The sequence below is a fragment of the Onychomys torridus genome, chromosome 18, assembly GCF_903995425.1.
Source record: "Onychomys torridus chromosome 18, mOncTor1.1, whole genome shotgun sequence".
In the NCBI taxonomy this organism is placed as follows: domain Eukaryota; kingdom Metazoa; phylum Chordata; class Mammalia; order Rodentia; family Cricetidae; genus Onychomys; species Onychomys torridus.
Window position 1 is genome coordinate 13,773,666 of NC_050460.1, and position 61,996 is coordinate 13,835,661.

General features: G+C 38.2%; 1 protein-coding gene and 1 pseudogene across 1 annotated transcript in view; one reads left to right on the forward strand and one right to left on the reverse strand.

Moving 5' to 3' along the window:
• LOC118569313 (cysteine-rich secretory protein 1-like) overlaps window positions 1-14,805 on the forward strand; it is a 14,964-nt gene extending 159 nt beyond the window's left edge. The window contains exons 2-7 of the mRNA XM_036167032.1: window positions 2,854-2,970; window positions 4,057-4,144; window positions 6,542-6,687; window positions 8,215-8,309; window positions 11,163-11,255; window positions 14,682-14,805. Of these exons, the coding sequence (XP_036022925.1) occupies window positions 2,854-2,970; window positions 4,057-4,144; window positions 6,542-6,687; window positions 8,215-8,309; window positions 11,163-11,255; window positions 14,682-14,805 (663 nt within the window). The remainder of the gene's footprint in view (window positions 1-2,853; window positions 2,971-4,056; window positions 4,145-6,541; window positions 6,688-8,214; window positions 8,310-11,162; window positions 11,256-14,681) is intronic.
• Window positions 14,806-23,871: 9,066 nt separating this feature from the next.
• LOC118569850 lies at window positions 23,872-46,469 on the reverse strand (annotated as a pseudogene).
• Between the last annotated feature and the right edge of the window lie 15,527 nt (window positions 46,470-61,996).

Genomic DNA, 61,996 nt, shown 5'->3' on the forward strand with positions numbered 1-61,996 from the left:
CTAGATTGTGAAGTACATCACTTTGATCCTCAGCAATACACACACACACACACACACACACACACACACACACACCCAAGTTGGTTAAGTACATCTACCATGTAAACAATAAGTATGTACATGAGGCAAATATTTATTAGTCAAAATATCTTCTTATGCTTAGACAATCACAGATGAGTCTCAGTCATCTAATGATGGAATATATAGTACCAGCAAAATACCCTCTCCTTAGTTAGAAAGCTACTAAGCATTAGAAGCATTGGGGATTGCTGTAGCCTTCGTTCTCATCTTTGGCTTCTCCATTGAAGACTACTAGAATTCCTCAAGAGTAGGGAGTGTCAACAAGTAGTTAAACCTGTTTTGGAATGTAAATTATATGTCTTTTGTTACCATAATCATGTTAGTAATCTGGAGACTATTATCTATGCATTCTTTCAAGTTGTGTGTATCCCCAGTTCCTTTCCTAAAATGATTGTATTATATGGCACTTTTGAACTAGTCTCCTTCCCTTCATCCTTTACCCTCTCTTCTCTCTTTGGTCTATTGATACTTCTTTCTAAATTTTCAAGATTCAAGTAGCAGAGAGATTCAAGCCATGTTTTATGAATGAAGGTTTCTCTGAGAGTTACCATGGAGAACTGATTCATTTCTCGGTGTCATTGTTGTTATTCTTGGTTTTACTTTGCGGTGTTGTAATTATTAGGGCACATTTCTATACAAAATAAACCATTTAACATTTTATTATTACATTTCAGTGTTTCTAATATGTTTTTTTTTAAATCTACAACTTCATGTTAAGAAAATATAAGCACACTCTTGTTTTATGGAATTTTTATTGACCATGGAAGGTAGGATAATAAGCAGAAAATAATAATTGCTTTCTCAGAAGCCATACATTTTTTTCTTTAGAAACAAAAGATCTTAGGTAGAGTTTTCAGGTTAAATTGAAACATCTGAGTGTGAGAGTTTAGAGACATGGCTTGGTGGATAATAGCATTTACTGCTCTTGAAGAAGACCATTTGTTTCCCAGCATCCACCTCAGGAGGCTTACATCCACATGTAACTCACACTCCAGGAAATCTGATACTCTCTTAAGGCTTCCAATGGCACTGCACTCATCAACACAAACCCATATTGAACTCAAACACATACACTTAATTTAAAAAATATTTTAGAAAATGATGCTATTCCCTTAATAAACAAACATCTGTGGATATTGCTACTTTGCATTAAAATAAAATATGAGGATTTTTAAGCAATGACTTTAACATGTACATCCTTTCTGCTTTAGAAATCAATAGCTATGAGAGATATCTTGGCACAAGGCTTTCATCATGCCTTCAAAACATAAAACATTAAGGAGAGATGGACAAGTCGCAGCCACTGGCAATGCAGTGTGATTAGATCCATAGGTGCAATATCTGCAGAGACTTGAGGGAAGTAAGACTGCAGGAAAGAGAAACAACTGAGCCCACCACTGAGATAAAATGTATGTGAGGGTCAGTCCATTAATAGTTATGCTGTAACATGTATATGAATCTTAAAGGTACTTATTAATAAAATCAAACCTGAGGCCAGTTATTGAGGTGAATGCTGGTAGATCAGAGACACAGAACAAGCCACAGTTTCCTCACCTTGCTAGTTTCTTAGGTGATCCTCTTTCCTCAGGCTGGAAGCTTGTGAGTCTTCCTCCACGTGAATCTCAGCTGAACTGTGCTGCTCCAAAGCCTGAATGCTAAACCAGCCAAATGCAGAACCAGGCAAATGTTTAACTAACTCTGGTGCCTAGTTTTCACGTCTTTTATATCTTCTACTTTCTGCATCTGGGATTAAAGGCTGGGTTTCTGGGATTAAAGGCTTGGGTCACCATGTTTAGCTGTTTCTAAAGTGGCCTTGAACACACAGAGATCCACCTGGATCTGCCTCCCAAGTGCTGGGATTAAAGGCGTGCACCACCACCGCCCAACTTCTGCTATGGCTTACTCTTCCCATTTTCTAGCCACCATTTGTGGCTCTGAATCTAGTGGCTGTCTGTTCTCTGACCCCAGATAAGTTTATTACCTGCACAATATTTTTGGGAACACAATACCACAGTAGCATCTTGACTACACTATAAGACAGCCTATTTTCGGGTATGTTTGTATCGCCAAGTGGCTCTTATGTCTCTGCCAACTCACATAACATCACTCCATCCCCCTGTCGCACACATATGCAAAAAGCAAAATTAAACATCAGCATCTGAGTTAACTTAGCAGGCTTATTGCAGTCCAGTGAAATGTAAAGTCAGTAATGCTCAACTATTTTCAAGAACACATTGTCTCCAAATTGACTTGGATGTTCTATTAGATAAACCTGTCTTTGGAGTGATCACAAAACCCTGTTACATATAAAACTCTCTAATGCGTACATGTATTAGCTAAGGGCCTACACATTATCTCACAAGATTTCAAACTCCTGGTCAGATGCCTATTGCCTCTTAAGGTCTATAGTAAATTTAAATCATATGTCCTCATCCTTAGCACTTCCTTTCTACAGCCTAACTGATTGTGAATGACTTAAGGTTCTATACTGCACATGGCTATCATTATAGATTTCACTTAAATCAAAATTGACATTTGTAGCCTCAGAAGAGTTTTTACTTTGACATGCCATAAATTCATTCTATTCTCAAAATTTTTATTTAAAGTGTTTCTAATGAAAGGCATAGATTTTCTTAAATGTATTATCAAGGCTTAATGACTAACATTGTCCTGACACTTTAAAAATGACTTTCATTAACTTTAGACAACTTATTCAACTCTTTATGCAATCTTAACATACACTAACATGACTTTAATTTTATTTCCATTCAGAATATGAATTTTGAGGATTTGACAACCATTAGAGTGTCAGTCCAAGAAGAGATTGTAAACAAGCACAACCAACTGAGAAGAATGGTTTCTCCACCTGGTAGTGACTTACTAAAGATGGTGAGGGCTCAGAACAGGACAGTGCAACTGGAGAGCTGTGTTTGGATCCTGAGGATAGCTTCTGGCTTCTGCTGTGTGCTCTAAGAGGGTCCGCCTCTATTCTAGCTTCTCTTTAAAAAAGTATTCATTGTTTTGTTTATGTGCATGTGCGTGGGTGTGTTCCATTATATCGCATGCACGTAGAGATCAGAGTTGGTTCTTAATTTCTATGTCTTTAGCTTTGCAGTGATCAGAGGAGAATTTATTAAATTTCATTTATAACAGTGACTCATGTGATTATGGAGCTATATCAATTATGGGGACTGAACAAAAATCAAATATTTTGAGTTTGGTCTCCAGTGAAATGCCACTATGTTATTTTGGCTCACTCTTCTCTCTCCTAATCAGGGTTGGAACATTTCTCCTTTAAGGTCCAGTGACCTTTCATTTAAATAATCTACTCCAGAACCAACATCCTGGTGTCTCTTAAGTTCATTTAATGAGAGAAAAAAATGAAACTAGGATTTATGAGGCAACTTCTTACAGCTGTAAAAACAGTCTTAGTACTTCAACATGGTTAGTGATAATCACTCTACAGCAATTACTCTGCCTTTAAGGGTTCCTATTGTGATTTCAGTAATTCATTAGATCATTAAAAGTTTTAGTATTTTTGTGGCCTTGGGAAGACAGACTACTTGTATTGATTTGGTAGAGAAGAGGCCATACACAAGTTGGAGTAACTTTGGACATAGGTTATGACACTAGTGAGAAGATCATGAGGAAGGTAAAGGGACTCTAGAAGGCATGGGAAGTGGAAGGAAAGAGAACATGTGTGACATCAAATGGAGGCTGTGGGTGAGAGGGCATGCATGGGAGGATGGACAGGATCAGGAAGATGGGGGGAGGAAAATATGCAAAAATAAACTTATTTATAAATGCCACCATGAATACTGATAATATACATGCTAACATAAAAATTTAGACATATACTATATTATATATTGATTATTATGAAAATCAGAAAGCACCTATAGAAATTTCACAAAGATCACGTGACACTGAGGTTGAGTTATTCCATGCCTATTTTTTTTTCCCTTTTCCTTTTAGCAATGGAACAATAATGCCCGAGTGAATGCGCAGAGATGGGCAAACCAATGCACTTACATACACAGTCCTCCAGAAGCCAGGACCACCAGTATGTAAACTCAATGTCACTTACCAATGAATGGAGAGTGAGCGACACAGGAAAGCCCATCTTCTCATATTGTGCTAACAAAACATTGTAAATAAACACATATTCTGATGCTTCCTTTTTTAAAAGTTGAATGTCTCTGGGGCAGAGATGGCTCTGAAAGGCTCCACTTTGTGCTTATTGGATGGTTTATATTTTATACATAATGTCTTTCCTGACGCCAGCTTTGTGCCTTACAGTCAGATTTACAAGTGAAGCAAGGTATGGATCGTCTCTTTCTCTGCTTTGGAGATTAGAAACTGATGTCTTGATGAAAATAATTACCAATTAAGGCCTTACAAAGGAAATTTGAAATTAGAATCTTTTTTATTAAATCCTATTATGGTTTTATTTATATGTATGTGTGTCTCTGTGTATTTATGCATGTGTGCATGTATGTAACAATGCTTCCAGAGGGCAGAAGAAGGCACCAGACCCACTGGAAGTTACAGATTACAGGTGGTTGTTACAGTGTTGTTGCCACAGGTGGTGTTAAACTACACTGCATGGACATTAGGAGTTGGATTTAAGTCTGCTGAAATAGCAAGGTATATTCCTACATGCTCAGCCATTTCTCCAGCACTCTGAAATTAGAATTTCTGTCCTTAACCCAGTATCATAATGATGTGGTTTGTTGTGTTTCCAAGCTATATTTTTAATTATAAAAAATATATTTAATTTGATCAACTAGTTCTTCATTTTTCTCAAGAAATACCAAATATCTTGGCATTTACCTTTACAACTTGTTTATTATTTTTGATGGGGAGGAGACAGGTCTCACTGTATAGCCCAGGTATCTTCAAATTTCTGATATTCCAACCTCAGCTTCCTAAGTACTGAGATTTTGTGTGTATGCTACCAATGTGTGTGCACACAGCTCTTCCTTCATTTTAGGGTGCTGATCTTATGAGTGCCTGAAAGGACATATTATGTTAAATTAAAAATAAACTATGAAACAACATTTACATTTTATACATAAGTATAAAAATGATAACAAATTTAATAAATGGGCCATGAGATAAAATATTTCTTGAAATATTAAAAATGATCAACTTTGGCCCAATTTGACCTTAATAAATTAATAACTTTTTTTAAAGGTTTTACTTCTTATACATTTCTAATTGAATAACATAATGAATAAAAGTTAATTTAAAAGGCCACAATATTCAGTTAAAGTTTAAAGTAATTTTTTAATTACAGAGCTTGATAAAAAAAAAAAAACAACTAAATTTTTGGGGAGGGTTAAAAGATGCTTTTGTCCCATTCTCTGAAGAAAATCTGGCCCTTGAAGTTTTAATTTTCTAGTTAAGACATGGCTGTAACGTGAATTGCTAAATGGTCATATTAATAAAAAACCCAGAGCCAGGTATTGGGGTGAAAGCTGAAAGATCAGACAGCAATCCAGCTATGTCTTATCTCTAGGAAATCCTCAGCCAAAGAGAGAACTATTTCCTTTACACTCATGCCTATATACGTTTTTTGCCCTGACATCTTACATCTTCTCTCCACCCAGCTACATCACTTCCTCTTCCCACCATGTTCTGTCACTTCCTGTCTGTCTGTTTAGACCTCCAGACTTCTATGGCCAACCAGTGCCGGGTTTAAAGGCATATGCCACCATGCCGGGTTCTGTTCTCAGTATGGCCTTGAACTCACAGAGATCAGGATGAATCTCTCTTTCCTGAATGCTAGGATTAAAGGCATGGGCTACCTCTTCCTAGACTCTATGTTTAACATAGTGTCTAGCTTTTTCCCCTGATCCACAGATAAGCTTTATTTATTAGAACACAAATAAAATATCACCACACATGACCTATAAACTTTGAAAATATAATCCCTTCTGTTTTGTTTGCTTTGTACTTGTAGTTTTTAAAGAATGACTGTAAGGAAGGCTCACATGGAACAATAATCCTAAATATGGAAAATTGTTATAGAAAATCTCTAGCTCCTCCTGAGAGACATGAATGCAGTTTGTCTTGGTATTCTTTATGACTGAAAATCCATATTTTGTACACATGAGGCACAGGCATGCACACATGTGCACACACACACATACACATGTGCTCCCAGGTGTGGAGAATTTAATGCATGGATGAATTAGTTCAAGGAGAGAAGCTACTGAATAAAAGACTTCTCTATCTACTTAGTGTTCATGGTGTTTAGCTCACACATGTTCTATACCTATGTCTCCTGTTCAGCTAAAGGTCCATCAGGTCTGAATCATGTTTCTTATGCAATATTCAAAAGAAACTGTGAGCAATGTCTTCAAAAAGCAGGGATTTTGTGTGCATGTTCGTGTGTGTTTGTGTTCTGCTTATTTCTTTATTGCTGTCTTTGTGAGTTGTCTGTCTTTTTCCTTAGACGTAATATGTGGTGAAAATATCTTCCTGGCAAGTTACCCAGCATCATGGTCTCGTGCAATCCAAAGCTGGTATGATGAAGCCAAAGATTTCAAGTTTGGTTATGGCCCATATCCACCTAATGCATTAGTTGGACATTATACTCAGGTAAGAAAAAGTACTGTTTCTGTAATGCTAGGCAAGGAAATATTTTTAATTACTTGACTGATTTAAATAAAGAATTTTGGTGCAAAGACTTTTTATTTTCTTTTTGAGACATGGTCACACTATGTAGCTCAGAATGGCTTTGAACTTGCTGTCATCCTATCACATTCTCCAAATTTCAGGGAGTATAGAGAGAATGCACACCAACTGTACACCTTGGGGATGATCTTGAGTTGTTGGTTGTACATTGATATTGACACTCATTGGCTATTTGAGCTTCCATCTTTCCATTGATTATCTAATCTTTGTAAGGCAACCTACTTGATTTTTTTTTCTAACCATAATTTCTTGACTCAAGTCCCCAAACAAGGGTAATGGCCTATATTCTAAGGCACCTTCATAGACTCTAAGCGGGCTGTACATCATTTCCGTATGGCTCCTGAGTGGAAAGGGAAAAGGTATCTCCTGGACTTTTAGTACAAAAAACACTGACAGCTGGCTTCCTGTTGGATCTAAAGGCCCAGTCCTTGGGCCCATTCATTTAAAATACAATGACTCTTTTAGCAAGAATCATAAGATTGTGGCTCCAAACTGTCCACTGTCAAAGAAGGCCTTCCAAACCTAGGATGTAGGTGATGTGGGGATCCTGCTTGGCTGGGTAGAGAAGAGATCCACATGTCATACAGGCATGGGGCAATTCTAAATCACTGGCCTGATCAGACCCTGTGGTCTGAGAGACTTGAGCTGAAACACAGTTTCAGGAGGGAACCAGGCTATCCAAGGCCAGAGCTTCACACAGAAGCACCTACCACATACAACTTCTAGGAAATAAGCTTTCCATCAGGCTGAACCAGCAATGCTTGCAGGCACTCATGATCCCTGCCCACCTAGAAAAAAAAAAAAAAGATACTCATGATCACAGCTGAGTATCAAACTGAACAGTCTCTTCTCTGCTGGGAGAAAGTTCTGGTTCATCTTCCACAGCCAAGGCTCTATGGACATAGGACACTTGTTTTCGCAAAAGCATTTCAGAGCAGTTACCAGAATCATTGTGGTCAGTTTGATGTCTGACCAGGAATTGACCTGATGGTTACCCTCTAGCTGTTTATGGTCACATGCCTGTAACATTGGAAGCAGTGTCTACATCACACCAGGTTTCTCCTGGTGTCCATAGATACTTTGATGCCTTTCATTTTGACATGAAGCTCATTGACCTCAGCCAAGCCTTCTGTATCCTCATCATCTTGGAAACTGTCTAAAATGATGAAGAAAAAACTTCTAAGAGATGGGGCTGAAGCTACTCTCAGCCTCTATAACTCTAATGAGTGCTTCATGAAAGTTTGCCAGACTAGCTGACCAACAGCAGCCTCTTAGGAAATGTTCTAACATCTGTATTTTGAATCAATCACATATCTATGTCTATAAGGCATATAGAAACAAAGTATACTAGCAGTGCTGTTAATTTTTATTTGTTTTTGTGCATTATTTTCCTCTCTGACCTGTGCCTTGTCTTCGTTTCTGGGCTTATAGGTTGTTTGGAATTCATCTAACCAAGTTGCTTGTGGAGTTGCTAAGTGCGCTGGGGAATTATTGCAATTCATATATGTTTGTCACTATTGTCCTCCGTAAGTATCTGCTTCAAAGTTCATTTTCAGCAATGTCAAATGCAATTTGACATTTTAGAATTATCATTGTATAAAAACAAATTAAAGATATAATTAATACATAGAGAGGAAAATAAAAACTTCTAAATATTCCCTAGAGTTGAAACTTATGTAATTAATTCTTTGAAATGTCCATCTCATCCATTCCAAATCACCCTCAGAAGCATTTACCTTATCTCTAAAAATTTCTCTTCCCTCCTCCATTGCTGTTTTCTGGACTAATGGTGACCTCATGAGGACCTAAGTATAAGGATTGTGAATTCATATTGTCAGTTCATGCTATGTTTGTAAGCTACAAAGCAAACTTTTAATAGTAGACCAGGAGTGAACATGAATGAATGACACAGGTTAGTGATTGTGGTGATTCTAATTAATTAATCCTACCCCTGATTATATAGGTTGCTGTATCTATTTTTTAAAATTTGATTGTTGAGATGCAGTAGTGTTTCACACCTTTAATCCTAGGACTTAAGAGGAAGAGTCAGGCAATCTCTGTGACTTTGAAGGCAGCCAGGACAACACAGAGAACCTCTGTCTCAAAAATCCAAAAAAAGTTTGTTGGTTTTTTTTTGTGTGTGTGTGAATATCATATAGGAGTACTGTATTTCCATCATTTCCACACTTCCCTCTACTCAAAACCTTCCTATTGCATACTCCCTTGCAAATTCATGATCTCAGCTTTGTTATTGTACATGCACAAAGCCACACATTGACAAAACATAGATGCAGATGTAATTAAAATATTTTTAAATACAAATAAAGTTAACATATTATGAATATATATTCATTTTTTCATGGAAATTTTTAATAGCTCAAACACAGCATAGAAGGGAAGTGAATTTCTGGCTTTAAAATCAAGATCTAGAAGATGAGTTTTTCAGAATTTTTAGTAAATTCTAAGGAGAAAGATTTATGATTTTAGCTTTCTTAACTATTTGAAATGTATTAAGGACCTTTCAAAGAGCCTTTAAAGTTCAAGACTTAGTAAATTCTTACAGGTATAACTTAGCAACAACACAGGGCTATAAGATGACTCAGTGGTGTAGAATTTTTGCTGTTCTTGCAAAGGATCCAAGTTTGATTCCCAATAACCACATCAAGTAGGTATAACTATTTTTAACTTTAGGACTAAGGACCATTCCTGGCCTTTGTGGGTGCATGGGTGTTCACATGCATAAATACAGCAACAAAAATTAAGTTTGGAAAAATAATAACCAAGCTAGTCATTTTTATGATTTTTCAGAAAGATAAAACTAATGGTTGTTTTTTCCCTTGGCAGCTTATATAGCATCTTCTAATACTATGAGAGCTAATCTGCAGGAAGGAGGCTTCCAGGTCAATTCCATCTCAATTTCTCCAACTACTGTATCTGAAGTTGGTGATGTTTTTAACAATAGGCTCTTATCTTTGAGTTCAGGGAGGCAACCAAGGGTGATAACAAAAGACTATAACGCCCTGGATAAGGAGCTATGGGTAATCTATGGTTGTTGAGAAAGGATCAGTTTTCTTTTGGGAGGAGACTCCTGATAGATTATCTAGTCCCAGATGGTCAACCCTAAACATTTGTGGAGACCAAAGTCATCAAATTTCTTGCAACTGGAGTTACAGACAGTTTCAAGCCACCCGAAGTGGATGCTGGGAACCAAACCCAAGTCTTCTAAAAGAGGAATATTTACTCTTAAGTGCTGAGACATCTCTCCAGCTCTATTATCCTTTTAATACAAGAAACTTATACAACAAGAGGCTGAGGGTCTTTAATTCAAGTCTTTTAAATGATTCATGTCTAATATTTGTGGGTTGAATAGTAGAATCCTCAAATAATTTTCAAGCATGTTTCTGTTGACATTCAATAATACAAAGAAGGAAGCCACTGGACTCCATCCAGCTGCCTGGTCCAGTAGGAATCTGGAGCCTGGCACCTGGAAGTATCAGATGAGCATGAAGAGGAGCAAGTGACAGATCTTGTACAACACTTTATGACTTTTTCATTCTTAACATTGCTCATACACCTAGAGCTGTGTTCTGCGTAGAGAGGAGAGGTTCTGCTGCAACACCTTGGGCATTGCACACACACCCCTGCCACCCTTAGTGCAATGGAGAATCTGACTTTTCTAATTTCCAGTGATGATCAGTGAAGTGACGCTCCTACTGAGGTACAGGCTTGGCAATTTCAGAGTACTGCACCCTTCAGATAGTTTGTATAAAGAGTTTTTCTCATTAATATTCTCATTTTGATAAGCATAGAAGTCTCAAACCCACATGCTACCTTCAAAAATCTCCAAACATTCCTAAACATTAGGTCTTTCACAATTATACACTTAAATACCTAATACTCAGTACATCATCAATGGGACATACTCCATATTACTGAAATCACAGCATTTATCTGTATGTAACTTACTCTATAGGAAATATCTGTTATACCTAAGCAGCATTCCTTTCTTTGTTATTTTTCAGGCTTATCCACAAATGCAGAGAGTGTTTAAACATTAAAACTTTTCTAAATTTTAGACTTTTATTTACTCTGTTTAAGTTGCTCAGGTTCTGAGATGATAGTTGAGGGAAAGAGTGAATGGATTAATTATACCATTATTTCACATCTATATCTGAATACTCTTAGGAAATATTAGGATTTGTATGGCATAGCTAAAGCTTTTAATATGTATGTATATTCATATATATATATATATATATATATATATATATATGGAAACATATATGAGAAAAATATATATGAAAATATATATTGGTGAAATGAACATTAGAGTGTACAGAGAAAAATGAAAAGTATTTGATTTTCCATTTCAATTTCAGTGGTAATATTGTAAGAAGGCAATACATCCCCTACACAATAGGACAACCATGTGCCCTTTGTGCTGATCACTGTGACGATGGACTATGCAGTAAGTTTTATTAACATACAGATATAATAATATAAAATGTCAATATGTTTTAAGATTTAATAGCAGTCTTATTTTCAAAAGACAAAAATGTACTTAACATCATTTTTGGAATTACAGATTTCTCTTTGTTTAGGATGTATGTACTTTTGACATTGAAAAACCTGATATTCCATGTTGTCTATGGTAACATCTAAAATCAGTGCATACTTGTAACTATATTAGTATTATTGCTATTGGAGTCTACAGAAATATTCCTGTGGATATAATTCACTAAAATTTAAAGTGAATTTTCTTATCCTTAAAGATAGTAGGATCTTAAGATTGTCATCTTAAGAAGAGAAAGCAATACAAATATAAGTGGTTGAGATAATAGTACACAGATCAGCCCAGAGAACTAAGAACTATACTACAATTCTTTGCCCACCAAGAAGCTTAGCACAGTAAATTCTCAAGCTCCTCCAAGGCATCATTTGAATTTTTTATTATATTTCTTTTTATTTCTGAATGGGTATTTGTGTCTCTCTGTATATGTACAGGCACATGCATGTTTGAAATGGCTTCTGTGTGTGATTATGTGTTGAGGTTAGAGGAAAACTGGTGTGAATTGGTTCTCTCCTTCCATAATAAAGTTGTGACATATTGACCTCAAGTGGCTGAGTGGCAAGTATCCATCTCACTGGCCCTAGATTGCTATTTGAATGTCCTGCCATTTTGTCATCAGTTACACAATTGTCTGTTTTTGTTTTTGTTTTTTTAACAATTTTCTGTGCATTTTTAGAGTCTAAATCAAATCTATACACATTGTGAGTTCTTTAAAAATGTTAGTATTTCATCACAGGAAGGGACTAAAATGAATGTCATAGTATCATGTTTTTAAACAAAGAATTAACAAAGTTTAAATACAAAGAATAAATATAATCTCAACATTCTGAGGGCAGAGGAAGGAGCATCAGGAGTTCAAATCCAGTTTGAAATGTTGATCAAACTCCAGGTTAGCCCAGACTACATAGAGGAACTGTAACAGCAATCAAGTATTTATAAAAATGGAAAATACTATCAAAATTAATATGGAAAATTCTGGTGGCAATTCACTGGGATTTTTGTGCGCTCTCAAATTCTTTATTGTGTGTTTGTATAGACAAAGTTCAAAGTACTAATGATATTAAGATTATAAACTAAAAACATCAGAGCCAAATATCCACAGCTCTGCTGAATGTGCTTTTAAAGGAGTCTGTCCTAGCAGCAAGAAACAACAAATTGTAAGACTTTAAACAGAAATAGATAAAAAAAAATCTTTATTTTTATTTTTGTAGTTTTTAAATTTACTTATTTGTGGTTTAGGCTGTTTTCATTTTTGAAACAGGGTCTCACTACTTAACCAAAGCTAACCCAGATTCACTATATAGTCTAGTCTGATCCCAATTGTCTGGATATTCCTGTAATCATCTCTCAGGAGTTACAGAAATTGTATCCTCCAAAGAGCTCTTAGAAAAAGGATAGTGAAAGAGCCAGCTAGGAGATATAGATACAGAACTAGTTATTTTGAGTTACTACTGTGAAAATTATGAAAATGGCTTGCAGAGAGAAGAGGTAGAATAATAATTATTTTTGGTTAACTGCTTATTCAGTGATGATGAATAAATGCATGGACATGGAGAGGTGTAAAGGGCAAAAAGTCCTTGTGCACACCGATAAGCTCCAGGGAAGTCAGGAAAGTTAAACACATAGCTTATCTCTTCAGTGGAATGAGATGCATATCTGCTCTTTCTGGAATGTCAGGAATTACATGGCTTTACATTCTGGTGATCCTTTGCTGTCTGATAAGACAGGATCCACTGTATCTCCCAGAATTTGTTTCACTTATCCTAGACTCTTTATCTGTAAATCTTCAGCATTGATTTCAGGTCATAAACCCATTTTTATGAGTGATGTCACTTGTGCTTTACAACAGCCTAAGTGACTTCTGTCACTGAGGGCCTGGCCAACCCTGACAGACACCTGCAGGGGTTACGTTTACTTCAATCATCTTCCTAGACCTAAATCCTGGGCACTATCTCTGAGTCAACAGTACCCATTCTTACGAAGGAAACCAGATGTACTTTGTAAAGAATCTCCATGTAAACATGTCTTCAATTACTGTGTGCTTGGGACTGAGTTAATTGTTATCAGAAAACTTTTTTTTTTCCAAAAGTGTCCTGGACTTAAACATGGCTAATGTAAATGGTCTGGGCCAGACCCTAGAAGTCCTGGCTCAGCACTGTTACCATAAAATCAGGCTAAATTTCACTCTTACGTCTTGATGGATCATGTATTTTTTCCTCCTGCTGGCTAAAGCCTAGAGAACTACCACACAAAGTGAAAGAGGACTAGCCATATGACTGTAGTGGTGCTTCTCTGGAGGTGGAATTAGCAGAGGTATGTGATTGTATGGCCTAGACTCTACCCTAGGCAACACAATTAACTCTGTCTCAATAAACAATAACTAAAGTACAGAGGAATAAACAAGTTATTTTGAATGATTTTGTAAATACGAGTTTCCAATTCTCTGAGACTGGGTGAGCAGAATGGAGGTCCATGAGCTGTCGATATACATCAAAGACATGACAAAGCCTGTAGGGTCATGAATTTCAAATGAGTTTTCTTGAGCTCGTGGTCACTGCTTTACACTTGAATATAAATATTCAATAATCAGAAGAGAATTCTCCACTACCTACTTTTCCAAATCTCTATTTTCACAATATTAGCTCCCTTGGTATGAAGAACATAATCAAAATCTAAGGCAATCATGGAGAACAGAATATTCTGGAATAATTAAATGGTCAGTATTTTCACATAAAGAGGCTGACTGTTAGGCACAGTAGCTATAGAACATACTAATAAAATTTGATTTGCTGAGAATATAATTTAAATATTAGCCATATACAAGTTTAGAAAGTATTTGCATAATGACTGATATTTTAAATAGTGAGGTTTTTAAAAAATATTTATCTTTATTTTATGTTTATAAATGTTGATAAGCATGTATTATTTATGCACATACATTTGAACCCAGTATCCATGGAGGACAGGAGAGAGCATTGGGTCCTATGGAACTGAAGTTACTGGTGGTCTTTAGCCATGATGTGGATTCTGAAAATCAAAACCAAGTTCTCTGCAAGAAGAGCAAAGACTCTTAAGCACTGAGCCATCTTTCTAGCCTCTAGATAGTTTAGTTCCTCAAAGAACAAGCCTTTTATGAGTGAAGAAATTCATTAAGTCATCTCAAAAAAATCTTATAAAGCTCTAATTTAAAGGACATCCATTCATTTGCTCAATCCCCTTCTCCCAATTCAAATGTTTTATTATGTCACAATTACCAGAGGAAAATAATAACAAAGTAATGAATATCTTTGTTTCTTTTTTTAGCAAATATGAATACTTGAATATTCAGTAAATGTGAATACAAAGATAAGTTTTCTAACTGTGCAGAATTGAAGGCTTCACTAACCTGTGACTATCCAATGGTTAAACAAGAGTGTAAAGCTTCATGCAACTTTGAAGGCAAAATTCATTAAATTTCTAGTACAAATGAACAGGGCCATGTGAAGAAAGAGCACGTCCTCTACTTAGGCTTGTCATATTATACCACACATTTATGGAGTAGAGTCAAGACCAAGATTATACACTGTCTTTATGTCTAAGGTCACTGAAACTCCATCCTGAAAATAAGAATTGTGTTCCCAGAGCACAATGCAGTAAAGGAACAGCATATACTTCCACTGTAACTGTCAGTCATCTTTCCTAGCTCTACCTAGCCAACTGTAAAAACAAACCCCCATTAGCTTTCTTTGATTTCTTCCCTCCATTTGCTCTTCTTCACATGTGCCAGAATTAGTGGTTCAAATTCTAAACTTCAATTTACATTTTAATTGTTGGGTTTTTCAAGCGCCTTATAAAAATGTAACTTAATGAACAGAATTTGCATGTCCAAGTGATTAATTGACTTTGATTGTTTTAAATAAATTTTTAAATAAATCTTACTATTTGCATATTAATCCTCCCCTTGTATTTGTTTGAATTTCTGATTTGGAGTTTGTTTATTCCAGTATGGTATTACAATATTTATGATATAGTTTGCTTAATTTTTATTTACATTAGGGTTCTTAGCCTTCACAGGACTTTATACTAATCAGTACACACTTAGATTAATAAGTAATAGTGGAGCCCAGTTTGATGCATACCATATCCAACCTTCAGATCTACCCCAGATCTTATATCTGCTATGCCCACACAGACTGGTAAGTCTAGAGGACCCTAGATCACCTGTATAATACCAACTTTAAGACATCATGTTTGTAGGAATAACTCTGAGTCACCCTAGAATCTTACAGCAGACATACAATCAATGAAAGAAATCCACATTCCCTGCTCTCATTGCTAAAACACAATATGTACAGCCCAACAGTGTGATCGTATCCCACCAAAATACACGACATTTATAGAAACATTTCACATTGAGAATGATCCTCAGGGCACAAAATCTTTAAAACATCACAAAATTTTGTCAAGGAATTTCAAGAGTTTAAAGAAGACATGAACATACATGTCAAAAACACATAAATAAAACAGTGCTTGAATGATATCATATATATAATCTCCATATGATGAAGACAATTCAGAATTTGAAAACTATATTCGGGAAGAGAAAGAAATATTTAAGGGAACTCAGCTGAAATGAAGATGGGATTGAAAGATAACCAAAGATCAGGGGAAGGACAAATGAATGGATGAAGTAGATGATAGAATATAAGGACTTAAAGAAAAGTCAAAAGAACTGGGCCATGCAAGCAAAGACTGTAAAACATAAGTAAGCACATACAGGAAAGCAGTGTGCAAAACTGTGGTGTTCCATGGAAGCACTAAATCTTGGGCTTTTAGACATAGAAGGAGGAGAATATTTTATTCTCCTTCAGCTATTCTGATGGTTTCACTGGGAACAATAGTCTAGGTTGGCATTCATGGTCTTTTAGAATGTGAAATACATTGCTCTAGGTTCTTCTGCTTTTTTAGTTTCCATTCAGAAATCAGCTGTTAATATGATGGGCTTTTTTTTTTTATATTGACCTGTGGATATATTTTGAAGCTCTTGGGATCTTCACATTGTTCTATTTATTTAGTGTTTTAAATATATTATTTTATGAGTGTCTCTTTTCCAGTCTTGCTTTTTTGTAGTTCTGTGTGCCTCCCAGTCTGTCTGAGTATGTCTGTCCTCAATTTGGGGAAAGGTTTCTATGATCTTGTTAGAAATATGGTCTAGGCCATTGAACTGAATCATTCTTCCTTCCCTCACCCTCCACCTGACCAAGTACCTCCTCTGTGCTGTACACTCGCTTGATCTCAATTAATAAATAAATGAAATCCCTTCAGAACAGGCTCTTTTTTTATAGATTACCTTATACTTGAGACATAGGAAACTTCATACTGAATGTATATTTAGGTTACTCTGATGAAGATATAAATCTCCTGATATTCTGAAACTTGAGTCACCCCCTATTGTGTCTATATTTTAAATAAGTCTTTTAGTAAAACATCAACAGTTGGTTAATAATAATGATAATAAAAAGTTATATAAAAACTTTTTATAATATACTACTGGAAATAAAGACATGGATTAATACAAACCTAATAATTAGAGGTGAAATCATTACCCCACTTTCTCCAATAAAAAGTCATGTAGAAAATAAAAGGAAACAACAGAATTAAATGGCATCAAATATCAAGCATACCTAAAGGATTTCTGTAGACTATTTCACTAAACACAAAATATGCACATTTTATTTAGTTTCTCTACAAGGGACAACACCTTGGGACACAAAACAAATTTTAACACATTTAATCAAACTGAAATAACTTCATGTATTTTATAACACATGCATTACAAGCTTAAATTCAACAGCAAGCAATGCTCTAGTAAATACATAAACTCATGGATATTAAGTAACACAATATTGTGTTTTTCCTAATGATATTCTGCTGCACTCATAGATTGATGCCAATGATTATCAGAGAGGATTCATACAGCAACTGACAGAAACAGATGCAGACTAACAGCCAACATTAGGCTGAGATCAGAGAAATTTGTGGAAGAAGGGATGGAAGGGTTGTAGTACCCAGAGGGGTCAAGGACACCATAAGAAAACTCACAAGCAGCATTAAACTGGGCTCATAGGTGCTCACAGAGACTGAACTGCCAACCCTTATAAGCCCTCTGCACCTATGTTACAGTTGTGTAGTTTGGTCTTCTTGTGGGACTCGTAACATTGAGATCAGTGCCTGCCTCTGACTCTTTTGCCCGCTTTTCTGATCATTTCGCCTCCTATCAGATCTCCTCATCCAGCCTTAACACAAAGGTAGGTGTCTAGACTTACTGCAACTTGATATGCCATGTTTCATTGACATCTGTAAGAAATCTGCCCTTTTCTTGAGAGAAATAGAGGAGTAGTGGATATTGAGGTAGAAGGGAGGGGGGCAAGGACTGGGAGGATACGAAGAAGAAGAAACCATGGCCAGGATGTAAAAATTAATAATAAAAGAACTGGGAACAGAAACTTCACTAACAAACTTCATCTACAAAGCTGATATTACATAAAGCAGAAAATAGGTAAAGAAACAACATCAAGAGGAGGAGGAAGAGAAAGAGAAACAGAAGAGTGAGAGAGAATGCAAAAGAAAAGGAGAATATTAATGATATTGATGATTATGATAATTCTGGCCAATATCTCTAATAAACATACAGGGAAATAACCTCAATAAATACTTGTTAACTGCATATGGTCATATTAAAAAAAAATCACCCACCTGGGTCAAGTTGGCTTGATATAGGAGATTCACAGGCAGTTCAATACATAAACCAATAAACACAATAAATCATATAAATGACAAAAAAAATCATATAATCTGCTCACTAGATGCAGAAAATGCTTTCACAAAAATTGCCATTATTGTGAGATAAACCTTTTGTATATTGTGATGATATGTTGCTCTCATTCTTAATAAAAACTGATTGGCCAAAGGCTCAGCAGGATATACGGGGAAGAAAATATACTGGGGAGAAAAACAGTGGGATCTGAAGAGTCGTGAGGTGTTTTGATGAAATGCACAGTGAGAAGAATGGGAAGAATGTGTATGAGGTAAATGAGCCTCAGGGCAGCACATAGATTAATAAAAATAGGTAAATTTAAGTTATAAGAGCTGCTAATAATAAGCCTAAGCTATCAATTGAGCATTTACAATTAATAAGTCTCTATGTGGTTATTTGGCAACTGGCTGGTGAAACAGAAAAGTTTGCCTACATATGGCACCCAAAGTGGGGCACCTATGTCCACATAAGATCTGAAAAAAACCTTTTAAAAAAAGCCCTAAACACGCAAAAATAGAGCCAAACATGGCTTCCTTGCCTCATGTCTCTCATGCCAACTGCAGTACCGAGACATCCCTCCCAGCTGCTGCCTTCTGGCTTGAGCTGCCAGTGTGAGTGCTGCCAGAGGGAGCTCCACCAGAACACTATGAACTAAAATGCATGGTGAATTCAAGTTTTGCTCATGCAGACAGAAAAGATTACAGATACACAGTAAGGAAATATCCACACAGGGGGAAAAAAAAACTCTAAGTGGTTTACAGTGTGTTTAAAAATGTACATAGGCTTGAGTAAGAAAAGAGAAATGGTATAGACAGTAATAAAAATAGTTTAAAGATAATAAAGTCTTTAAAGAAAGAATAAAGTAAAATGAAGGAAAAAGCCATGCAAAGATAGAAAACAAAAAGGGAGTCTGGATCTTATATGCTTTTGTGTTGTCTTTAAAATTTTTTTGGCTACTGATAAAGAAGCAATAGCTACTAAGAAACATTTGATTATGAAAGGTGCCAGATTAAACCAACCTATATATTTTAAAAATATCTTGACTTCAAAATGGAAGTCAAAAATGTTGCTTTTGGAAAGAGGTTATGCTTTTATTTCCACAAGAAATGAGAGGCTGTGGATTCATTCCAGGTTGCTATGAATCAGGGTGGAAAGGGGCAGACCCCTCTGAAAATCCTCATTACATACATAAAGGAACAAACCTAGAAAAACTACACAATAGGTAACATATATTTTTCCTGCTCAAGTAAAAACAAAAAATCATCTTTGGCTAACTTATGTACAACACACAGTCTATACTGCATTAATATAGACATGTATGTTACCTTTAAAAGTTTATGTATTATCACAACAAGGGGACCAGACACCAATAAAAACAGATGGCACAGGTGATCCAGCATCTCAAAATGCCACTGTTACAGTCTTCTCAGAATTCTGCATTTCAAACAGCTTCAAGGCTACTTGCTGAGATGGTCCAACCCCAAAAATTACTCTAGTCAAGATTTAACAATTGTCCTGATTTTCTCAAGTCTTTCCCAAAGATATCATCACCCACAAATAACAGAAAGTAGTCTAAAAATTGATGTCCACATTCCCAAGAAATGGGATGGGTTATGGGTGGGTTTTGCTTATTCAGTGGATTATGCATGTTTGTCTTTTTTTTTTTTTTTTGAGACAGGGTTTCTCTGTGTAGCTTTGTGCCTTTCCTGGAACTCACTTGGTAGCCCAGGCTGGATTCAAACTCACAGAGATCTGCCTGGCTCTGCCTCCTGAGTGCTGGGATTAAAGGCATGCAGCACCACTGCCTGGCTAACATGATTGTTATTGTTTATGGGGGTTGGTTAAAAGTTGTAATTGGCTGTGGTCAGAGAAAATGCCAAACAAAATATTTAAATTCAAAGATCTCTTTCTAAATGAAAAAAAAAGGTGGTTATGATATAGGAATGATAGGAAAAATGGTAAATTATTGAATATACTTCAATCAAATATTATTCTCAAAATACTTTACATTGGTAAGTATTTTGGTTTATTGATAGAAATATAAAGTTATTTTTGATATACTATAATTTGCCATAATTAAAAATACAGGTGAGTAGTTAGTCATCTATAATAATCAAACATTTATTCCTATTAGAATTTTTTCAAGATTAAACAGATATATTTATATAGATGGTCTTCAAACACTTCAAAGATCTACAGAATATGGCATTCAGCATGTTTAATAACCTAAGGCTACTCCTGACAGTGAGATGTGCCTGCTCCAGACAGCACCAATTTACTTCCAGCGAGAATGATGGGCATCAAAGAACCTATATATGGATTTTACTTTCTTTATGGCAAAAACTACCCATTTGGGAAAAGAAAACTTGCCTCAATTGCTGACAGTATACATTTAAAACTGGAAAAGCAAGAGGTACAAAAGAGTGGCTGCCAAGCTTGGCCAAGACATAGTTAGGACAGTCCTTCAAAATTCCTTACACCCTGAAAATATCTGTCAGATTACTAGGCCTGTAGGACAAAGTTGGATGCCTTGATGTTACACAAGAACCTAGGATGTTTGTCCAGGCAGCCAATTATTTCTGTCATCTTCTAATTTTGGAAGTTGCTTTCTATGCACTTCCTGTTTACTCAGAAATATTATTATTTTCTTCTCAGGTCTTTGATGGGATTAAACACTAGATAGTTACAGTTACAGTTCTCCATAATCATGGTAGAAAGTAAATTAAGTATGGAACTCTGGACTCTTCAGAAGACAGCTGATGGATTATTCTCTCTATTTTGCCAAACACAAAAGGACTAGATATTGTAACTATAATTCTTAATTGATAACTGTTTTGTGGTATATAATTTACTCTTTTAAAGTAAAAACCTTCCTGTTTAATTAGACAAAACAGGAGAAGTGCTGTGGAATAATCCTTATGTAGACTGTGAAAATATGTTGCTCTCATTGTTAATAAAAAGCTGACTGGCCAATAGCTAGACAGCATTTTGGGGGCAGAGAGGATGCTGGGGAGAAGAACAGAGTCTGAGGATTCACAAGGAGATGCCATGAGACAGAGCAGGCAGGATGGGAAGTATGTACATGAAGTAAACAAGCCTCGGAACAGCACATAGATTAATAAAAATAGGTTATTTAAGTTATAAGAGCTAGCTAAAAAATGAGCCTAAGCTATCGATTGAGCATTTAATGGTATCTCTCTGTGGTTATTTGGGAACTGGCTGCCACAACAGAAAAGTCCACCTACACAACATGGCTTCATGATAAAAGTCCTAGACAAACTTGGATTGGAGGGAACATACCTCAACATAATAAAGATTGTATATGACAAATCCACAACCAATATTACCCTAAATGGAGAAAAATGCTGTTATTTGGTTACATTTGGAATAAGACAGGGTTGTCCACTATCCTCATATTTTACAACATAGTGCTTGAAGCTGTAGCTAGAATAATAAGACAAAAGAAAGAAACTGAAAGGATACAGATAGGAAAAGCGCTCAAATTATTACTATTTTTTGATATTATATTATACATAATATACAATAAATTCCAGCACAAAAAAATTAGAAACTACCAACATTTTAGAAAAGTAGGATGCACAGTTACCTTACAAATATTAGTAGCCATTCCATACAGCCTAACAAACATACTAAGAAAGAGATCATGGGAAGAGCGAACACCCTCATTCACAATATTCTCAAATTCTAGGAGAAAACTAAGAAAGTTGAAAGATCTTGACAATGAAAGCTTTACATCTCTAGAAGAGATGGGGTAAGACACTGGCATATGGAAAGATCACACACACACACACACACACACACACACACACACACACGTTCACTGATTTGCAGAATCAATTTTGTGAAACTGATCAACTTACTTAAAGTGATTTACAGATTCAAAGCAATCCTACATGATAGTCATCATAGAAACAGAAAAACAAAACTTCAAAAATACATGTGGAAACTCCAAAACCCCAGACAGAGCCCAAGAAATCCTGAACGAAAAGAGCAACATGGAGAGATATCATACTAGTTTCACCACTCAACCAACCTTATAATATGCTTTTGAAATTTTTTTTTTTTTTTTACTCATTTTCATTTTTGGTAGAAAGTTCCAACTCAAGAAGTATTTGATTTCTAAATTATACAAGGATGACACAAAGAAAGAAGGACAAAAGAAAAGTGACACCTCAGCAGAAATATTCGTTAAGGACAGAAGACACATCTTATGCTGCCTTGAATTGAAGAAAATCACTTTCAAATTTCATCATTTGCATTGCTGAGGATTTTATTAAGTAATATAAAGGGGGATTGGATTTGGGGAAGAGTTATGTAATTTTTTGGTAATCTTATGGTTGGTTGTGCTTTTGAATTTCTTAAGAACAGAGCAGATTTGAAAGATGATGTAGAAACAAGAACCAGAAGGAAAAGTATCTGACCCTCTTGCACTTTTTACTTTGAAAGCCTTAAGTTTCACTGTTTAGCATTCTAGGATGGCAGTTTGAGTCTGTAGCAGGCAAAACTTTCCAAATCAAGATAGACAGGATCAAGACCAATCACAGAGCTGGATTTCCTTTCAAAGCCTGTCACTGGCTGTTGTGCAGGAGACATAGAACTCAAAGAGTTTGGGTCAAGATTCACGAGTTAAAAATCTCCACCAAGCAGCAGTAAAGATCACGATGCTCTTTCTGGTAAGCTGACTGGATAATGTAGAGAGGTGAAGGGGAAGAGTCATCATGACAGTAGAATTTAAGGTTCCCATGAAGAACAACAATGCAGCTGGAGAGCTTCTCTCCAGGTGCCACCAAGCCCCCACGGTCCCACAACCCACGTATAAAATAATCACTCAGACACTTACATTACTTATAAACTGTATGGCCGTGGAAGGCCTCTTGTTATCTCCTTCTTCTATCTTAAATTAACCCACTTCTATTAATCTATACTTTGCCATATGGCTTGTGACTTACCGGTACCTTACATCTTGTTTGTCATGGCGGTGGCTGGCAGGACTCTCTGCCTCCGCCTCCCACTTTCCCCAATTCTCTTCTCTTTGTCCTGCCTATACTTCTGGCCTGGCTACTGACTAATCAGTGTTTTATTTATTACCCAATCAGAGCAGCATACCACACATAACATACAGAACATCCCACAGCACTTCCCCTTTTCTTCCTTCCTAAAAGGAAGGTTTTAACTTCCACATAGTAAAATTACAGATAACAAAACAATTATCAAGCAATAATTACAGTTATAATATCTAGTCTATTTATAATAACTAGTTTATTTGGCAAAATTAAAGAAGATAACCTATCTATTTTATACTTGTGAGTCTAAGGTTTTATATCCAGCTTATTTTTTATCATAACTAAGGAAAATTGTAACTATCTAGCTTTGACTACCTCAAAGACCTCAGAAGGATATAATATTACCTGAGAAATGGGAGAAGGCTACAAGCAACTTTCAGGAGTCTTGCAACAATAGACAGAGACAGCTGGCTGCCAGGACAGTCATCCAATGTTCTTTTATTTTCTAGTTTTCTTTTCCCAGATCTTTTTAATATAAACAAAGATAAACACATCTCAAGTCTGCCATCTGCCAGCATGTCTTGTTTCTACAAGATGCACACTAGACTCAAGACTACATAGCAAAAAGTATTTTCAGAGCATTTGGTCTGGAAAAATAGAAAAGGCAGATCTCAGGGGAGCCTGGGCACGGCCAACCATTAGAGCAGTCTTTGTCTTTTTGGATCCTCATACGTCTTCTTGTTCACATTGCCACTGGAATCTTCATATTGTTCCTCGGTGTCAGACTGCCATGGTTCTGAAGCCTTCTGCAGTTTCAGATTGGCCCACAAGTTTCAGCTTGGCCCACCATCTTCGATCTGGGTCACATTTGCAAAGTGGGCAGTGTTTAGGATGCTCAACCTCATGCCATGAGCATGACGCCATTCAGCAAAGTGCCACTGGAAGGCCTTTGGCCCTCGGTAGGTGTAGATTCCACAAATCTCACAGTTGTAGTTGATGTTCAGGCCATAGAGCTTATACAGCCAGTAGGTGATGGGTTTGCCATCCCAGCCCAGAGGCAGGTTTTGGGGGTTGTAAATGATCTCATTCTCTTCGTCTTAACTTTCTCGCTGATCTGCTCTTCCTCCTCCTCCTCTTGCTCTTCTCCTATCCTGGCTTGCTTGCACTGCACGTTTTCATGAGTGAGCTGTCCTGTTCCCCAAGAATCTCCACCTATTCATAGATCTGAGCTTCCAGGAAAGCAATATCTTTGTTCCTCTCAGTGTCTCTTTTTCTTTCTTTTTTCTTTTTTCTTATTATGTGTTTTAATTTTATACATCAGACATGGGTTCCCCTGTACTCCCCCATCCTTTGCTCACTTCCACCCTCCACCAAGCCCCTCCCCTCCATTCCCATGTCCTCCAGGACCAAGACACCATTAGGGATTCATTTAAACCTGGTGGATTCAGTCCTGTTCCCTCCTTCCAGGCTGAGCATGTGTCCCTGTGTAAGCTCAAGGTTCCAAACAGCCAGCTTATGCACTAAGGACATGTCCTGGTCCCACAGCCTGGTGCCTCCCAAACAGATCAAGCTATTCAATTGTCTCACTTATCCAGAGGGCCTGATGTAGCTGGGAGCTCCACAGCAATTGGTTAATAATTCATGTCCTTCCATTCAATTGGCTATTTGTCCCTGTGCTTTTTGCAATCTTGGATTCAACAATTCACGCTCTTGCAGTTCCTCCTCTTTCTATACAGTTGGACACATGGAGCTCCATCTGGGGCCTGGCTGAGGATCTCTGCATCTACTTCCATCAGTTATTGGATGAGAGTTCCAAGACGACTGTTAGGGTGTTTAGTCATCTTATCACCAGACGAGGTCAGATCAGGCTTTCTCTCAACCATTGCCAGCAGTCTACAGAGGATATATCACTGTGGATTTCTGGGGACCTCTCTAGCACTCTGCCTATTCCTGTTCTCATGTGGTCTTCATTTATCATGGGCTGTTATTCCTCGTACTCCCTTTCTGTTCTTGGTCAAGCTGGTATCTCCTGCACCTCTTGAAAGACCCCAGAGCCCTGGGATACTTTCGTCTGCGAGAGGGCTCCCCCAGAAACCAAGATTCCAAACCAGCAGATGCAACACGCAAGAGGAATGTATTCAGCACTGGCGCAAGTGGGCTCTCTGTCCTGGTCAGTCAGAGAGCCCGGAGCAGCGGTCACAAGCATTTTTAAAGGCAGAAATTACAAAATTAGCATAAGATACCAGGTGCCCCGGGTTTGGCCCAATTTAAAAATCATCATATATTTCAGCAATCATTTTGTTACATGGGAAATTTTGTAACATTAGTCGTAAACTGGTTGGCTCGGGGAGGTCTAGGGGGAGCGGTTACTCTGGAGGGGAGATCGCATAGTTATAGGCTTGTGATTGGCTGACATTTGACCTAGTTTGCTGGACTCACCAGATGGTCCTTATCTTGGGTCCTCTTTGAGGAATTTTTTTAAACAGGGACTTATTATTATTTTAATCTATAATTGCAGACCTTGTCCCAAGGCCGAAAGCTGGGCTCTGAAACTTTTTACTTATTTCCAGGGAGAGGATGGGTCAGTGTCTAACGCAAGCAAGTTTACAGAAGCAAAGTCAGCAATTTGCAATTGTAAAATGTATCTCTAATTTTTTTTTCCTCACTCTAAGCTTTCTTTCCCTCAAATCTTGCCCCTCATTGCTCCCACTATCATCCAAGTGGTTCATATAGATCTCATCCATTTCTCTGTCATTGGGTGATCTCTGGGTCTTTCCTAGGGTCCCATTTTCTAGGTAGCCTCCCTGGAGTTGTGTAGCAGTCTAGTCATCTTTGTTTTACATCTAGTATCCTCCTATGAGTGAGTACATACCGTGTTTGTCCTTCTGAGTCTGGGTTACCTCATTCAGGATAATTTTTTCTAGATCCACCCATTTGCCTGCAAACCTCATGATGTCATTGTTTTTCTCTGCTGAGTAGTTTTCTATTGTGTATATGTACCATATTTTCTTTATCCATCCTTCATTTGAAGGGCATCTAGGTTGTTTTCAGGTTCTGGCTATTACAAACAAAGCTGATATGAACGTAGCTGAGCAAATGCCCTTGTGGTATAATTGAGCATTCCTTGGGTATATGCCCAAGAGTGGGTCTTGGGGGAGATGGATTCCCAATTTTCTAAGGAAGCACCATATTGATTTCTAAAGTGGCTGTACAAGCTTGCATTCCCACCAGCAGTGGAAGAGAGTTCCCCTTGCTCCACATCCTCTCCAGCATAAGCTGTCTTCTTTGTTTTTAATCTTAGCCATTCTGAAAGGTGTAAGGTGGTATCTCAGAGTCGTTTTGATTTGCAATTCTTGGATAATTAGCGATGTTGAGCAATTCCTCAAATGTCTTTCAGCCATTTGAACTTCCTCTGTTGAGAATTCTGTTTAGTTCTATAGCCCATTTCTTAGTTGGACTGTTGGGCATTTTGATGTCTAATTTCTTGAGTTCTTTATATATTCTGGATATCAGCCCTCTGTCATATGTGGGGTTGGTGAAGAACTTCTCCCATTCTGTAGGCTGTCACTTTGTCTTGTTGACCGTGTCCTTTGCTCTACAAATCTTCTCAGTTTCAACAGGCCCCATTGATAGATTGTTTCTCTCAGTGTCAGAGCTACTGGTGTTATATTTAGAAAGTGATCTCTGGTGCCAATGTGTTCAAGAGTACTTCCTACTTTCTCTTCTATCAGGTTCAGAGTAACTGGATTTATGTTGAGGTCTTTGATCCACTTGGACTTAAGTTTTGTGCATGGTGACAGATATGGACCTGTTTGCAGCCTTCTACACATTGACATCCAGTTATGCCAGCACCATTTGTTGAAGATGCTTTCTTTTTTCCATTGTACATTTTTGGCATCTTTGTCAAAAATTATATGTTCATAGGTGTGAAGGTTAATGTCAAGGTCTTTGATTCCCTTGGTCCAAATGTTGGTTTTTATGCCAGTACCAAGCTGTTTTTATTACAGTAGCTCTATAGTAGAGCTTGAGGTCATGGACTGTGATGCCTCCAGAGGTTGTTTTATTGTACAGGATTCTTTTGGCTATCCTGGGTTTTTTATTTTTCCATATGAAGTTGAGTATTATTCTTTCCAGATCTGTGAAGAATTGTGTTGGTAATTTGATGGGGATTGTGTTGAATCTGTAGATTGCTTTTGGTAAGATCGTCATTTTTACTATGTTAATCCTGCCTATCCATGAGCATAGGAGGTCTTTCCATTTTCTGGCATCTTCTTCAATTTCTTTTTGCAGGACTTAAAGTTCTTGTCATATAGGTCCTTTACATGCTTAGTTAGAGTAACCCCAAGGTATTTTATATCATTGAGGCTATTTTAAAAGGTGATGTATCTCTGATTTCCTTCTCAGCCTGTTTGCCTATTGTATATAGGAGGGCTACTGATTATTTTTGAGTTGATCTTGTATCATGCTATCTTGCAGAAGGTGTTTATTAGCTGTATCAGTTCCTTGGTTGAATTTTTGGGGTCACTCATGTATACTATCATGTCATCTGCAAATAAGGAAAGCTTGACTTCTTCCTTTCTAATTTGTATCCCCTTAATCTCTTTATGTTGTCTTATTGTTCTGGCTGAAACTTCAAGTACTATATTGAATAAGTATGGGGAGAGGGGACAGCCTTGCCTTGTTCCTGATTTTAGTGGTATTGCTTTGAGTGGTATATAATTTGATGTTGGCTGTTGGCTTGCTGTAGATTGCCTTTATTATGTTTAGGTATGTTCCCTGTATTCCTGATCGCTCCAAGACCTTTATCATGAAGGGGTGTTGGATTATGTCAACTCCCTTTTCTGCATCTAGTGAAATGATCATGTGTTTTTTTTCTTTGATTTTGTTTATATAGTGTATTACATTGATGAACTTTCATATGTTGAACCACCCTTGCATCCCTGGGATGAAGCCTACTTGATCGTGATGGATAATTGTTTTGATGTGTTCTTGGAGTCTGTTCGCCAGAAATTTATTGAGTATTTTTGCATCAATGTTCATGAGGGAGATTGGTCTGTAGTTCTCTTTCTTTGTTGCATCTTTGTTTGGTTTAGGAATCAGGGTAATTGTAGCCTCAGAGAAGGAGTTTGGTAATATTCCTTCTGCTTCTATTGTGTGGAACAATTTAAAGAGTATTGGTATTAAGTCTTCTTTGAAGATCTGGTAGAATTCTGCACTGAAACCATCTGGTCCTGGACTTTTTTTTTGGTTGGGAGACTTTTAATGACTGATTCTATTTCCTTAGGGGTTATTGGACTATTTAAATGGTTTATCTGGTCTTGATCAACTTAGGTATGTGGTACCTATCCAGAAAATTATCCATGGCTTTTAGATTTTCCAGTTTTGTGGAGTAGAGGTTTTTGAAGTATGACCTGATGATTCTCTGGATTTCCTCATAGTCTGTTGTTATGTCCCCCTTTTCATTTCTGGTTTTGTGAATTTGGATGCTCTCTCTCTGTCTTTTGTTTAGTTTGGATAAGGGCTTGTCTATCTTGTTGATCTTCTCAAAGAACCAACTCTTTGTTTCATTAATCTTTGTATTTTTCTCTTTATTTCTATTTTATTGATTTCAGCTCTCAATTTGATAATTTCCTTGCGTCTGTTCCTCCTGGGAAACATTGCTTCTTCCTCTTCAAGGGCTTTGAGGTATGCTGTCAAGTCACTAGCATGAGATGTCTCCAGCTTCTTTATGTGGGCATTCAGTGCTATGAACTTCCCTCTTAGCACTGCTTTCATAGTATCCCATAAGTTTGGGTATGTGGTGTATACATTTTCATTTATCTCTAGGAAGTCTTTAATTTCTTTCTTTATTTCTTCCTTAACCCATTGGTGATTCAGTTGAGCATTATTCAGTTTCCATGAGATTGTAGGATTTCTGTAGTTTTTTCTGTTGTTGAAATCTAACTTTAAACATGGTGGTCTGATAGAACACAGGAGGTTATTCCAGTTGTTTTGTATTTGTTGAGAATTGCTTTGTGGCCAAGTATGTGGTCCATTTTAGAGAAGGTTCCATGGGGTGCTGAGAAGAAGGTATATTCTTTTATGTTTGGGTGGAATGTTCTGTAGATATCGATTAAGTCCATTTGGGCCATAACATCAGGTAAGTCCATTATGGCTCTGTTAAGTTTCAATTTGGCCCATATGTCCAGAGGTGAAAGTGGGGTGTTGAAGTCTCCCACTATTAATGTGTGGAGTTTTACATGTGATTTAAGCTTCAGTAATGTTTCTTTTACATATGTGGGTGCCCTTGTGTTTGGGGCATAAATGTTCAGAATTGAGACTTCATCTTGGTGGATCTTTCCTGTGATGAGTATGTAATGTCCTTCATCATCTCTTTTGATTGATTTTAATTTAAAGTCTATTTTGCTGGATATTAGGATGGCTACACCAGCTTGCTTCTTAAGACCATTTGATTGGAAAGTCTTTTCCCAGCCTTTTATTCTTAGGAGCTGTCTGTCTTTGAATTTGAGGTGTGTTTCTTGTATGCAGCAGAAAGTTGGGTCCTGTTTTTGTATCCATTCTGTTAGTCTGTGTCTTCTTATAGGTGAATTAAGTGCGTTGATATTAAGGGATTTTAATGACCAGTGATTGTTCATTCCTGTTGTTATTTTTATTTTTTGGTGGTAGTGTGTGTGTACTTCTCTTCTTTGGGGTTTATTGCTGTGCTGTTATCTATTGCCTGTGTTTTCATGGGTGCATCTGACTTCCTTAGGTTGGAATTTTCCTTCTAGTGCTTTCTGTAGGGCTGGGTTTGTGGATAAGTATTGTTTAAATCTGGTTTTGTCTTGCAGGGTCTTGTTCACTCCATCTATGATGATTGAAAATTTTGCTGGGTATATTAGTCTAGGCTGGCATCCATGGTCTCTTAGTGTCTGCATTATATTTGTTCAGGGCCTTCTGGCTTTCAAAGTCTCCATTGAGAAATCTGGTGTTATTCTGATGGTTTTGCCTTTATAAGTCACTTGGCCTTTTTCCTTTGCTGCCCTTAATATTCTTTCTTTATTCTGTACATTTAGTTGTTTAATTATTATGTGGCGAGAGGCTCTTTTTTGTTTGTTATAGTCTGTTTGGTGTTCTATAGGCTTCTTGTATCTTCATAGGCATTTTGTTCTTTAAGTTGGGAAAGTTTTCTTCTATGGTCTTGTTAAATATATTTTCTATGCCTTTGAGTTGGTGTTCTTCTCCTTCCTCTATCCCTATTATTCATAGGATTGGTCTTTTCATGGTGTCCCAAATTTCTTGGACATTTTGGGTCATAACTTTGTTGGTTTTAGTGTTTTCTTTGACTGATGAATCTATTTCTTCTACCGTATCTTCAACACCAGAGATCCTCTCTTCCATCTCTTGCATTGTGTTGGTTATACTTGCCTCTGAAGTTCCTGTTTGTTTACTCAGATTTTCTATTTCCAGCATTCCTTCTGTTAGTGTCTTCTTCATTTTTTCTATTTCCCTCTTCAGGTCTTGGACTGTCACCTTGCTTTTTCATGATTTTCTTTCAAAGATGTATTGTTTTCTTCTGCTTTAATTGTCCTTTCCTCTAGTTTTTTATAGTGTTCTTCCCATTTTTTGTTTGTTTCTTCCTCCACTTTATTTTTTGTTTCTTCTATATAAGGCTCTAGCCTCTTCATGATGTTACTAACAAGGTTGTTTTCTTCTTCTTCCATTCTGTGATGTTCAGGTCTAGCTGTTGGAGAAGGGCTAGGTTCTGGTGATGCTGTATTGCTCTTTATTTTGTTGTATGTACTTCTGCCTTGACATCTGCCCATCTCCTTGTGGGTTCGTTCTTGGTCTTATCAGTGTACTTGGTCCAGAGAGAGCTGACAGATTTAGGGAGCCTTTCTCTGGTCCAGATGGAAGCTCTGGTCCAGATGATAGTGCTAGCCTGATAGGAGCTGGGGGGGGGGGGCGCTGGACTCTGAGTCTTGGGAAGTCCCTGAGATCTTCTTACTTTGTCCAGATGGGTGTTCCTCTTGTCCAGATGGCAGTTCCTCTGGTCCAGATGGGAGTTCTGGGCAGGATGGAAGCTGGGGTCTGGTTTCTAAGTCTCAGGAAGTGGTTGGGGTGTCGGGCAGATGGATGTTGGGGCAGGGTGTGGAGGTTGTAGGGTTCACCAGAGGATCTTGGAGAGGGGGAACCTTCCCAGTGGGGATATGGGATCCTGCCCTATGGGTAGAACCTGGGGCCCAGTTGGGCACGTCTTCCCTGGAGTGGCTGGTACCTCGGGCTGTGATCCAGGTGTGGGCCTCTATGGGTGTGACCCCGGGCACTCACCTCTGGTCCAGATGGGATTTCCAGGGCAGGATGGAAGCTGGGGGCTGGTCTCTGATTCTCAGGAAGTGTTTGGGTTCTCTGGCAGATTGGTGTGGGGGCAGGGTGTGGAGACTGCAGGGTCTGCCTGCAGTCTTGGAAAAGGGGAGCCTTCCCACAGGGCCAGCCAAATGGTCAAAAACTGGGGCCAGGTTGGGCCTGTCCTCCCAGGAGTGCTTGTGTCCAGTGGTGGGACCCAGGGGTAGTTGCCTCTCTGACTATAACCCCAGGCACTCTCCTCTGGTCCAGATGGGAGTCAGTGTCTCTTTTTCTACCATTTATTTATTTGGGATTTTTGGCAAACAGAGAGGTGTTGAGTGACTCCAGGGACTTTCCTTTGGTGCTGAAAAGCCTCTGAGCTTGCTCGTCTAGGGTCCCTCCACACTTCAGGCCTAAAGCTAACAGTGAAGATTTCAACCTCTCCAGACCCAGGGAGGCTAACTCCTCCCAGGAGGAGATTGCAGAGAGGTCAAGATGGGCTCCAACATGGGTCAGGGCACTGCTTGTCTCTTTTGGACATCTAGGAAAGGTACCATTATCCCACTTCTCAAAGTCAGTCTGAATCTTCCCATAGAGCTCATTCTGATCCTGAAGGGGCTTCACTCTATCTGTGTTATCCTAGAGGTATTCCAGCAGCATTTCCAGGTATCTCTTATACTCTGCACTTTCTTTCTTTAGGAATGTCAAATGAATGGTCAAAGATGGACAGGTATGTGATGTAATCCAGCTTCTCAGACGCCTTCAGGTTAATATACTTAAGGTAGCAGTCATGGCGTGTAGTTGGAGAGCTTGTCTCCAGGTTCCACCAAGCCCCTGTGGTCCCACAACCCATGTATAAAATAATCATACAGACATTTATATTATTTAAACTGTTTGGTCATTAGCTCAGGCCTACCATTGTCTAGCTCTTACTCTTAAATTAATCCATTTCTGTTTGTCTATACTTTGTCACGTGGTTTGTGGCTTACCGTTGTCTTTACATGTTGCTTTTCCTGGCAGCTGCTGGCAGTGTCTCCTCCCAGCCTTCCTGTTCCCAGCCTTCTCCTCTTCCTTGTCCTGCCTACCCTATCCTTCCTGCCTGGCTACTGGCCTCAGCACTTTATTTATATAGTGATATCCACTGCAATGGAGAGCAAGGTATCAACCATATCCCTCTTCATCTGTGAACTCCACCAAGTTTTGTGCCTCTTCACTTGGATTCTCTTGAGCCTTCAGGAGCTCCTCAAATTCCACTGATGTTGGCACACAGATCTCATTTGGGTGCTTCCGATGAAATTGCTTTATCTGTTTGAGTCTGTTATAGAATTCAGCAAATTCATTGGGCCCTGAAATAGCACTGAGTTCCTCCTTTCGCAGTCCATCTTTATCATCATATAAATCCCTCAGGTTCCCACTGATCTCCATGTACCTATCTTGCATGTCCCGAGTGCGGTGATTGGAATTGATTTGGTACTGTAGCATGGACTTCTTAGTGAGCATCTCCTTGGCCATGACACCCATGAGCCATTCCTTTTCCTCATGATAGCACCATTGCAGTTCCAGAATTGTTTCAATTTTTCCCTAGTCACAGCACTTCAATTCAGACCACCAACATGACCAGAAGCAGCGCCTCCAATGTTCTTTTTTAAAGTTTGGACATCTGTCTTCAGCCCACAGGGCTAGAGTCTCTCAGTCATTTCTCTCTGTGTTCTGTAGAATGTCTGGCATTTTCCTCTGCAAAGCGAGAACCAGGAGGACCATTTCACCAAGCAAAGTTCAGTGGTCACCTTCCTATGGCTCCTGCATGTCCAGTTGATCAAGCAGTCCAGGCAAGAACAGTTTCTTGCCCAAATGGCTATTTTTGCCAAAGTGAAGATAAACTCTATATAGAGTGTCTTTGATGCCCATCCTCCTCTCTGAAGTAAATCAGTGCTGCCAGGAGCAGACATGCCTCACTGTCCAGAAAGTCTATGTTTTAAAAATGTTTTAAATGCCATATTCTTTTGGTCTTTGAAGTATTTGAAGATTATCTATCTATCAGAAATATATATATGTATACCTAGAAGACTTAGCTAACATGGCTATGAGCATGATTATCATAATATCACAATAACTAATTATTAATCTATTTTTTAATTATCCATTACAATTTTAAATGAAGTGTACAAACATAATACCTTAAACAAGAGTAGAAATACACACACAGTATAACAAAATTAACTTTAAGTTTGTATCAATAAACTAAAATCTATATCATTGTAAAACATTTTAAACAAGTTGTTGCTCTTTAAAAGTAGGTTCAGCAATTTACCCTTTTATCCTATCATATCTATATCATATCCCCTTTTCTTCTTTAGAAAGATATTACATTTATAATTAACCTGTTTTAAATAATAATATTGATTTTTTTTCTGTCCCACACCAGAGAGAGGGCTTTTTTTTTTTTTTTTTTTTTAAGCAATATGTCTGGGTTTAGAGAAGGAGTGAGCCAATTCCATCTCCAAAGCTAGCTTGATATACTTGGGAAATTGGGTGTAGTTTTTCTTACTACTTCCTGCTGAGTGGGTGCTGTATCTTATGGGGACATAAAGACGATTTTAGGACTATGGAGTAGTCTGTGAGGGTGTATGGTTTGAGCCAGTTGCCTTGAAACTGTTTTGGATGTCCTTGAAACTGTTTTGGATGTCGGATCATCTGGGCCATGGTGTCATTGGAGACCTTTCAGGTGGTCTTGGCTGATCAAACCTGATGTATCTTAATCTGGAACAAATCCACAGTCTCTGGCTTTCTGTGGAAACAAAAGCAGAGTCTCTTTTCCAAAGCAACATATCATTATATCCAAATTTTGAAGTCAGGGTACCTTTAAAATTTACATATTTGTTTAACTCAACAGCTTTTTATGATTTAATCTTTTTTTGTAGTTAAAAATCCCAAAGACAACACAATCCAGAGTCTCTGTGTAATATCCATCTTTATGTGGCTTATTTTTTATACTACCTTTACTGTCTTTTTAAAAACTTTATTTTTAAAAACTATATATTTCTTTATATAACTGTATATATTTCTTTTTATCTCTCTTCCAAACCTACACACATTTTTACACACATTGTAAAGTATTTAAAGTTTTGTTCCATCGGAATCTGCCTTATTGTGAATCCATTGGTTTAAGCCACAGCATTTGTAAGACTGAAATACTGCTGTGGCTTCTGGCTCTGCCCATCTAGCTTCCCAAAGTGGTGGAGGTACAGTTTACCGCCAGCTCTGGGTCTGGAGCCATGTGTACCATCAACTATCATAAGCAGTTCTATCAAAGTAGTGTGTACCCAGAAAACTTTTTTTTAGTAGCAAAGGCTAAATCCACCACACAGAGTAATGTGCCACTTGCAGATGCCTCATTCACACCATACTGCTGGTCAAACAAGCCAGGAAACCACCAACTATAGAGAGACAACTAGGAAGCTGTTGTTTTTGGTTTTTGGTTTTTTGAGACAGGGTTTCTCTGTGTAGCTTTGCGCCTTTCCTGGAACTCACTTCGTAGCCCAGGCTGGCCTCAAACTCACAGAGACCAGCCTGGCTCTGCCTCCCAAGTGCAATTGGTTTTTAAATAATCTCAGGTTTCTCAGGATAAAAGCCATTGGGTGCCATTTGTAGCTGGAGAGCTTCTCTTGAGGTACCACCAACTCCCCCCCACCCTGTCCCACAACCCACGTATAAAATAATCACTCAGATGCTTATATTACTTATACACTGTATGGATGTGGCAGGCTTCTTAAATTAACCCATTTCTTTTCATCTATACTTTGCCACATAGCTCATGGCTTACCGGTACCTTACATCTTGCTTGTCATGGTGGTGGCTGGCAGGTCTCTGCCTCTGCCTTCTACTTCCCCCAATTCTCTTCTCTTTGTCCTGCCTATACTTCCTGCCTGGCTACTGGCCAATCAGTCTTTTATTTATTACCTAATCAGAGCAACACATCACATGTAACATACAGAATATCCCACAGCACAACCAAATCACCAAAAATCATAGAATCAAGACTGCTATCCTACAGGCCAAGCAGTTATAGAAAGATGAAACAGAAGTCTAAAGGATATGCTAAATAAACAGAAAGGTGTAACAAAAACCCCCAGAAATAGACTGCATAATGCTCTATTAATTTTGAATTTTCTCAATGCTAATGGGAAAGGAACAACAGCTGCAGAGAGACATTGGATAATAGAAAAAAACTACCAAATTAAATCAGCCTATATACTTTAAGGACCTGCTGACCTCAGAATAAAAACAAGGTTATGTGTTACGTTGGGGATGAGATTTTTGCTTTTGTTTCTACTGGAGAAGATAAGCTGTGGATACCATCAAAATAAATAAAGATTTGATTTGAACAAGAAAGAACTCTTAATTATAAGAGGTGATAGCTCATCAACCAGCATGACCATCCAATTTAAACTAACTTATACCATTAACACATGCCTTTTCATTTAATCAGACATAACTTGCCAAAAGGGAACCTCTCCAAAGTTAGTCTTTGGGGGAGGTTTTTCTTTTTGTCTTTTAGGAGAATGCAGGCTAAGGAATCTGAAGAACACTGGACAAATGAGACAGCTGAAGAAAAAGGACAAATCATCAAGAAAAAAAATGTCCCAAGGAAAAGAGTAAATATGCCTATTGTTATATTATCTATAAAATTTCATAAGTCTTTCTAAATGGTTGTTTCTGCTCTTCCTTAAGGCACTTAAAACAAATGGTCTCCCTGTAGTTCCAGTTCAATTAAAAATTATAAGTGGTTTTGGATTTGTAGAATGGCTCTCTCCTTCTTTAAACCCAAGCATGTTGTTAAAAGGAAAATACAAAATCTCTGTAAGAAGAATGAGTCATCTTCTAATATGGGACAAAAGAAAATGAAAAAATTAGGGGATTATTCTATTGCTACTAATCTCAATTCTTTGATTCTATTTTGATTTTTTAAACTTTTCTTAAAGTATGAATTTTACATCCAAATTTATAAGATTAATATATATTTTAAATTTGATATGTAACATCAAATTAATATATGATATTAATGGTCATATAGAGTACTAACTATTCTAGGAAAAAAAGGCTTCAATTAGATGCCTATATGTGTCTTTGTGTTTGAGTCTCTATCAGTTTTCTGCAGGGAATCACAACTATGCCTAACACTGAATTTGAAGTCTCCAGAAAGATGATGGGGCCCCACAACAATGATTCCACATGGACAATAACAATACGACTAAGATGATAAACATCACCTACAGATCAGCTTTGTACTACAAACTGCTCAGAGCAATTTTGAGATGGCTAGTAGGGATGATCCAGTTTCATAGACTATTTGAACAAGGATTTGAGATAATCCCTGAACTTTGGCATTATGCAGAGACTGGACAACAAATGATACAGCTACCTTTTCTAGACTTTGACAATTAACCCAACTTTTTTTCTTTTCAGAATAAAGAAGCCTCTGCCCACAACCAGCAGGAAGCAATTTTAACAACACAATGCCCACATTCCAAAGGGTTGGTGTGGGGCCGGTGATTTTTGGTCTTTCAATGGGTTTTGTGTTTGGGGTAATTTTTCTTGTTTAGGAGAGATGGTTACAAAGTGTGTTAATGGTTAGGAAAAGAGCTAAGCAAAAGAGATTAGAGTTAAGGTCCTTGTTTGAAAAAAAAAAGATATATAGAAATAATAGAATAGAGGGTAGATTATTGAATCTATACTGAATAGTAAAGAGATCTATATCTTCTATATCTATATGTTATAGATAAAAAGATGGATCATTGAATCTACTTTTAAAAGACAATTACTAGCTTTAAATACTTTACATTGGATTGGATTTTATATATTGTATACAAATTATATATATACTGACATGGATATTGTTAGAAAATGCTATATGTATATTTCTAATCTTATACAGTTCATTTAACAATGTAATGCAATTTGATGATGCTTGAATGCTATTATTACCAACTATTAGGATATAAAGACATGATAGTAGTTAGACATTATAATCGAACTTGGAGTCACATTAAGTATGTTTTCAAGGTCAAGCAGAGATATATATTAGATAGACAGGTCATCTTCAGACCCTTCAAAGATCTACAGAATATGGCAATAAAAATGATTTAATATCTTAGAAATTCTTTCTTTTTTATATGATTATGAGACATGTTGGCTCCTGGCAGCACCAATCTACTTCATAGAAGACCTGGGCATTGAAGAAATTGTATACAGAATTAACTTTCATTGTGGCAAAAGTTAGCTGCTGGACAACAAAGTGTCCTTGAATTGACTGCTGACGAACAGGACAAAATAGACAGACAGGACACAAAACAAAGGACTACTGATTCTTACCAAGGTAAGTTTGGTTGTGGCTTTAGCAACAGGCATCCTTTGAGGCTGGGGCAATATGATACCATCCCTGAAGTGGCCTTTGCAATCCAGAAAAGGTACACTGCCCCTTTCCTTGAAGGCAGCTGAACAGGTACAGGGGCAATGGCTTCTGGTGTGCAATGGAACAGTAGCTGAAACAGTTATTCTTGAAAGAGTCACTAGGCTGGCAGAGTCTAACCTCTCAATGGTAGTTTGGCATTAAATAAAAGAAAGGAAGCCACCCACAAGCCAAGAAGAATGGGATGTGGAGAAGAATTGGATGCCAAGATGAAGCCACAAACAAGCCAAGAAGAATGGACAGCTGAATTTAAAAAAATCAACAATTTCCAGAATTTAAATCCTGAATCATGACAGGACAGTAGTGGAATTCAGGTGTTTCTGGTACATGGACTACTCTCATAAAATGTGATGTTGAACTGTAGGCTTTGTGTAAATCCTTCTTCACAAATGAGTCTGTCAGATATCCTAAGCCTCTAGGCTGAAGATCATGCCCCAACATTGTGGAGAAACCATAGGTGACTGTCCAGAAAAGTGAGTTTCTGTCAAATCACATTTTTTGGAAGTTGCTTGTTTGTACTTCCTGTTTTATTAGGTAATATTATTTCCTTCTTGGGTCCCTGAGGGAGTTGAAGATTAGATAGTTATAGTTATAGTGAGCTGAGGATTAGATAGTTATAGTTATAGTTTTCCTTGTTAGGAATTTCAGAAAAGAAACTCATTAAAGAGGTGTAAGTGTATAAATTTGAAAGACATTATAAGATAGTCCTCTGTTTAGTAATATGTTAGGATAGAGAGTGATTCATGCACATTACTTACCAAAATAGGATAGATAATGGAATATTTTCTCTGAGTCTGTCAAACACAAATGGACTAGATATTGTTAAGGTATTTATTGCTTACATATATTGTATATAGTTATTGTACTTATTGTATATAGTTTTTCTAATATTAGTTATAACTTTTTCCTTTTTATTAGAATAAAAGGGAGAAATGTGATGATCTTTTAATTGTGCTGAAATGTGATTTTATTTGTATGTTAATAAGTAAAGTTGTCCTGGAGATCAGAGGTCACCTAGTAAGGTCACATAGACTTTGAAAGGAGTCAAGCAGTGGTACCACATGCCCTTATTCCTATTACATGGCAGGCAGAGACTCTGTGTGGTCAAGGACACAGCCAAGCATAGGGACATGAGCTTTTAATCCTAGTACAAACCATAGAGACCTGGAGGTCTGTATAGACAGGCAATGACAAGGAAGTCAGGTGGCTGGGCTTAGAGCCAATGAGAAGACAGAAAAGGAAGGCAATAAAAACACAAGTTAGATGGGAAGAAACTTACTCTGGGGAATTGATGGCGGTGAGGTTGTAAGATAAGATAGTAATGGTTCTTTGCTAGTTCTCTGATCTCTTTGGCTATTACCTCTGTATTTGGCTCTGTATTTCTTTGTGAATAAGTCTGTTTAGAAATTTGTCTACAGTATAGCCTTGGGAGGGCCTGGGTCGAAACTTACCAGCCTTTTCTGTCTCTACTAAAGGACTTTTGTTTTGTTTTGTTTTGTTTTTTTGTTTGTTTGTTTTTTCAAGACAGGGCTTCTCTGTATAGCTTTGTGCCTTTCCTGGAACTGCTTTGTAGACCAGGCTGGCCTTAAACTCACAGAGATCTGCCTGTCTATGCTGGGATTAAAGGCGTGCACCACCACCACCTGGCTAAAGACTGAGTTACCAACTCTCTTTTTTTTTTTTTTTTTTTGGTTTTTTGAGACAGGGTTTCTCTGTGTAGCTTTGTGCCTGTCCTAAATCTCGCTCTGTAGACCAGGCTGGCCTCAAACTCACAAAGATCCTCCTGGCTTTGCCTCACAAGTGCTGGTATTAAAGGCTTGCACCACCACTGCCCTGGGCTAAAGGGCTTTTTAAAGGAATGCTAGGGTGGAGCAAAAGACCTTTCCCAGCACAGCCAAGTGCAGACCATTCGAGATACCTAGTGACCGTAGACCTGGTCCAGCCATCCTGTAATGCAGTGCTGCTGTGTAAAGCAAGCTCAGATCTCACTTGAAAACCTTTGTGGGCTCCCACAGGTCACTCAATTTTTAAAGAGTCTCTCAGGCTCTATCAGATAGACTGAGGTCTCTGTTAGGTCATTCTCTATGGTTATTTCTTCTATTACCCATCATGGAGATATGCTTTCCATCAAGTATACTCTGTCTTAGGATAGAAGCTACCGGCCTGTTCTTGGCTCTCAGCCTCTGATAGGAGGGAGTACTGAGCTTAATTTAGGTCTGACCCATATTCCTATTGATCTTACAATCTCCACAATGATCTCCATAGCTGTGACACCTCCCAGTACAGGAGTAGAGGATGATAGAGATTGCATATCTTTTCTGGAATTGGTCTTAAGATGTCTATATCAATTTTAGGTGTGCAAAGCCCTGATCAAATCAATAAATTCTTGATGCAAACTGCATTCAATAAACTATATCCAACTTAAAGGCTTCCTTAGCTTTTTACCAAACTGTGGTTCTTTAACCTTAATATAATTCTGGTATAAACATCACCAAACATATTTACAATTCTCTTAATTGAACTATTATCACTATACACATTTACACTTCTTGCAAACTTACATTAAACGTTTAGACTTACATTCAATATTTACACCTCATAAACTCACATTGAACATATACTTATTTATACTTCTTACAAGTCTGCATTCATAAGGAAACTCTATAAGACTACCTTAGAAAATGCCTAGGAGAGATTTCTTAGAAGAAATATAAAGACTCTCAGCAGGACTAACTTACACTAGAAAGAATCTCATTTTTACCTTTGTTTTTTAATTTTATAATTTAATTTAATTTTACATATCAGCCATGGATTCCCCTGTCCTCTCCCCTCCAGCCACCCCCACCTCCCCCCATCTCACCCTCCATTCCCATCTCCTTTAGGACAAAACTCCCCTAGGGATTCAGCTCAACCTGGTAGATTCAGTCCAGGTAGGTCCAGACCCTCCTTCCAGGCTGGGCAAAGTGTCCCTGCATAAGCCCCAGGTACAAAAAAGCCAGCTCAGGCACTAAGGACAGATCCGGGTTCCACTGCCTCCCAAACAGTTCAAGTTAATCAACTGTCTCACTTATCCAGAGGGCCTGATCCAGTTGGGAGCTCCTCAGCTATTGGTTCATAGTTCATGTGTTTCCATTATTTTGGCTATTTGTCCCTGTGCTTCCATTAGTTTGGCTATTTGTCCCTGTGCTTTTTCCAAACTTGGTCTCAACAATTCTCACTCTTACAATCCCTCCTCTTTCTCAACAATTGGATTCCTGAAGCTCCACCTGGGGCCTAGAGAGTTAGGGACCAAGATGTCAGGAACCAAACATGAACCATGGAAAGTAGCTAGGCCAGTGAACAAGTCATAAGCCCCTTCCCAGAGCAGTAACCAGAGGCCCCCAAAGATAAGAGAACATCACACAGTCAGGTGCCATGACAACTGAACCTAAATAGCATTCCATGGTCAGGTAGCCTAGCAACAGAATAAACTGCCCCTGACCAGTGACCTTAGCTGACATCTCGCAGTTGCATGATCTGCCTCACAGGTGTTGCACCCCTTCCATGTTCTACATGCCCCTTTTCCCTTCCCTCCTTCCTGCCCCTTCCCCTCCTATGCTATATAAGCTTTGCAGATTAAAATAAAAAGTGGCAGCTTGATCAGAATCTTGTCTTGCTGTCCTCCTTTGTGTCACCCTTCCCTTTCATTCATTCCCACAGGTGGGTCACCCCCATTGAATCCCTGCTGGCTAGGGCACTGGAGCTTCCCTCAGTCATTGGATGAAATTTCTACTATGACAGTTAGGGTGTTTGGCCATCTGATGACCAGACTAGGTCAATTCGGGCTTTCTCTCGACCAATGCCAGTAGTCTACAGTGGAGGTATCTTTGTGGATTTCTGGGAACCTCTCTAACACTTTGCTTCTTCCTATTCTCATGTGGTCTTCATTTATCATGGTTTGTTATTCCTTGTTCTCCCTCTCTGTTCTTGATACATCAGGGATCTCCTGCTCCCCTAAGCTCTCTTCCCCTTGACCCTTGCCAATCTTTACCCCCCTCCACATCCAGTTTGCTCATATAGATCTCATCCATTTCTCTGTCTTTGGGCCATCCCTGTGTCTTTCTTAGTGTCCTCTTTACTAGATAGCCTCCCTGGAGTTGTGTAGAAGTATAGTCATCCTTTGTTTTACATTTAGTATTCACCTAAGAATGAGTACATACCATGTTTGTCCTTCTGAGTCTGGGTTACTTCATTCAGGATGATTTTTTCTAGATCCATCCATTTGCCTGCAAACCTCATAATGTTATTGTTTGTCTCTGCTGAGTAGTACTCCATTGTATACATAACACATATTCTTTATCCGTTCTTCAGGTGACAAGCATCTAGGTTGTTTCCAGGTTCTGGCTATTACACACAATGTTGATATGAACATAGCTGAGCAAGTGTCCTTGTGGTATGATTGAGCATTCCTTGGGTATATGCCCAAGAGTGCTACAGCTGGGTCTTGGGGGAGATGGATTCCCAATTTTCTAAGGAAGCACCATATTGATTTCCAAAGTGGCTGTACAAGCTTGCATTCCCACCAGCAGTGGAGGAGAGTTCCCCTTGCTCCACATCCTCTCCAGCATAATCTGTCTTCTGTGTTTTTGATCTTAATCATTCTCACAGGTATAAGGTGGTATCTCAGAGTCGTTTTGATTTGCATTTCTCAGATAATTTAGGAATGTTGAGCAATTCCTTAAATGTCTTTCAGCCATTTGAGCTTCCTCTGTTGAGAATTCTCTGTTTAGTTCTATAGCCCATTTCTTAATTGGATTGTTGGGCATTTTGATGTCTATTTTCTTGAGTTCTTTATATATTCTGGTTATCAGCCCTCTGTCAGATGTGGTGTTGGGGAAGACCTTTTCCCATTCTGTAGGCTGTCGTTTTGTCTTGTTGACTGTGTCCTTTGCTCTACAAAAGCTTCTCAGTTTCAACATGTCCCATTGATTGATTGTTTCTCTCAGTGTCTGTGCTACTGGTGTTGTATTTAGGAAGTGATTTCCTATGCCAATGTGTTCAAGACTACTTTCTACTTTCTCTTCTATCAGTTTCAGAGTAACTGGATTTATGTTGAGGTCTTTGATCCACTTGGACTTAAGTTTTGTGCATGGTGACAGATATGGATCTATTTGCAGCCTTCTATACATTGACATCTAGTTTTGCCAGCACCATTTGTTGAAGATGCTTTCTTTTTTCCATTGTACATTTTTGGCTTCTTTGTCAAAAATCATATGTTCATAGGTGTGCGGGTTAATGTCAGAGTCTTTGATTCCCTTGGTCCACATGTCAGGTTTTATGCCAGTACCAAGCTGTTTTTATTACAGTAGCTCTATAGTAGAGCTTGAGGTCATGGACTGTGATGCCTCCAGAGGTTGTTTTGTTGTACAGGATTCTTTTGGCTATCCTGGGATTATTCTTTCCAGGTCTGTGAAGAATTGTGTTGGTAATTTGATGGGGATTCAATTGAATCTGTAGATTGCGTTTGGTAAGATTGCCATTTTTACTATGTTAATCCTGCCTATCCATGAGCATGGGAGATCTTTCCATTTTCTGACATCTTCTTCAATTTCTTTTTTCAGGGACTTAAAGTTCTTGTCATATAGGTCCTTCACATGCTTAGTTAGAGTAACCCCAAGGAATTTTATATCAATTGTTGCTATTGTAAAGGGTGATGTATCTCTGATTTCTTTCTCAGCCTGTTTGTCTATTGTATATAGGAGGGCTACTGATTTTTTTGTGTTGATATTGTATTCTGCTGTGTTGCTGAAGTTGTTTATAAGCTGTATCAGTTCCTTGGTTGAATTTTTGGGGTCACTCGTGTATACTATCATGTCATCTGCAAATAGGGAGAGCTTCACTTCTTCCTTTCCAATTTGTATCCCCTTAATCTCTTTGTGTTGTCTTATAGTTCTGGCTATAACTTCAAGTACTATATTGAATAAGTATGGGGAGAAGTGACATCCTTGCCTTGTTCCTGATTTTAGTGTTATTACTTTGAGTTTCTCTCCATTTAACTTGATGTTCCTGTTGGCTTGCTGTAAATTGCCTTTATTATTTTTAGGTATGTTTCCTGTATTCCTGATCGCTCAAGATCTTTATCATGAAGAGGTGTTGGATTTTGTCAAATGCCTTTTCTGTATCTAGTGAGATGATCATGTGGTTTTTTTCTTTGAGTTTGTTTATATGGTGTATTACATTGATGGACTTTCATATGTTGAACCACTCTTGCATCCCTGGCATGAAGCCTACTTGATCATGGGGGATAATTGTTTTCATTGTTCTTGGAGTCTGTTATGCAATATTCTTATACCTAAAGCTAATATAAACTTACATTCTATAAGACTACTTTTTAAAAACTATTAGAAAGACTGTCTTAGCAAGACAGGAAGTATGAAAATCATTTCTAAATTTCAGAGTTTATAGTAAAGTTCTGAGATTAAGTCTTCTTTGATATTATTCTGATAGTTCTTCTGACAGTTGAAAACAAGAGCCTAATTCTGCAATGGCTTTCTGTTAACTCTGGGATTTAGTGAATATTGTTGCTAAACAGTACTCTATGCATTCCAGATCTTTTATAAACCTCTATTAAGAGCTATCTCAATTTATAGCAAACTCAAAAAGGAAGAAAGGAAATGAGAAGATAAACCTTCTAAGTAATACCTTGTTCCTGAACTGCTTAGCAGGCAATTCAACAGACAATTTCTTATCAGGAGAAGATAATTGGCTAAGGTGGAATGGGATTCCATAACTGCAGATTTCAGCAGGTTCCTCTGTGTACCAAAAAATTGCTGAAACTCCTCAGCAGTTTAGAAGCCTCCTTATTCTTCTACCAGATGGAAGTTTAATGTCAAGAACATTGATTTCGCTGCTTTTTAATCCTGTTCCTCTAGTTGACTGTCATTGGAGCTTATATTCCTCTGTTCCACTCTCATCACCAAACTCTCAGACAATTTTTCCCTTTCTTATTATTTTTTAAAGTTGTATTTGCCATGAGTTCTTTTAATAATGCTGAAGTTTCTCATAGATTTTTATTAGCCCAATATATCTGGCAAGATTATTTGTCTACTAAATCTGCTACAATTCAAAGGAGTCAAAATATAAATGTTGTTCGTTAACCACATTCTTCATTAGATTACTCTGAGGAAGAACATTTTTGTGATTTAGTATTTTCACTTCATTCACTAGCTTCTCACAAACCACAGCGCATTCACTAAGCAAGCATTCTGATTTAGCATTTTTTTTTCTTATAGGCAACTTTCAAGTGAGGCAAGTCTATTTTGTACGATGGTTAGATTTTTTTTTGAAGCTTGATCACCTATTATAAAGCAGTCATTACTTTTTGAGTGCCTGCTTCCTTGTCCTCTTATTAGATTTGCAAAGGAATCACTGATTGCAGGTTGTTTGTTCAAGAGAATAATTTTTTTTTATTTGCCCATGAGTTTCTTCATATCTAAAACAATGTTCTGTGTATGGACTGCTTTCTCTTGCTTTTTAAAGGATTTTAAAGTGGCTTCTTGATAAACAGTATTATCATTTAATTATCTCCTGGAAGGCAAGCTTTTGATCACTTGTTTGTTTTTTAGGAGGTAAACCCAAGCTTTTTAGCAGCACTTGGAAAAAAGCAATGCTTTAAGCTGAGCACTTGAAAGTTTCTGTCCCAATCTGTCTGCACATTCTCCATACTGAAGCCCTATGCTGTCTTGCTTCTATGCTCTATATTTCCCAGGATCCATAGCATCATTAAGTTTATTTCTTTTAGGGTCTGAGCAAACCTCTGTTTCTGCCTACATGCTTTGTCAAATTTCTTCTTTCAGCATGGGGGGTTTGAACCAAGCTTTTTGCTTTTTCGCCACTGGAAACTGAGAGATTTTTGTTCTCCATGAGCTGGCCTTGCTAGGTATTTCTCTCTCATCTGATACTGGCTCCAGATCACAATAACCCCTGCCTCATTAGCATGCATTGAGGCTGGCATCTCATTTGTCCCAGCCAGTTAGTGAAAATATTCAAAACAAAGCTTTCCTTCAGCCCCTACAGAGAGATCCCTCCCAGACGTCTCCTGGTTTAGTTTCTTTCTATGCTGACTGTTTCTGAAGGTAGAGGCTTCTATCCCAGTTCTGCCTCAGTTTTTCCCAGTAGAGCACTGCCTCTCTTGAAGTTGCCTGATCACTGTAGGAATCTTAGTATCCCCAGAATGCTCTCAAGCTTAGAGGTGCTGGCTCCCAGGCTCCTTGCTAATTGCTTCTCAGTTGCTGGTTAGAAGCAAAATACAATGCTAACAGAGAGGGTTTGCATTGCTTCAGGAATCTTTGTGCTAGAGCAATTATGAGTGACCTTTTCATTCTGATATATTCTCTCCCTGAAGCCACAGCTCCACGGCAGCCGAAGGCTCAGCGCTCCCTTCTCCTTATCTGCAGCCCCTCCTATCAAGGGAAGCAGCTCCTTTGGCTCTTTGCGGCTCGCAGCCTGCACTCTTCCAAGCATTTGTGGTTAAGTTCTTTCTAACACCAGGGGGTTCCGACTGCTGCTTCTCCTGGCTTGAGAAAAAAGACAGAGTTTAGCACAGATGTTTGTTGTTTCTTCTTAGAGTGAACCACAGGTGATTTTCCCATAAATGTCTAACAGATGAATTTAATTTTGCCTTTACAGGAGAGAAATCACTGAGAAGCAAAGACCTAAAGACCTTTTTAGTTTCTTAGACACAGAGAGATTGCTAAGTTTTTCCCAAAACTTATGTTCTCTAAACTTTGGTTTCATGGCCAAGAGGAAACTAATTCTTCATCCATATTTGCCTCAGGGGAAATCTCTTTCTTTTGCTGCTTGGACTTAGCATTTTAGCTGTTCCCAGGCCACAAGCTTCCACAGAAATCTTTTTTTTCTGACCATTTTTTTTTTCTTTTTCTCTGATCTTTCCCCAGGATTTTATATTTATATCCCCACAGTTAGAAAATTAAGTACCTAGTTTCTCTGTCATGTAGCTTATCTTATTCCTAAACATTTTTTCTTAAGCTAAATTACTACACTCTACCTTCCTTAATTTTTCATAGAATTTCAACAGAGAGAGAGAGACAGAGAGACAGAGACAGAGACAGAGAGAAAGAAAGGAAGGAAGGAAGGAAGAAGAGAGAGAAAGGAGGAAGTAAAGGAAGACAGGCAGAAAGGAAGGAAGAAAACTAGACAGCCTCATAAAGGCATCTTTCAGCCCCTTATTCATCCTCCCTATAATAAAACCCACCTTTACTTCTACTACAAAACCACGCCAATCAAATTGCTTCCTATGGGGCTTTCTGTAAGACTTTTGTCTTTATGTCATAATCCTGGGACATGGGCCAGCCTAAAAAGCAGACAGGCCCTCTCTGCACCCCTTCCTCCCTTCCTCCTTCTCTCTCCCCTTTCCCCTCCACATGGTCTCTCTGTGTCCCCTTTTCTCTCTGTGTCTCTCTCTGTGTCCCTTTCTCTCTGTGTGTCTGTCTCTCTCTCTCTCTCTCTCTCTCTCTCTCTCTCTCTCTCTCTCTCTCTCTCTCCCTCTGTCTCAATAAAGCTCTAGAAAGGTAACCATGGCTCATAATTCTTCTGCCATCCAGCACACCCCTCCAGCTGGCTGCCTTGGGCAGTGGCCAGCCACCAGCAGTGCCAATTTAACCAACATCTGGAATTCAACCAACACTTTCTCCCCAAACTTTCACCAAGTCCCTGATCCCTGGTTGAGTGCCATTTGAGGGAGACCAGCTCCCTCTTATTCTCTTAGGGTACTCTTGAGCAGGAAGAAATGAGGAATTTGTAAATAGAAGTATTTAGAGAGACAGACAAAAATGACAGGATAGCCTCAAGAGGGCCTGGGTCCAAAACAACCAGCTCCTTTGGTCTCTACTAAAGGGCTTTTAAAGGAATTCCAAGGGCTGGAGCAAAAACCTCCTCCCAGCACAGCCAAGTGCAGACCAATCCAGACACCTGGTGACCACGCACCTGGTCCAGCCATCCCCTAATACAGCCCTGCTATGTAGAGCAGGCTCAGATCTCACTAGGAAGTTTTTGTAGTGAAGATATTAATGGTTTTATAGATATAAAATGCAAAGTTGAAAAGTAAGAATCAATAAAAGGAATGATTTCACATGAGTTAATCATTAGAAGATTATAAAAATAAGGAAGACAGGAATGTTGCAGAAATTATGTAGATATATAAATTAGGATATATACAAAGGTTTAAAATAGATTACAATACATTTGATAAGAATTTTTGTTTTGCATATTGTAAGTTAAGAATTAGCCATTTAGATTCTAATTGTCTGGCAATGTGACACAGAGGAAACATAAAAGGCCTTTCCTCCCCCCACCTAGTTAAATTTTGTCTACTTGCTCCAGGAACTGTGATCATTGAATTTTATGATTATGACTTTTTTAGGATGTTTTGGTTCATGTTGGGAAAATAGTCACGTATTAGATATTTTTGAAATGCAAATATAGAGTGATGTAATCATTGTCCTAAGCTATTAAAATAAACTCTGTGGCCCTTGGGAGAGGTTTACATATATTCTCTCCTATACACTGCCTCTTGAGCACAGTATTAAATAAAATATTCCTACAGGCTCAGAAAAGATTCAAACTGCTGTTCAGCACAAGTTTTTTACATCACCTGCTCCATCCACCCTCCTCCAGTCCTGATCTCTGCTGCAGCTGGTCCCCAACATAAGTGGTGCCTGACCAGGAGACCTCAAGTATGATAAGTATTAATAAGGTGTATCTGTTGTAGCCAGAATCCCACAGGGGTGCTGCAGACCCCCTGTCAAAGAGGTGGGCTGGGTGAGAGTGGGTAATAAGAAAGAATTAATAAAGACCCCCTGGTCATTGGTCTGAGGAGAGTATATAAGAGAAAAGAAAAATAAATATAATGGGACAGGTGGAGTCTAAAGAAAGGAGACTTTTTGTTGATATTTTAAAACATACATTGAAAAAGAAAGGAATAAAAGTCAATGAAAAACAAGTTTGTGGTTTTTCACAGTTTGCGCCTGAGCTTAGTCCTTGGTTTCCTGATCAAAGCTCCCTAGATATTAATAATTGGGATAAAGTAGGAGAAAACATTAGATTTTGGTATGAACCCAATGGACCACAAGGCATGCCTGTAAATGCTTTAGCTTATTGGTCATTAATAAAGAAGGCTTTGATGCCTATGGAAGTTAGGATTACCTAAATGTAAAAAATCTGCAGAAACTGCTCCTCAAAATAAATAAATTGCTCCTCTTTTATTTAAAGATCCATTAGGAAAGGTCATTAATAATGACAAGAGAAGAGATAAGAAGTTTAAGTAATCTTTTCAAATAGAAAGTGATGGAGATGAAGAGGAAATTAAAAGTTTTAAGGAGGATTGGCCACCTCAGTATCTCCTTTTCAAAAGAAATCTAAAAAGAGGCCAAAAATTGAAAACGATCCTGAAGGTTTTACGGCAGCAGTTGGAGAAGCTGACAGAGCAGGGGAACCTTTGGTTAGGTATTTTGCAGTACTGTTTGATACAGACGATCAAGAGAAGCCTGTGTTGGAGCTCCTTATGCAATTTTACATAGTGAATCCTTTGGTTCTTTATATATTTTTGAAACTAACAATGGTTCATTTAAAATACTTTGTAAGTATTGAGTTCTTTCCAATTGTATTCCTTCTAATGTAACAGATGAGGCTTTTGATATATTGTGCCAACCACCTTATGTTTTACTTCCTGTTAATTATACTGGATATTGGTATGCTACTCCTGGTTTATGGGTTATGAATAATGTAGTACATGTATTCTGGAGAGGTAAACGTTGTGTGGGAACATTAATTTTAGGAGTTACTGCATTAATTGCTATTGCAGCTACTTTTGTTTTTTTTTCTACTGCTGCTTTGGTTAAAAAAAAATTCATGCAGCTCAACATGTGAATCAATTATCAAAAAATGTTTCTATGGCCCTTATGATTCTGGAACAAATGGATAGAGGTATTCAGGAAAGACAGTGCTTTGGAAGAAGCAGTGCCTTATATAGGATATCAAATTCAAAATATTAATGTTAGCTTTTCAATAGAATGTCAGTCACAATTCCACAGGATTTGTGTTACTCCTTTATCACACAATGCTTGAGACAGGATTCAAGCTCACCTAAATGAGTTTAGGATCATTCAATTTTTTCCTTGCATTTTCATAATCTACCTCAAAAAATTATGCTATAAGTAAAAGTCATATTTAATCTTCCAAAGGGGAAGAAGTCTCAACTTCTTTCCTTAAGGCTATTAGGGAATATATAGGTTCCACTAATGTTTGGCCATTTTTTATGAATTTGGAATTGATCATTTTTATTTTCTTACTTATAGTTTTTTAGAGTCATCTTACAGCAACTAGTATGATGCAGAAGGATAGTGACAGTGAAATTTCAAGTGGATCAACTAAAAAATAAAAAGAGGAAGATGGTGGGGCCACTCACTATTTAGTTAACTAGAATGTATGACTGTTGTGTGGCTAAGGAGATTATGTGACAAAGTTCCAGTTCTCATAACTTAGCTAAAGAGACTGTAGGACTGTGGTTTGGCTAAAGAAACTGCATGAAAAACTTCAGTTGAGTGGATACAGCCCCACTTCCTCCTTTAGATTTATTACTTGAAAAATAAAATCATTTTTATAGTGGTTTTAAGATTCACTGACTTGTTCCCTTTTTCCCTTTTGCCCTCAAAATATTGATGGTCTGAGATGGTCTTGAAAAGGAAATAAGATAAATAAATTTATTGAAAAAAGTAATATAAAGCCTACACATTTGAAAGTATTAATATTGATGAAATGGCTGAACAGGATGTTCTAACTAGACCATGGAGATGGAGATTAAGATCAAGATTGGAAAAGTACAAAAAACCCACAAATGAGTTTGGGAACATTTTCTGCCTATTTTACAGTGAAGATATGCTTTTGTAGATATAAAATGAAAATTTGAAAACTAAGAATCAAGAAAAAGAATATGATTTCATTTTATAACTTAATCATTAGAATAAGAAAGGAATGTTTCAGAAATTATATAGATATATCAATTAGGATAAATATAAAGTTTTAAAATAGATTATAGTATAATTTAATAGAAATTTTTGTTTTGCTTTTTATAAGTTAAGAATTAGTTTCTTAGATTCTAATTGTCTGGTAATGGTAACCGTGAGGAGAGGAAACATTCAAGGCCTCTCCTCCCCCACCTAGTTAAACTTTGTCTACTTGCTCCAGGTACTGTGATCATTGAATTTTATGATTATGCCTTTTTAAGGACATTTTGGTTCATGTTGTGAAAATAGCCTCATATTTGATATTTTGTGAAATGCAAATATAGATAATATAATCATTGTTGTAGGATATAAATAATAAATTCTGTATCCCTGGGAAGAGAGAGATATACATATATTCTCTTCTTTACACTGCCTCTTAAGCACAGTAACAAGTAAGATATTCCTAGAGGCTGAGAAAAAGATTCAAACTGTCGTATGCTGCAACTTCTTTATATTGCCCGCTGCATCCACCCTTCTCCAGTCTGATCTCTGCAGGAGCTGTCCCCAGCAGGGCATGGATAAGCCTTACTCATAACACAGCAGTTCTGAACAATTTGAACAGTGGTGCTTTTTCAAAGCCGGAATTACACTGGTCTAGTAAAGTGATGGTAAATTCTCCTCTAAGACCCATGACCTAACTAGTTCTGGGTAGTTGGCTAGGTTTCTAGTACCAAGCATAATCTAACCCTTATTTAGGGGTCTTTAGGTAAAATTAGATGTTGTTGGTTACAGACAACATACAAGTGCTGCTATTGAACCTTTGAGGATATCTTACCATGTTTGCTGTTATTGTGTTTCATAGGCATAACAGCTGATTAGGAATATGATTGCTATTCTCCACTGGCATTTTGCACAGCAAGTTCTGGAAGGAAGCTTTCAGACCAGAGCCAGTGACGCAGAGCCCTATTACTGAAGTATGTGGTGTCTTCACAAGCAGAGACTTAACTTTAAATTCTGGGTAGCAACAAGGGCAACATCAAAAACTCTATATACTTTTAGGAGTCACTTGGTCTCCCCTAACCAAAGATTAAACAGAAATTTCTAGTGCCAGGTATTGGAGTGTTCATTAAATAGTCTATGGCTCTTATAGAGAGTGCTGTTAGCCTCACTGGCATAATTAAGTTTTATGAGTGTGTGTGTGTGTGTGTGTGTGTGTGTGTGTGTGTGTGAGTGAGAGAGAGAGAGAGAGAGAGAGAGAGAGAGAGAGAGAGAGAGAGAGAGAGAGAAAGAGAGAGGTAGTGTATATGTGTATGCATTTATATATACATATGCTTATATGTATTATATGTAATTTTAGAAAAATATGAAATAACATGATTCTTTAGAGTTTTTTCAAACATTCTTACTGTTATTTGTCACTCTCCCCTCATTTTTTTTCTAAACTGGACTACTTCTTCCTCTTTTTTCTCATTTTCTCTTGACTTGGATATTCAATAATTCAATATGCATTTGTGAAAACATGTTTGTGCTCAACTTTGGATATGATAATGGGTGAGTCATGTATATGATAAATGTCTTTTCAACATTACCTTTGTGATATGTTCTTTGTAACACTGCAAATGTCATTGTATGGTAGATTGTATTTGTGTATCCCAAGGGGACTGTGCAGCACAGCAGGAAGAAGGACTCTGAGAGGATTGTGTCCTCAAGTGCTGTATGTGTTGGCCAACAAGGTTGACTTCTGACTGTGATCAAGTGATTTCCTTGGGTCAACAAGTGCCACTTTCCCAGAAAGTCTCATCAATCTGGGAAAGACATATCTACACACTGATATTGATTTTGACTCATTATAGTAGAAAAAATGGCTTTTTTTATTGATTCCTTTCCTTATAGATTTTTGCTGAATTATGATTGCTCAACAAATCATATGTACTCAGTTATAAGTTTTATTATGACACTAATGAAAATACATATAGTGTAGACTAAGAATCAGTTTACCAGTTTAACTTTCCAACTAAAAAGTGAGCTATAAGCTGTAGCTTCTCTGGGGTTTACAATTAAGAAACATGAATTATGAAAAACAAACATGGCTATAATATATATCAATAAAAAAGTTCACAAACATAGTGAAAAAAGAGGAAACAAAATTGACAAGCAACAACCAAATTGAAAAATTAATATCACTTTTATGCTTGAATGCACGTGTGTTATTTCATGAACAATAGTATCCTTATATATCATAGCATATTTAGTGAGATCATAAAGTATTAAATTTAAGAAAATTCATAAAGCAGAAATCATAATCCAATATATTTTTGCCTTTCAAACCATTTTCATCTACTGTCTCTGGGAATTTCTCACAGAACCAGCTTCTCCCTATTGGTTAATAAAGTCAACTTATTCTCATGTAAATCACAGATATATGGAGTACTCTTATTCAGGTGAAAAAGAAAAGCAACATTCATCACAGAAAAAAAGGCCTTGAAGATATCTGCTACACAGCAATGGATCAAATGTACTCTATCACAAGTAAACTAAACAGCATTTCCCTACATATATATCAAAGTGAACATCATTATAAAAATTCACCAATGTTCACGTGAACTGGAATCTCAAGGTCATGATAATTTTGCAAACCATTAAACAGAAATCAGGGTGAGGACAGAGACTGTTCTGATCATTCTCTTGACACATTCTTCTATAGAAAGCTGGAGTCAGAGATAGCAAATCTGAAGTTAATGTAATTCAGGAATGTCATTTACTTAGAGCTCACATTTCACTTATATATCTATTCTTATTTATTATTTGTTCTTTGAGACAGAGTTTCTCTTTGTGTAGCTCTGGCTATCCTGAAACTCACTCTGTAGGCCTGGATGGCCGCAAACTCACAGAGATCCAACTGCCTCTGCCTCCCTAGTGCTTTGATTAAAGGTGTGCTCCATTACCATGTGGCTCTCACTTGTATATTTTTAAAAAATACACATGACAAGGGGATGAAAGAGAGTTAAAAACCTGTGAACCTTTAATTTCTTATGGTCAATTCCACCCAGAGCTTTAAAGGTTGTCTTATAAAAGTGTGCAATAATTAACTATATTCTTAAATACAAGTAAAACATGTATTGTTTAGATTCTGTTCTCTGGTATGTCTTTTTCATGTAAATCAGTGAACTTAAAGATAAATAAGAAAATGAGCAGAGATTATTGAATTGTGCATGACATATAACAATGTATATGACAGCACAATCCTCCAGAAATGCCTCTCAGTGCTATGTATGTACTACTTGTGATTGCTGAATTTATTCCTGCTTATTTATCAAAAAAGTTTTCTTAACATAATTGCCTAGGAAATTTGTTGTTGTGAGTCCATCCTGCTTCATTTTTATGATGTGGAAACAAGCATAGAAATCACAAAAGCTTGTGTGGATCTACACACTCAAATGATAGCAATTTGATATGTTGCTCAATATTGTGTTCAATATCATTCGACCAGAAAATAAAAGCTAATACTAGGATCCTTAAAAATACCGGAGGGCTCTGGGGTTCTTTGCCAATATACTCTATAAAGCACTATTACATTGAATTTGCAAAAGCAAAGGACACAATTATTTTCTTAATCAATATGGTCCAACAACTAATTGGAGATGTTGTAGATTTCTGTGTAGACATCTTCAATTCTCTAGAGATCATGAAAATTATAATCTCAGACTCATTCTTAAAGGAATTATTTTTTTTAATTATGCATATATATATATATATGTATATATTTGCTTCCTTGTAGAGGTACATGCATGTGAATAAAGTGTTCAGCGAGGCTAGATGGTGACAATTCCCTTGGTCCTGGAATTACAAGCAGTAGTGAGACAAATGACATGATGAAAGAGAACTTATTGTCTGTTAGAGCATAAGTTACTCTTAACCACTGAATCCCTTTGCAGCCCCCTTAAAAGAGAGAAATATGGCTCTGATAACATGAAAATGAGTTGGTTATGAGCATCCACTGACAAATAGATACATACCTTAAGCTCATAAAATTATCTAATAATTTGTTTCTGATAGCCATATACAGAGTCACCATACGATGTCAAATTTTCAATTAGATGATCAGCTATAAAATCTGCCATGACAGATTTTGTGCCCTACCTCTTAAATCAAGATATGCTATTTTTATGTTCTGGCTCTGCTGGCCTGGGTACCCTTGGAGGCAAGAGTTGAGAAGATGTAGAATCAATGACACAGATTCTGAGAGTTGCAAGCAAGCTCATTTATTAAACAAAGGGTGAGGTATTCATGTGTGTGCTGCTTGGCAAGCTTTGCTTCTATGGCTATTGTGGCATTTCTTGACTTGACCCTGGGTCTTGAGTCAGCAGTTGTCATTTGGGGGTCCAGTTTCAGGCTTCCCTGGGTCAGGCTGCTACTATGCATTTCACAACTTTTTCAATTGAAGCTTAGCTCACTCATGTGGCATGTGGGTTTTATTTGCCTCATTTCACACTTCTATTTTAGATTTTTTTCAGGCAAGTAGTGTGAATTGGAGTCTTTGGCTTCAATCTTGTCATCCCCACCTCACAGCCCCACATCATAGCTGTTGTCCCTGACTTAGGTTGGTCTGCCTAAAGAACTCTTATCTATCTTTGACCACCAGTCCTCAGAGGGTGGCATCCTTGGAGTCTGCCATGGTTGTGCTGGACATATGACCTATATTGGATGCTATAGTTATGATCATTCCATCAGACTTTTCCATGTCTCCCAGGGCCATATGCCATGCCATTCTCTATTGCATCAACATTTTCTTCTGCCTAAAAAATAAAAGCTAACAATTTTTTAGCAATATCATCATATGGCATTCTGGTATTATAGGTACCCCTTGATTCGATTGGTGGGATTCTTTCATAATTCACCCGCATTGCCTTGACTTCAAGTAATGTCATCCTTTTCTGAAAAAAAAATGGCTCTTAAAGAGGCAAGGCACAAATGCTAGCAATGGAAATATCATAAGTGGTCCCAGCAGTGTGAAAATCAGCATGGTCAGCCAGGGTGATGAATAGAATAAGGAATAAAACCAGCCCTGGTTTGCCTTAGTTTCCCTTTTTCTCTTGTTTAGTTCTTCTCTTAGTTTTGTCATGGAATCTTTCACTACACCAGAGTGATCTATAGAGGAGCACATTTCCTCTCCTAAGGCTGCACATAACCCACCATATTTGAAGGTGCATTGAATCCAACCCCTGCCTATTTTGTAAAACCATTTCTGCAAGGGAGGATAAAGGTTCCTGTAGGCAAGAAATAGAGTTTCCCAACCTTTCTATATCAACATCAATGTCTGCTCTTAGGTTGGCATAGTGTTGGTTTTGAGTAATCAATGAGGCTGTTCTTGTCCAAACTCCAGCCAGACTGGCTCCCAACAAGATAAGTGACTCTCTTTTATGCTGCTTCTTGAGGTCATGCTCCATCTATTGAGAAATTCTTCATCCAAGTGATAGAGGAGTCTGGGGACCAGCTGTACTAGCATGCAGAACCCTTTTATATTGAGGAGCACTGTGGTGTAAGCATAAGATGTCAATCCTGTAGAACAGGCCCATCAGGTATCATTGTGGGAGAACAAGGTACTGTGAGCTATTTGACAGTGCATGGGTCTGGTTGCAAATGTTGAAATGATCAGAGGGAACTGTTCTCACACAAAGACCTTTACACATTACTTGCTGGAGAGTAAGGGATGCTCTGGAGTTCCAGTGACAAGGGTTTGAATCAGTACTACTTGTAAAAGAGCCCAGTGTTCCTATTCCCTCATAATATGGTGGACCTGTGTTGTAACAGTCAGAAAAAGGTGGTTGTATTAGGTATAGAGGAGTTTAAAACTCTGTAGGTCCTCTCTGCTAGTTACCAGAGGGTCAGAATTAGAGGCTTCCGTAGAGGTTCTTTCCAGATTGGAGGTTTGGGGGATTACTGTGGTAAAGTGGTGAGTATCATGCAGGAGACAATGGTAGAATTCTCTCCTACTGTGGTTAAGGTTTGGTAGCAGTACTTGGAGACTGGGAGGTTGTTTTCAGGGGGGGGGACAAGGATGGTGTTAGGTCCAATTGTCATTTTTATGGGCTCTTGGAGGTGTAATAGGGTAATCAATAGCCCAGGATTATACCCTTAGCAATATAATCATAAACTCCATGTTTTGCCTGCCAACCAGTCCTGCCTTTTTCCCACCTTTGTGAATTTGATAACTAGTTGTTTGCATTTTTCCTTTTGAGTGGCCCTTGGGTAATAGGGGAACCTCTCCTTGTCATAACAGGGAACACAGTCCACTTGGTTCCCCCACAACATGCAGGTACCAGTATCTGCTGTTTTCATGTTTCCTGCATGTTGTACAGTAGTGAGGTCTCCTTTAATAGGGGGCATCCAAGACATCCAACTTGTGGACTCAAATCCCCAGGCCTTACAGAAATGGCCACTCATGCCACCACATTGTGTCATTTTTTTTTTTTTTTTTTTTTTTTTTTTTCAGTTTGTTAGTGCCTGGACACACATAGAACCCAAGACCTCTGGTTTTACTTCAATCCCTGGGGGAGTTATAACCACATACTGGAAATGGCTCCTGATTGGAGGTGTCCCAAGATTCTCCTACTAAGTCACATAGGTCTGCATAAAGAGAACCCAATCCCTCCAGGATGATGTAAAGATTTCATTCTATTTGCTATGTCCCCTGTCTCTGTGTTGATAATGAGCCATGTCTGGTTGGTTGGAATATGGGGATTGCCCAAGGTTGTACCCATTATTCCATGAATTATACCAAGGATATAGGCAAAGGTGTGTCTTCCTGGTCAGGTATGTTCTGGTCTGTGGCAGGTCTGACATCTCAGGTATGCACATATCAGTTTGGTCCAATGTCTGTGGAAAGACATGACTGTAACCTCGCCCATGTGTCAAGAGGGGAACAGCTTGCTGCCAGACATTGGTGAGCGGATCCCTCCAACTTATTACAGGGAGCAGGGTCTCCCTGGGGAAGGATGCCCAGTGTTTGTATGCTGGGCTAAGGCCTCCATCACCAAATGCCAAGAAGATCTTTTTAAAAATGATCTCCACTATGGCCAAATGTGGGTCTCTCTTATTCTGATGATAATTTAGATAGCTCCTCATTAATTGAGCAGTTTGCTCTTTCCACAGTTTCTTAGCATTGTGGGTTATAGGAGATGTCTGTCATATACGTGATCCCTCAATCATGCAGACATTGATTGAATGATTGGGAGATATATGTGGGGCCCCTGTCTGTTTTAGTGCTCAGGGTACTCATTCCCATTACCATCATGGCTGTTTTTAGAGCTTTGATGGCCTGTGATGCCTCTTCTCCATTTGGGCTTTTTTATTAAAAAAAAAAAAAAAGTAGAGCAGGTATCAAGAATCACATGTGTGTACCTAAGATTGCCATAGGGGAAATAGTGAGCAACATCTATTTGCCGTAGTGCACTAGTTACTAGGGATTTACTTTCATTTTAATCTGGGGCACCAAAGGTGCTAGGGGGTGCATGCAGTGCAAGTAAATGCTAGGTGCTTACAGCTTGACAGGGCAAGTCAGGCAGAAGTTTATGGAAGTTGTGAAGTGACAAGTGGAGTTGTTGGTATAAGCACCTGACCTGCTCCAGCACTGGCAGCAACACTCACATGATCATTTTATCTATATGGTGGTTGCCAGCAGCCAGCATTCCTGGAAATCTTGAGTGTGATCAAATATGGAACATATACCAGGGATGCCTCCTATTCTCCAGCATGTCTTGTATTGCTTTCATGGTCATGAAGGTGGGACCTCTAAGAGTCTTTAATTTAGCAAAAGACAATAGCTTACATGCCTGGGCCATGTATTGGCTATCTGAAAAAGTGTTTATGGGCATTGACTGGCTCAACTCCAGCACTTTAATGATGGCCAGGAGTTTGGATGGAGCCTGGGTTGAGTTGGATGTGAGTTATTTCTTTAGCATTAGGCATGATTATTATTAAGCTGAAATTGTTATTGGCATCTGTAAAGGCTATAGCCACTTGAGAAAGAGGGACATTTGAGAGATTAGCACCGGGAGTGACAAGACTGACAAATGTTCATCTTGGGGAAAGTGGATACTCAAGGTCCCTGGAAAACCCATCATTTTTTGGAAGGGAAAAGAGCCTTCCCATAAGGGTATTTTGGAGGAAGAAGGGGAGAACAAGCTTGTTTGGTTTGTGGCCCGTGCAGCTGCTAGCTTTAATGTCTATCTCAAAGACCATATCAAACTTTCAGGTGATATAGCATAGCTCAAAATGTGATAGGTGTATCCAGATTAGGAGGCCTAATTGCCACAATGCTCCCAATATGCTGCCCTTAGTCTGAAGGACTAGGGCTATCAGGGGAACATTTGGATCATGTTTCCTCAGGGAGGCATTATAGGCAAGTTCACTGGCCTTTTTAAGAGGTCCTTGTCTGTAGCTAGAGTTTTCCTGGTCCTGCCTGGGCCCATGGTCAGGACAAATCTCTCTCTCCCACCAGTCCACTAGCAGCTCAGACCCAACCAAGGAAACACACAGAGACTTATCTTTCTTATAAACTGTATGGCCATGACAGGGTTCTTGCTAACTGTTCTTATATCTTAAATCAACCCATTTCTATTCATCTATAAGTTGCCACGTGGCTTGTGGCTGGCTTACCAATATCTTTACATGTTGCTTGTCATGGCAGCAGCTGGCAGTGTCTCTTTGACTCAGCCTTCTACTTCCCAGAATTCTCCTTTCTCCTTGTCCTGCCTATAATTCCTGCTTGGTACTGACCAATCAGCATTTTATTTATTAACCAACTAGAGCAACAAACTTAACATACAGAACATCCCATAGCACCTGTCCCCCTTTGCCAATCATATTTTTGCAGAGGGGGAGGTATGCCCCTTGAGAAGGGAGAATAGTTGTTTCATATCTTCATCAGGAATTGAGATAAATCGTTTGAGCCATTAATGATGCTTCAGAGTTCCTGGAGGTCTGTAAGGGAGTATGACTCTTGTAATATAATAGAGGTTTTGAGTGATTGGACGACTTGGCCGATTTGGTAACCCAAGAAGGAAAATGGTGGTAGTCATTGTATCATTTCTGGGACTACCTTGAAGTAAAGAACTCCTAAGTCCTCAAGGAGCTGAGGCAGTAACTCCTGAAGTCTCTGTTTGCTTGGGTTGGCCAACAGGATATCATCGATATAGTGACTCATTAATACCTCACCAGGAAACCTAGCTAAGGCCTGTTGAACATGCAACTGACAAGTAACTGAACTATTTTTCATACCCTGTGGTAGTACCTCTCAGTGATAAAGGGAAACAGGCTTTTGAACATTGGGCTCCCAGACAGTGAACGTGAAGTACTCTCTGTCTTCTGAAGTCAATAGTATTAAGTAGAAAACAATGTTTAATATCTATTACAAGAATATTCCATCCTGGTGGAATGACACCTGGGTATGGTAGCCCTGTTTGAGAGGATCCCATCTTTTCTATTTGTGCATTGATTCACCTTAAACATTGCAGAAGGCAAAATTTTCCTGACTTTTTCTTAATTATAAAAATGGAGGTACTAAATCTACTGCAGAAAGTCTCAATATGGCCAAATGATAATTACTCTTCAACTAATTTTATCAACTCTAATAGTTTGGGTTCTATAATAGGCCACTGGTCCACCCACACAGGCTTCTGTGATGTCCAATTTAATGATATGGGTCTTGGAATATTTATATCTGTGTAGGGGGCAATGGCCCTTAGAATTACAGATGAAAGCTAGAATTTCTACCAGATTGACATGTCATGGCATGTGTTCCTATATCCTCATATCCTCATAAAAGGCCTTATCACCTGTGGTAAGCATAACCTCTATTTCCTCTAACAGATCATGACCCCAAAGAGTATAGGATGTATCAGCTATAATTGAGCAGAATTACCCCTGATTGCCATCAACATCCTTCTGGTGAACAGGGAGAAGGGTTATTTTTGAAGGCTTATGCCCTCCTTCCCCTGTAATTGTTGGGCTGTCTTTAAGTTTCCAATGTGGGAAGGCTTGAGGATCATTAAGAGATATTGAGGTGGTTTCTGTCTGTGTCCACCAGTCCCTTGTTGGGTCTGCCATCCCAGGCATATAGTCATCATGGGAGAATGGGGGAATATGAGAAAGGTCTAGAGCAATCTGGGTTTGAGGGACTCCCTCTTACTTGCTGGGTTGAGGGGTGCACCTCCTCATGTTTAAAGGAACATGGGGAGAGCTCCTGCAATAATGTGCCCAATAAAACCCATTTGGGCATTTGGAGCATTTGGTCTTGGGTTGAGCTCTAGGACAGAATCTATGAAAGTGACCTGACTGACCACAGCCCCAACAAGAGCAGTCAGGTGAGTGGGGAGAGAACTGTCCATGATCATTATCTTTGGAAGCTAATAATGTGTTGATAGAGGCTGTAAGGACAACTATGGGTCCTTCCTGGGGGTTGAGATCTTGTGTAGTGATCATCCATTTATGGATGTCCGCAATACACACTGCTGCAACTGCATTGCAGGTAGAAAGCATTAAGCCCTTCCTGGGTTAATTGCTTTAATAAGTATCTCCCTGCTTGGGCCAGGATCAACCCATTTCTCCATTTCATCATTGACTCGGGCTAGGAAGTCAGTAAACAATTCCCCAGGCTGCTATATCAGATTATGAAAGTATGCAGTCAGATCCAGGGAGTGCAGGATTCCAAGGCTTTAAATGCAAGGTCAGAGACCTACTGAAAATAGGCATGCAGGCCAATTTGGGCTTGAGTCACATGATCAATATATTGGCTTCTGCCTTTCAGCATGTCTAGAGAAATAGCAATATTATATTGAATATTTAGGTGTGCCTACTCATCAGCTTGATTTTTATAGGATGCCTGCCAATTAAGAAAAACAGCTGATTCAAGTATTGCTTTCATTAAATGGTACCAATCATAATAGGTTTGTAAATGTATTGTGCATTGTTGCAACACTTGCTCAAAATATGGTGAGTCTGGACCTGATTCATTAGGGGCTTTATGAA